We start from the raw sequence: 72,089 nt of genomic DNA, 5'->3' as shown, positions 1-72,089 counted from the left end.
TTGCCCTTTAAAGCAATAATTTTCAAATATAACATTTTAAGTTAATTTGAGAAAATGCTTCAGAATAATCATCTCTAGAGGAAATAACAGTTCGGCATCACATATCTCAGACAACATCCTAGCCAATGGGTGGAACTGAAGGAACATTTGGCAATTTAGTAATTAAATCTGACTTATAAACAGCCATACCCCAATTCCTTGGAAAATAAGAAACATTTTCTGTGTTAGTGTATCAGCCTTGAGTGAATACTTAAGGAACATTGTCAGTTTCAATTAAAAGAACAGCAGTGGCGTGTAGCTGAGCAAAGTCCTTTCAATCCTTTTCTCTACAAAGATAAAAAAACTATTGTTACTGGGTTAAATGGTTGACTGTCATTCTGCTGAACAACTATTTTCTAAACTCAGTAGCTTTATTGATAAACAGCCTTGAAAAAATAATTTGATGCACAATTGTTGGAATATAGGCAAGATGTTTGTTTTTTTTTAACTTTCAGCATTAAAATAATTAAACCCAAATGTCGGCCACTTATCCTTCAGAAATCCCTAACAATCCATCTAAGCAAACTGAACAAAATTTTAATATAAGGGTTACAATATCCACGTGATGTCAAGCACAGACTGCTACTGCAGTGTTTAATCCTCTTTATTCTATCGTCAGGCCTAGAAAGTAGATTGGATTGAGTGAAGAATGGGGTGCCTGCGGTTTTTACTTTTACAAACATTTTTAAACAGCGTTTGTAAAGCAAATAAAAGAGAACCATGCTGTTCTATTTCATTTGCCCACTAAAGTACAGAACATATCTTGCAGAGGAGGCTTAACTCCATACATGGGAATCATAAGATACTGTATCTTCAAGAACAACCAAATTCAGCAAATAAAACCAACTAAGCTACTCTAAGCCCTTTTTTTCTTCACACACCTCTCTTTAATCAGTTTCCTTCTTGAACACTGAAGACAAATGAAGTTTTTAAGGTAAATCATTCATTTGGGCTATATAGCTGAACAGACATTGATAATATGCTTAAAGCATGCACGCCTCTGCCTCAGTGCTCTCCGATAACAATTATATAAAAATAATCATCATCATTTGTAGAATAATTTTAGTAAATGTTATGCTAAACTTAAAATATACTTGACTTTTTAGATGCTTCTTTGTCCAAGTATTATTAGTATATTTTGCTAATGTAGTATATTTTGTGAGGGACAAACCAACATCCCAGTTGGGATAGACCCTGCTGCCTTGTCCGACCAGGTCGCAACTATAAAGGAAGGTCAACGAGGGAGCTGTGATATTCTGTCTCCACATCAGGACATAGACACGTAAGGATGACCTTGTTTGGCCTGGGAGGATGGAAGGACAGGTCAGTGTCCACTGTACACTGGGTGGAAGCATCTTGTCTGGCAAGTCCCAAATCGATACCCGCAGGACAGCATGGGAGTTGTGGTCCCATGGGGCTGCCCTGTTGGGTTCTGTGGGGGTTACTGTCAGCCTGGAAGTGCTTCCCACGGGTGATTGATTAAGTATTCTCTGTTAAAAGAAAGCCCTTCACTTGGTCCAGGGAGTCGGAGTCAGGTAAAGCTCACCAGGGATGATTAGAAAAGAAAAGAAAATGTTATTATTATTATTATGGGTTATTAGAAAAAGAATTATAGAAAAGAATTATTGTTTTTTTCTCAAAGAAGAATTTGTCATTAAAGGAGCCTGGAAACAATGTATTTGTTTAATAAATGACTTTATTTTAAACTGGTACTGTTTTTTTAGCAGTTGTTGGGGCTTATTTAGGTAAATTGTATTATAGTTTTGTAAAACCTTTTGAAATGTATTCATGTATGGAATGTAAATAAATGTATGATGACAATTGCTTCCTTTAAGCCAAAATCTTACAGATTTCTTTTATCTAAGATAATTTATTTGACAGGTTTCATTTTATCCATTCTAAATACAGTTTTTAGATACTGTATATCCTCATTATGACAAAAATGGACTAATATGAATAGTATTGCCCTTGCAGTTTGTTACCATGATTGTTCTTGTACAAAATTTAAAATGAAATTGTGTTATTTCACGATCCAGTGCTGGGACAAGTAAATGATAGTACATTTTAAATGAGTTATATTTTATTGATATAACAAAAGATGAGTGTCTTGGGAGTACACCATCAAAAACTAACACCATATCTCATTATGGATTAATCTAACATTCATATATATAGAAAGAAATTCTGAACCCAAACCAGCAGAGCTCGGTATTAGCTGTAAGTAAAAATAATGGCTGTCATCACCATATTGTCATATACTGGAAAGCATTAGATAAATCAAATGTGAAATGTAACCTTACTACTTTGACACTTCATCAAGTCTCCTCAATAAACTGGGTGGTCATGTGTACCAAGCAAAATAACCGTATCAGAAGATATCACTTAATCAATAATATGTTTAGTTTAAAACGTTTCTGTGCTGTGACAATATAATTAAAGTAGTTGGCTCCCAGGTCAGCCTAAATTACCCACATCAGCTACTGGAGTTCTTGTTTTGGCTGGTAGCTTGGGGGGGAAAACCTTTTTTGATCAAGCGCCATCCCCCAGTGGGATAGCATAAGTTGGTGTCTGGCAATTCTGCATGGACTGAGTGTCCACTTTTTTCAACATAGGTACTATTATAAAACAGATAATCAAAGAAAAAAAATAATTTCTGGTAATAATAGTAATAATCATAATCATAACAAAATAAAAGAATTGCAGAGGATTACAGGAAATGGCTACTTTGGAATGTCCTTCTTCACTATGTGGTATGTCCCTGGTGTGGTAAGAAAAAAGAAGAAGCTAGAGAGCACAGTAAACACCATTTCTAAACTCAAAGGATGCTCTCTCAGTGCTGTGGATGTAGTCTACTCTTCCATGCAGAAATATAAAATTCTAAAGACCTTATCTGGTTAGACTTGCTCCACAGATCTGTCACCTAGGTGTATTAAGGTTACTGCCAGATTTCCTAAAAGTATTCACAAGAATCTGATGAAATGCCAGTGGAAGTCTGAGGGAAATAGTTACTTCTGAATGTCCCCCATCACTGTGTGGAACAGCAATATTTGTGGTGTGGTAATTAAATGCCAGTGGAGGTATTTAGGGGAAGAAGGAGCAGAACTGTTGTGGGATCTAAAGCAAAATATCTATGAACAAGACAAAATATCAGAGAAGCGGAGAGACAGTGTGATTGTACTGATTATATTATAATGAGGAGAAAGATAATTGGGATTGTGGAAACTATAAAGGGATGCAGCTAATGTCACACACAATGAAAATCTGGGAAAGGGTTATTATAGAGAGAAGACTTAGAGAAACGAGCACCATAGGGAAGACCAGTTTGGGTTTATGCCAGGCAGAGGCATAAAAATTGATGCAGATTTTGCATCGAGAAATCTTGTAAGGAAACATTGAGGAAAAACAGAATTGCTTGCATATTCTCTTTATCAATTTGGAAAAGGCCTATGAGGTCTGGAAGAGCATGAGGGAGAAAGGAGCACCAGAGAAGAATATGAAGATTGTCCAGGATATTTATGATGGAGTGAGGATCTGGGTTAGATGCAGTCTCAGGGTAAGATTCCTGTTACAGCAGGTCTACACCAGCAATCTTTTTTAAGACCTTACCTCTTTCATGTTACCTTTGGATGTGTTGACTGAAAGGCCCATCTCCTGGGTGCATTCTTTTTGCTGATTACATTGTGTTGTGTAGCACTAGACAGGAGGATGTGGAGAGGAGGTTAGGAGATGGATAGGACTTCATAAGATAAAGGATTGTAGATAAATAAGAAAAAGGTAGTATATCAGAAGTTTAATTATGATCAGGATTAAAAAGTTAGCCTGTTGGGAGAGCTACTGAAAAGAGTGCATAATTTTGCATATCTAGGATTAGTGGTTGCCCAGGATAGAGAATTAGATGTAGAGATAACCCACAGATGTTGATTGTTATTGCTGTGTGCTTTGGGAGAATGATGACATCTGGTATATATTGGTATTTTCTTTGTATGAGCTTCATAAAATTTAAGCAACTGATATTGTAACAAAGGTACATTAAATAGGAAAAGAAAGAATCTAATAGAAAAATGGCTAATGCAAAGGCTATGATAATGTCCTTGTAATCTAAAGGTCTGAAATTCCAACACTGAGCTACCGCTCCATCTCCATCACCTGTCAATGAGCATAGATCAATTTTAATGATACGTGATATGTCAGTGAATAATGTCACCTGGTGTAACAGGTAGAACATCCTATTCATAGTCAGCATCCTTCACGGTTAAGTAAAATTAACCAGCAATTGTAAATGCATTTACAATTGATTCTTCCCCATGACTTCACCACCTTAGTTAGATGCTTCATTTGCTTAGTCTTTCAAGTTTTTTTGGGCATAACATAATTAGACAAGAGAATCTCAGGGAGAGATTTGTAATGAACACAGCATGTCTTTACAAATCAATTTATAGAGAAAAATCAATAACTGTAACATTTTAGGAAGCAGGAGACATCATTAAGCAAGATCTTTGAATGGTCAGGATTTAAAGATTTTACTATTTTCATAAATACAATTTTAAAAACTAAATACTTTTCTTTAGAATGCATTTACTTTGTAAAACTGGCTTTAATGTACCATGTACCAGGTGGCTAATTGGTTAGCATTGCTCATCTATTGATCCAGTGTTGCAGGTTTGAATCCAGTGCCCAACTGTGGCTGTATGGAGTCTGTATATTATACCTGCGTGGGGATCCTTTCTCCTAGTACCCCAGTTTTCTTTCTATATCTCAAAAGACATGCCTGTTAGATTACTTGATTATTCTAAATTGGCCTTATGTGGGTGTGCAATACTGTGGCAATTGAATGGACTGGCACCTATCCCAGTTTGACTCTTATCTTACATCCAATACTGCTAGCATAGACTCAAACAACCATGAAGTGGATTATGTCAGATTGATAATACAATGTAATATATACGTCATATTATCTGTTATAAATAATATATATAAAATGGATTCTGTGGTTCTACATACTGTAGAGCTATTGCCACAGAAAGAATCACTTTATTCTGTGAAGGGTCCTTTTTATGTGAATTTTTTTTTTATACTTAGAAAAGGCTCCTTATATATGGACAAAACAGAAATCTTTAATGCATAGTGGGATACCTAGCAGGATAATGACAGATCAAGAAAACCCCAACATAGCCTGTTATTGTATATAGGAAGAGTCCTTTAAAAATCATGAACCGCAAATCTGTTATCATCTGTTCAAGTTATTTATGTGACTTATTATGGGTCTAAATGCATAAAGTTGCTTTCAGGATATGTTACATAAAGTACTTTAGGGAACCAAGAATGGAACCATAAAAAGAGCCAGTTTTATTGTGTTTCATACCGCCATTCACACTTAACATAAATAGTTTACAATTATTTGAAGACCATGAAGATATAAGAGAAGGAGAGATCAAATTTCCCTAAGCAGTGTGTGCATGTGTGTACACATACTTATACCTTGTTTCAGTTTCTTTTATCTTATATCTAATGGACTTGTATCTTATTACATTATGTAATTACCATGTAAGCTACCATTTGTATGAACCCTTTTGGTTAGGTAAATAGTAAAGTTCCTCTAATATCTCGACTAGATTCTTTCAAAAAGTTATTAAGTAACCCATTTCAGTTACAGTATATGACTTGGTAGTTTGCTCCAAATTCCCATGACCCTTTGTGTGAATGAGTGTTTACTGGCATTATCTTAAATGCATTCCCCTCAAATTCCTCTTTTCTCCATGAGTACAAGATTATTTAATTGTACACATTCTGATGGATCAGCTTTCAGAATTTTGAAAACCTGGATTGGGTTCCAACAGTTTGCTTGTTCAAGACAAAATAGATGGTATAGTCCAAGAGGAAACACATTTTCACATTCATGTAATATTTGCATAGAGTGCATGATTTATGCATCTTGTGAAAACAAGAACTACTAAAGCCACGAGGAACATTTTTTCCTTTGTGTATATAGTGAATATGCATTAAAGTAAGCTAACAATAAATCAGCAAAGTACACAAAAACACAAAATTACATATTTACTGTCATATAAGGCCTAATCAGCTATTCAAAAGTTAATTTCAGTTTGATACAAATTATTGAGATATCACAAAGTAAAATAATCTCCATGGAAGTATACAAACCTTTAACCTAGATTTAAAAGGGGAAACAAACACGATATGCACAAAACACAAATCCTATCAAATGAAAATCTGGCCAGTATTGAAAACTCTACAATTTGAGTAAGAACCATTACAAGAGAAAAACAAATGCTGGAAGCACCAGCAGTATCTTGAGAGCGTAATATAAATTAAGTTATAGAATAACAGGTTAATAAAAGTAATGTTGTACATGAGTGAGCCTCTAAAGATACAGATGAGTTTAATGCCTTTCATAAAAATTCTTTCTTACTGCTCTATGTTATTTTGCTTTATTTTGTCACATCGCTGTAGTGTCATTGCAGTAGTTGTCAAGTTTTTGCTATTATAGCTGATTGGAGCGCACATGTCTTAATGAATTCTCATGTTGTGCTGTGTTTCAGCATTTTAAATTTGTCATTTAAGGACGTAAGGTGTGACAAAGCAGGTTGTCAACCTATCTGATCCTTTCAACTTTTTGTTCCTGTTGCTTTTCTTTTGGCCACCATCTTCTTTATTGTTTGATCTGTTTGTTACACTTTTTATTCTAGGTAGTTTAAGGTTTGTACTAGCCTTGTATGACTAAACAGAGGAAGGAAGTCCTTGCAGGCTACATTGAATTGACTCCAACAAGGTTATGATCTTGTGTAATTTTTTGTATTAAAACTGTTACTGATATTATTTTATCGTTATGTGTTTTATGATTATTTTGTTATTAATTTTACCTTCCATTTTGTTATTCATAGGCACTTTCACCTTGTCCTAAAAATTCCTTACAAAATCCTAGATTCTCAATATAGCAATAGGGTTATTACAGTTCCCTTTGTAGTCAGCCTGCTTTACATTCTGCTTTCCTTCCATTAATTAAAAGTTTTAACTAATAGTCATTTTAACTTCTATGTGACAGTCTGTGTGTATGATTAGACATATTTCAGGAACGTTAAAGATAAGGAAAAGGAAATGTTGAATAACGTAACTATTGTAATAATAATTGCATGTGCGCTTGGAAAAGTGAGCGCATAATGTGTTCGCACATGTGTGAGAATCGCACATGCTTTTTGGTTGTTGTGATTTTTACTGTGAAATAAAGATCGTTCTAGCAAGTGAGAAACTGTGTACTTTGTAAATACAACAGATATAGTAGTAGATGTCAAAGTCAACATTGAGGCTGAATAAGGGTGGATATCAGGAAATGCTACAATGTTAAATAGGAAGAGGACTGTTTGGGCACTCTGTCTTAAAAAGATCCAAATGATGTTCTTGTTATAAAAATTGGTGACACTAAATTTGCTTGAGTGAGGTAGAGTCTATGCAGAAGTGTGTACTTTCTTATTGATGGTAACAGATTAGTTAGCAATGCTGTAATTGAAAAAAAAGGTTTGTAAAATGAATGAATAAAAGGGATATGTTTCTTAAATGCACCCAATTATCAATAAAGAGAACAAAATGCAATTGGCTACTTACATACATATACAGTATAGGTGTACAGTGTAAAGTGTACTGGAAGATAGAATGAGGTACATTTAATATATAAACTTAACTAAAATGTGCCAGTTAAAATGTAAAATATGACTTGAATCATTTTTACAGGGAGGGAACACTTTAAAACAAGAAAATGTAATTAAAGAAGCAATTTTCTTCATTTGCTGGACTAACTGAAGCACTAGATCAAATTCCTTTTTTGCTCTTCATTCTTTTGGCACCACAAATAAAAAAATTGACTCAGAAAACTGACAGAACCAATATCAGAAAAGAAAGCATCATTACATTTTTAGGATTAATAAATGCTGACTGACTCACTAAACACATGTGTCGGTTGCTACTGTGATAAGTCTGAGTTATATTACTGTTGAAATTATGCCAAGAATGCTTGCCAAATATTACCTAACAGCAAAATTGCCTGTGGTATCTGCCTGGTCATTTTTTTATTAGACAAATATAAATGACAGCTCTGCTTTATGCATGTTTTAGTTAACTACATCTGGCAAGTACTTTTATGCCACCAGTGTTTAACAAATGTACATTTTTGTTAACCTTTCATATTATTTACCATACATGTAAAGCTATATGCCTGATGACAGCATCTCTTTGCCCTAAGTTTGACCTCCTGGGAAAGCATCTGTTTTAAGCAAAAAAAAAAAAAAAAAGAAAAGAAAAAAAACAGAAAAAAGAAAATGAAAAAAGACAAAATTGTAATTGCTTAAAGATGGTGTTCACAGTAGGGATCACTTTGAAAGACTGCCTAATGCAAACCTAATTAACAAAGAAGCAAATTCCAGAGATAGAAAGTGAAAATCTGAAAGAAAGGAGTATCTGAATAGCATATAATTTGTGAAAAGCTTTTTTGGATTTCCATTTTGGATAGGAAAAGAAAGGAAAGTTTTCGTTCATAATTTGCAAAATGTCTGCACATATACAAATGAGCCTCTTTTCTACCACAGCCGACTTATTTGGCACAGTTTTGTGTTTTGCAATTTATTGAATCACACTTGATATTCCACCCTCAGTAAAATAATTCCTTTGAGTCAAATTACAGTTGTAAGCTTAGCAATTAAGTTTTAACGTTTGTGTTATTTGCCAAAGGGTCTTTTCTGCCAGTGAAGCTTTGTCTGATTAGTTCATGAAGCAACTATATAAAGCAAGCCAATAAGGAAAGTAAACAGGGAATGAAATATAGCGTTTATTTATTTATTTTATTAAAAAGGATCCAATTAGTATTCAATAATGTGTTTTTGGTCAAAAGTTCATTTAGTGACAAATTAGGTTGTAAAAAAGTTCTACTAAGCTATGAACCTAGGCTGCGTCCATGTTTCCTCCCTTGACATGCTGTTTATGCGTAATCCCTCCCCATCCATTTGTGTTGCTTGGCAATACTAATTACATGTGTCAGTCCTTTGACAGGCTAAAGAGAAAAAAGGAACATATGCCTTGGGTTCTCCATGAGCATTTTGACTTGTGCCCTCTGCAAAAGTGTTTTTATGTCTGTAGTACTTAATTGTAGTGATGTACCTTTCATTTTTTATTGTTTTTAGAAATGTAACTTGTCTATTTTGATTTTGCCTGTGCTTGTACAGTTTTACAACTTCTGTCTCTGTCTTGAACTAACTCTGGCTTTTACCCATCTGTCTGCTTTTGACTATTCTTTTGGGTTAAGTGACAAGAAACATTAACAATGAGACTCTATAATGTGAGATCATGTCTGGAGAATGACGTGCAGTTCTGGTAACCTGGCTACAAAAAAAAAAATACATTAAAAAAATCTCTTGAAGGTGAGAGAACAAGTAAGCATATCCCTGAATTAAACAGCCTCCATAGACAGGCTAAAGGAATTAAATATCTTTAATCCTGAGCAATGAAGATGATGTGAAGAGGTAATCTAGGTCTTCAAAATTCTCAAAGACTCAAGGAGCCCATTGTAAATTAAGACAAAGTACATTAAACAAGGATGCTACCTAAGACCAATTCCTTCATGGAAATGGTTGAAGGGAAATTTGAAACAGATTATCAAGTTATATAATTAACACCGGGGTCTTAAAATATGTTAACAACTTTCTCTTTATTAATTTTACAAATGGTTACTACCCTTAACTGGTAATAGCTATAAAGCTCAAACATAAAACTACTACTTGGTCTATATGAAAAATCCCTCACAAGGAAAAAGAAGCAAAATAAGTAAATCAAAATGATTAACCAAGTAAGTAAATAGAAAATGAAAAAGTATATGCAATAATGAATTGGTATATTTTTAACTTTTGATTCCACCCCATCAAAGAAACAAAACATACTGTGAATTCAAACATTTACAAATGAGACAACCTCTTACAGGAGTCCAAAGGAAGTCCATAAATATGGATCATAGTCGGTGATATAGGCTAGAAATGAACAAACCAGCATAAACAAATACTATTTTAAAGGGAAAGAGTGCTATCCCATTAAACGAGCTAACCAGTTATCTTTTACCAGTCTATCAATTTAAGTAGAATCACAAACTACAGCTGTGGATACTGAGCCTTACAAAATGACAGCTCAGATGGATATTCCAAACACAATTAAGTGCTGAAGGCTCATTATGTTTAGAATCCAACATTATAAGAATCTACTAAGGCCTCAGAGTCTCTGAAAATGGCACTGGTAAAGTACTTTGAGTTAGCATTCATATATAAAAATGTGCTATACATCCTGTTGGACAACTGCTCTATGCTAATGCATTCCTTATAATTAAAATCAAAAGATACACAGGGTAGTCAAGACCTACAAAATAATTAATGACAACCATATGTCACAGCACCACAAAATTTTAAAAGGTGGGTCAATGATATATTAGACCAGTTTATTATACTGCTAGCAAACTGAACAGTAAGAAAACAGAGAACGTAAAGGACTGGGAATTTAATTGAATTAGAGTAGAAAAGAGTCAATAGAACTGTTGCACCAAAACCAAATTGCAAACCAAAGATCAAAGATTGAAAGAAATGTAAGGAGTCATGATCAAGAACAATTAGAAAGGCAGGCACAGAAAGAATTATTGTTTTGAAATCCAATCATAGAAACATGGTGGAGAGTTGTGCTGGTATTTTAGCAGTTGTATAACAATTATGTCAGATGTCACTATACACAAGCCTCACAAAATTGTGTCACTTGTGGTTTTGCAGTAACACACAGGGCTGTCTTAACAGCATTTTAGGCCCCCTGGGCAAAGCAGTCACAACATACATAGATTAGCATGGGGCCCCCGGGCAACTGGCCAGCATGCCCATGCGTTAAGACGCCCCTGGTTACACAACAAAAAATAAAAATAATACATTAATACAGTATTCATATTGCACTAAAATTTTAGAAACTAAGAAAAAAGGTACAGCAAATCATGCACTCAGTATTTTCCTTTGAAAACCCTTGACTCAACTAAGATTCTTAGCAAAAAAAAAATTGAAAGATACACTCATAATAGAGCTCTCCTCCTAATGTGTGGCCTCTGGATGTGCCTGTCTGTTTTAGCAGCAAAGAAAAGGGCATGGAGGTTGGACAAATTAACACTAGAGAGTATAACACTGCCAAAGTACCAGATACTCAACTGTGTTATCACAATGTTGAGAATCAAGAAGGTACAATATAACTCTGAAGGAAACTTCAGGCAGATGTTTCAAATTGTGAGTAAATACCTTCTGCCCAGCTCAAAACTCTGGAGCTGCTTTTCTTTTGCAATTAGTAAAACATCAGGCAGAGGCTTCCTCGTTCTTCAGATTTTCTTGCATTAGTTCCCAAGTGCTCTTGAGCCTAGTAAGATATACTGACAGAATAGGAACACTGGAGTATTAAGAACTACACTCCAACAGGTTTGGCTTAAATCTATACAGGCATTCAAAAAGAGATATTCCTGTAGTAGAATGGCATTGCTAAATTAAAATTAAACATTTAACCTTATCAGCAATCTCCAAAATGATAAAATTAACTGGAGTCCTGTATCAGAGATTTTAGAAGAGCATATGCCATTTAGTCAGACCACCGCTTTAAGAAATACTTTTCACATGTTTGACACTTTCTGGGATTTTATAATTGGGAATAGCAGACACCTATCTCTGGTCCGTAGTAAAACCATTACAAGAGATTTTATATACTAAAAACAGGATACATTCTTTATGTAACTCACAATTATTCAATTTTTTTACATATAAATGATTTTATCTCTATTAGAAGATAATGACATGCAAACAGGCCACACAGAGTATTAGTGATTATGTTGTGATATTTCAAACCAGTGTAGCTGATCAAGGGTGACCAAAGAGTTCTTTCATTTCTTATTTTAAGAAGGGTCTCAGCTTATACATAAAAGATTAATTAGCCAGCCATGATGAAGGTAATACTCTTAGTGAAGTGTTTTTTCTTCTTGTTATATTGCTGTGGCACTTGGTGCGAATGCTCTTCTTCCAAGCTATTTTAATCATGAGAAAGACAACTGAGATGCTGGGCGGCTTGAACAGTAGAAAGATTTAGATGAGAACAGACAAAGCCCAACAAATTTGCGAATCCAATCCACTTGCTTTCAATACTATCTATCCATCCCTGTTAAGAGGTAACCTCAGAGATATACAGGTGGATGAGCCTGTGGTGTCCTGAATAACGGACTATCTGTTAGATAGACCACAGTTTGTGAGACTCAAGGACTGTGTTACTGATATGGATGTGTGCAACACTGGAGAACCACAAGGTACAGCCCTGTTTCTGTTTCTCTTCACTCTGTCCACTTCCGAATATATATATATATATATATATATATATATATATATATATATATATGTGACAGACAGCCGGGACCCATGCCCGGCCGGGACGCCCCTGCTGCATATGTTCCGGGGGAGCCACCATGGACAGCTCAATACCTCCCCCGGGACGCTTGGTGGCAGCCTCCCTGGCCATTGTTCGTTTCCCAGCTGTATAAAGTGCTTTGGGACTGTGTTGGGCCTATGGGACACGGGGAAGACGTGCGCCCATAGGCGAAGAAAAATAAAAAGCCTATTTATTTTACACGTGCCTCTGCGTAAGTCTGTGCTGGGTCGGGCGCTATATAGCGCCTTTTACAATATATATACTGTATATATATATATATATATATATATATATATATATATATATATATATCTATAGATAGATAGATAGATAGACAGATAGATAGATACTTTATTAATCCCAAGGGGACTAATCACTTGCAAAAATTCTCAGATGATTGTGCACTTATGGGGTGTATTGATAAAGAGGATGAGACACAGTTTCTGTGTCAGGTTGAGAAGTTTGTTTCTTGGAGCAAAATGAATTGTCTACATCTTAACATCAGCAAAACCAAGGAAATGGTTGTTGACTTTCGCCATATCAAAGATCCTCAATGTCCAGTCATTCTATTCAGGGAGTGGATGCAGAGGTGGTCTATTCCTACTTGGGGGTCCACATCAATGACAAGTTGGACTAGTATGGAACACAGAGGAACTTTATAAGAAGGGAGAAGGGGGCTCTTCTTCCTTAGTAGACTGTATTCCTTTAATATCTGAAGTGACATGCTTTACATCTTTTACAACTCTGTTATATCCTAGAGTGCGGTATGCTGGGCTGGTAAAATCACTTCAAGTGAGGCCCACCAGATCAAAAAACTAATTAAAAGGGCAAGCTCAGTTATGGAGTGCACTCTGGACCCCCTGGAGGTAGTAGTAAAGGAGAGAATTTAAACAAAACTGAGTGTCATTATGAACAATACTGCCCATCCTCTCTCTGACACACTGACACTGAGGACTTTCAGCCAACGAATTGTTCAGCAAAAGTGTGTCAAGAAACACTACTGGGGCTCCTTTACACCAACAGCAATACATCTGCATAGTGCCTCACTGTGACTGTAACTGCCAAGTCAGAAGTTTTCTTTTCTTTTCTTTAAATTTTCTTCCTTTTTAGTCATTCTGGAGTGTGTTCAATCCATAGTGTGTGTACGATATATATTTATTTATCTATTTATGAATTTACTTAAAGAGCTGCCACGAAAAGCCAAATGTCCCCCTGGGGACAAATAAAGTTGTATCATCAACATTTAATTCCTCCAAAATAACATCAAGTTGAGTTTTGAAAGTTTCTAAAGTCCTAGTGTCTACCACACTTTTTGTTAACTATTTCCATGTTTCTATGAATCTCTGTGAAAGAAAAACTTCCCAATGGAATCAAAGTTTGGAAAGATTATGTTGGCATATTAGACGGACCAGCACATACTCTACTATAGAATGCCCAGGAGGAGGTGTATGGCCATTCAGAGTAGACCTCCAGGACTGTGAATACATTTAACTTTGACTTTTGCTTTGCATTATAACTGACTGTAGACCATCCCACCTCTGGGGATGCTAGTGACTGGAATTTATGTTCCCTATCATCCATTGCAAACTGCCCATACTTAAACAATACTGTTAGTGGACAAATATTTTAGGTTCCATATACAGTACAGGCCAAACGTTTGGACACACCTTATCATTCAATGTGTTTTCTTTATTTTCATGACCATTTACATTGGTAGATTCTCACTGAAGGCATCAAAACTATGAATGAACACATGTGGAGGTATGTACTTAACAAAAAAAAGTGAAATAACTGAAAACATGTTTTATATTCTAGTTTCTTCAAAATAGCAGAGTGAAGGCAAAGGGGCCAACAAGTGCTAAACACCTCTGGAAAATCCTTCAAGACTTTTGGAAAACCATTTCAGGTGACTACCTGTTGAAGCTCATCGAGAGAAAGTAATCAGAGCAAAGGGTGGCTATTTTGAAGAAATAAAATAAAAGAAAACACATTGAATGAGGAGGTGTGTCCAAACTTTTGGCCTGTACTGTATGTTAATCAATTTAGAACTATTTTATTTTCCTGTGTGTTTAAACAAATCTTTATATGCACACATTATGCACTTAGTACTCTGTAACGTTTGTAATTGTATATATTTAAGCTGTGAAGTTATCACAGCACTCACTATTCAAAAATAAGCTGAATTGAAGTTAATTGAATTTTGCTCTCTACTTGTGTGGTAAGGTGTTTGCATGGCACAAGCTGGCTTCTCAGCAGATGACATGCCATTACAACAGTTATGTTTAGTTTATTTTCCTTATTAAAGACGTTCAGTGTGGCATGTAGGATGAGAAGACATGCTACCACTCACTGGGCCTACCTCATTGCTCGTGTAGATGCAGATGTTGCATTGTCCTGAATCCTAGAAGACAAATCCTATTATGCGCAACTAAGAAAATCATTTTTCAACCTCAGATTCACACTGTAATCAGTCATTTTGAAATAAGTAGCTTACAAAAATACCCAAACAAGGATTTTTACAGTTTTGTTTCAGACAGCACCATTTGACGTTAATTATATAAATAAGGAAGAATATTTTCTGCTTATGTGATTTTATTGAGCTTCTCATCTTACTGCAGACATTTATCATTTATCCAGATACATCCTGCAAATGAAGCATACAATGTCAACCTAGGAATAAATTAAATTTTATAAGTGTTATTTATTATTTATTGACTCAATAAAGTGACCCACAAGGAATATAAACACATACCAAAACAACACTTTATGGTTCCAGCAGTCTTTTCACAACTGAATAAACATGATTTTAAACACTGCTTTTCCTCAGTGAAAACTATCTCAGTTCAATTTGCAGGAATATGGTATGGGGTTTGTACACTGTGCTGTGGAGACTAAAGTACCGGACTTTAAACCTCAAGGTTTGCCAGGACAATTCCTGCCTCCATCCAATTGTGTGGGCCAAAGCAAGACAATTAACCAGCCTTTGTTTCAATTGTTAAATCATCCCTCATGATGATGGCATATTGGCATGTGAAACGTACCTCAGACAACATGATTTACCCACAAAGTCAGTAATAGAAATGATAAAATTCACACTGACACATATTCTATTCTCTTTTGGACAAGATTGCTACTTGCAACAAATGGGGACTGCAATGGGCTGTCGGTTTGCATCTCACTATGCAAACCTATTTATGGCAAAATTGGAGGAAGATTTAATGTAAATGTGCATCTTAAAACCAATGTTGTATCTCAGTTACATAGATGACATCTTCATAATCTGGACTGCCAGTGAGAAGGACCTCCTCCATTTTCATAATGAATATAATTCTTTTCACCCCAACATAAAGCTGAAGCTGAATTACTCAAAAACAGAAGTCAGCTTCCTTGACACCACCATTCAACTGAAAAACAACACCCTTGTAACTTCTGTTTTTCACAAACCAACAGACAGACGGACGTACCTAAGAAGTGACAGCTTTCACCCCAAGCATATAAGGTGCTCCATTATTTTTAGCCAAGCAATACGGTACAATTGTATTTGCTCAGACCTGACAGACCGGGATCAACAACTGCAGGAGCTCAGACAAGATTTCATCAGACAAGGTTGTACCCCCAAAACAACAGACACTCAAATAAGAAGAGCTACTGCCATACCTAGAGACAACCTTCCGGAATATAAAAACAAAGATAACAAGAACCACATCCACCTTGTTGTCACCTACAACACACATCTTGAAACACTTCGAAAAATTATAAACGAACTTCAGCCAATGCTAAACAATGACCAAACACTGAAAAATGTATTTCCTGAACCTCCCTCCCCTGTCCTACAGACAACCACCAAACCTTCAGCAACTAATTGTCCGAAGCTCCCTAAATGAACCGACAGAAAATGGCACATCTCCCTGCCTACAGAAAAGATGTAAAATGTGTGTCCACATTTACAATACAGACCGTATGGTTATACCACAAAGCTAACTTGAACATCACTTAAAGGGATAATTTTCCTGCAGATCATCTAATGTGGTCTAACTAATTCTCTGCATGAAATGTCCTGACACTGCACTCTATGTGGGAGAAACTGGACAAACACTCCGCCAGAGAATGAATTTACACAGATTCCACATTAAACATGGCAATACAGATGTTCCTGTAGCGACCCACTTCAACAGCCATAGACACTGTGAGAGGGACTTTAAAGTCACAGTGCTTATAGGCAACTTCAAAACACAGCAAGAGAGAAAAGAATGGGAAGTTAAATTCATGTGAAAATTTAATACATTACAACATGGCTTGAATAGAGACAGTTTTATAGCCAGGTATGAGGACTGTTTGCATCTGTCAGACTGACACAGATAACCTGTCTACAGAACCATATTGTTTTGAAAAACTCATCACAGACTTCAAAGGACTTTGTTGGACAGTTACCTTATCCAAAAATCTTGACCATACATTGTTCTTCTCTCTCTTGTTAAATTAATCTTAGCCTGAATGAATCTATTAGTTTTTTACATTTAAGATTTTTCATTTAAAGATTTACCAATGTTGTTTCTTGTCCTAGTGTGTGGATATAAACACAGGGAACTTCAGTTTCTGTATTACATCTTACCTGAAGAAGGGTCCTGAGTTGCCTCAAAAGCTTGCATATTGTAATCTTTTTAGTTAGCCAATAAAAGGTGTCATTTTGCTTGACTTTTCTCTACATTCATAATGGCTAAAACGGTACAACACCCTAGTACTAAAGAAAGGACTGTAAACAATGTGGCCAGTGGGGAGTGCCACTAAGCCCAAACCTCAGACACAACTACCACAGACATAGTCCTGGGTCAACAAAAGGATTTTTATTTACACAGGCAGTTACTGTTTACAGGCTTCCTTCTCCCATTACCCAATGCAAACAGAACTTTTCTTATTCTTTGTGCTCTCTTCCACTTCTCTCAGTCAAGTGTGGTTTATCCTCTCTCCCGGCTCCATTTCTGAAGGCCAAGTAGCAGGCTCTCTAAGCCACGGTAGCTGTTGTCTTTTCCTTGAACCCTTTGTGAAAGTGTTTATTTGATCTTTGGATTTGAAGCTTCATACATTATACAGTTTATGCCTACATTTTGTCATTTACTATTAAAATATGAAAAACGTTTCTGTTTTAAAAATGTGTTTACACAGATTATTGTAGAAACGGAACACACATGAAATGTGTGTGTTCCAAATACGATCTATTATTTCCAATCTAAAACTCCACTTCACTCCCAGATAATCAATCAAGGCATGAGCTGGGAGAAGTTTGTGCATGTTCTAAGTCGGTGAGGGGATGGAATAGCCTGCTTGTCTTTATCGGCACATTTACAGGACAAAGGATGCTGGCGTAGAGGTGAGAATGGATCTACGAGTTTTTTCGTAGGCTCTGGTAATTCTAGTGTTAAAGTCCAACTTAATCCCATTGCTGTATCTATTCTGGGTCAGACAGGAATACAATGGTCCTTGTGCCATCAACATCTGACAGCTCTCCCTGGCCGCCACCCTCCAACATAGAACCTAAAAGGACAGCTTCATCAGACTACAACTCACAAGCTGCCCTGCAAGCATCCATACTGTGGCTTACGAGATGGGGTGCTGCCATCAGTATATCCTTCTGTGGCTGCTGGGAGGTCTTTTCTGGTGTAGCTACGAATGCAGCATCCTTCCATAACCAAGTCCTGGCACAACAAGAGAGTATCAAAGTTCTCTTGTTGACCACCCTTTACCAAAGCCTCCTGGTGAGGTAAGGGAGCAGACTCCAATCTGTCCCTTATGACAGCTTAAGGTATCCTGATACTGTAAGATGCCTTTGATAAAGACATCATTTAACTATACTGTACAATAATAATACTTCCCTGTAGTTTTTATTGATATTTCCTCTGCATTGTGGCATTTATTTACACTAATTAGGAGCTAGTTACTTAAGAAAATAAATTAAACAAGTCCTTATTGACTCTTTATTAAGGTCTTTGTTGTTAGTTTATTTTTGTCACTTTATAAAACTTGGAGGATCCAGCAGTGTATTTAGTGCTAACTAAAATTATATACTGCATATATAGTGGACTTATTTTGATTTTAGTGTTTGATTCTTAATTATTCAGTTTTGACCTTTTTCCTGTCTTTTTAACATATGTCTCATTTCCTGGTCCATCTCAGATTCATTGCCAGCAAAAGAGTTTAACATTCAATATTCCTTTGACTATCTCTCTCTTTTGTCTTAAAACTTTTCATTTTAGTGATCTGCTTCTGGTATAAGTTTTTTTTGGTAAACAACTTTTTTCACTGTTCTGACTAATATCATGGTTAGGCCATCTGGTTATAAAACAATTTTATTTACTTTGAAAATTTCACCTTTGTTTTGGAGAAATCTATTTATTTTGTTTCTGAAGTAAATAAGCATCAGGTCAGGTTAATAAAATATTCTATGAATGGAAAATGTAAGGGATTCAGTTTGGGAAAGAAGATGGATGACTGATTTAGGAAAGAGAAAAGGTGGAAAGGAAGACAAGTAGTGAGCATCCATGGCTCAGGTTTATAGAGCATTTTGTATTTTTCTTGACTGTCATAACATATACAAATAATAAGTTAAACATATTCTGAATACCTACTTTCCAGTCAGTTCATTTTTTTTTTTTTTTTTTGTTGGGAGCAGTAAAAGAATATGAAATATGAATGTGTTTTTTTAAAGTAAAGTTTCTGTATGAAAACTATCATACCTACACAATGACTAAAAGGTAATTTTTTAAGGTACAGCACTCAAATGTAGTGAAGAGCATAACTAGTATATTTATTTGACTTACTGATCATAAGAGAATTTTTTACTTCTATCAGTTCCAAAATACACCTTTCAGATGGATATACACCCTTTGGCTTCCATTATGTATCATCTTTCACTATACAATTTAGGTTTAGGTCCATTAGTTGGCAAGGGTTTTCCCTGGGGCATATAACTGGAAAAGTTTCTTCTAAAGAAATCCACACTGATCATCAAGCTACACATTTGTTCATAGGAAAAGCCTGGGTAGTATAAGCTGGTAGTGTTGTGTGTTCTCTTATAATGAAGCATACAGTATAGTTAGCAATGGTGCAAATAGTACCATACTGACATACTGACAGATACTTGTGGGCACCAGATGAAACTCTAGGCCTTGGGTTTTACTAAAGACACTAACGTAGACCAGTCTCTGATTCTGGAAATGACCTGTGGGACAAGGTTACAGACTCAGAGGTTAAGGCTAGAATCAAGAGGGGAGTTGGGGTGGAGGCTCACGGATGGGAAGAAGAGTTCACTGATGAGCGAAAGAGAGAGTGTGAGAAAGGAAAAGGGAGATATTTAAAGTGCAAAGTGCTACACATGGACAAAAGGGACATAAATTATAAATGCAAGATGAGAAACACTGTCATACAGGAAGCAACCTCTGAAAAGGATTTAAGTGCTTATGTTGACACAACATTATCATCGTCTAAACAATGCTCAGAAGTGAGTCATATAAAATGTTAGGTTATATCATAAAAACTGTTATGTCAAGGACATTATTGTCAAACTACTGCATATAATGCAGTAGTAACACTGCATCTGGAGTATTGTGTGCAGTTCTGGTCAGCATAGTACAAGAAAGACATAGCAGTACTTAAAGCTGTGCAGAGGAGTGCGACCAAGTGCATCCCAGGACTTGAAGATATGTTCTACTGTGACAGACTCAGAGAATTGCAACTGTTTAGTCTTCAGCAGAGGAGTCTGTGTCGGGAAATAATCCAGTGTCACACACGTGTGAGTAGGAGGCAGCTAAAGGGCCTGAGTAAATGTAATGAAACATTTGACCAGGTGGAGGCGGAGTGCGCTGACTGTCTTTCTCAGTTCCCTACAGACCTTTCCCAGGAAATATCGCAAGGTTCCGGCACCTCAGAAGACGTCACTTCCAAAGCCGGCCCCTTTGCTGACATCACTTCTGAAGCCGGCCCCTTTGCTGACGTCACTTCTGGTTCTGGCCATTTTGATGACATCAGTTCCTCTCCAGGCCTTTAAAGCCTCCATCTTAGGTTACTATAGCCAGTTGTAGTTTGGACTCTGAGAGATGTATATCGTATTTCTGATACAACAAACCCTTTTGCAGCTGGGAAAAACAATATATGGGTGCCTGCCTCAAACCTTTATGATATCTTTGGCGTATTATTATCACACCAAGTATTTAAAAATCCTCAAAGGCAGCGATAAAGTAAATCCAGCAACATTCTTTCAGCTTAAGGGTGAATCACATACTCAAGGATATCTGTGGAAATTAAAGGGAGGTGCATTTAAAAATGAAGCAGAAGCACTTCTCTATGCAAACAGTTGTTGAACTCTGGAATACACTACAGAGACATGGAGTTGAAACAGAAACCTTAGCAACCTTTAAGGAACGTCTGGATGAGATACTGGGCATTAGACATGTTCTTTTCATGTATGAATGGGTTTTCTCTGGGAATTGTAGATTCCTTGCACATCCCAAAAGAATGCATTTTAAATTTAGTGATAGTTATTAAATGAGCCTGACCTGCTTGAGTACCCTATGATTGACTAGCACACAATCTTGTGAATGTTACCAAAAGATGTTCTTTAATGATTAACAAGTGAACAAATCCTTAACTGTTTAACAAATGAATGAATCTACATGTTGTACATACAGAAAAGTACATATGGTTTGAACTGCTACTGTAATTTTCTGTTGTTAAAACTCCTAGCTTTCTTCTAGCAAGATTGACTCTCTGGACTTCTAAAATTTCTATTAGTATACATACTGTATGTGGCTCTGTGAATCAATAGAATTTGCTTAAGGCATTGGCCCTTGAGCTTCCAGTACTATTAAATATTTCAGTCTACCTAATAACTCTTCTAATATCGTGCCAGTCAAAAGTATCCAAAGACCACAGCATAGACAGAGTCCAACTGCTTTTATAGCTTCGGCTGACTTCTCTGGATTGCCTGTGGGCAAAAAGGGAATGTGAGCAATCATGAGAATGATGTTAACTAAACCAGAAGATGCACATGGATGTGAGGAAATGTTATAAGAGTCACTATGTAAAAGTCAGTTATGCTGCTGCCAAAAACTGAAGAGCTAAAGAGTAAGTGAAGTCAAAGAAATAATTTCCTAGAAATGTTAACGTATTGTCACCAAAGCTGAGATGCTGAAACCATAGACAAAGACAAGAAGTGGAATGCTTTGAGTCATGAACTGGAAAACATAAACATTAAAAGTTAAAATACTAAGAGTGCAAAAGGCTGACATTATTCTGTGGGTGAATCCGTAATCTTGGACATGGAACTGAATGTTGCATCGGGTTGTAAAGAGAAGCATCTGCTACGCAGTGCATAGTGCCTTCTAGGACACAGCTCATGGGAACAGGATAGAATGTTCTAGGAACACAGTAATGAAATGTTGAAACTAGAAAATGATGTCACTCTTGATATTAAATAATAAAGCTTTTATACTGGTTCATAACCAAATTATTAATTCACATAATACATGTATTAATATTCCTTTAGGTTAAAGCTCACAACAGGCCACCATTAAAAATGTTATTTAAAACAGAAAAAAAATTAACAGAGGACCCTAATTCATAATATCTCAGGACTTTACTTCACATTACGAGGCAACTATAATGAAGGGGTACTTTGTTAACTCTGCAGTGGGCTGGCGCCCTGCCCGGGATTTGTCCTGCCTTGCGCCCTGTACTGGCTGGGATTGGCTCCAGCAGACCCTCGTGACCCTGTGTTAGGATATAGTGGGTTGGACAATGACTGACTGACTGACTTTGTTAACTCTTCTTGATTCATACCAGTTAATAGGGTTAACTTTCCTGCTTTCTCTCATTTTGGGAAATTTTATTCTGTTGAGTCTTATTGGGCTATCAGTGATCACTCCATAGATAGACAGATAAGACAAATAGTTATCACATCACTGTATAATTATTAAGTTTTATCTACTACCTTCCAAACAGAAGTGCAATAAAGATCATTAAATTAGATATTTATATGATATATATTATCATATTTATTTTCATGAGAGCTCACTGTCTGCTTTCTAGCAGTTAGTAACACAGACCGAATTTATGGTATCCATGACCACAATGATAAAAATCAAAGCCTAATTGTGACCAGACAGCTTTCATCAGAGCCTTCTTGCATGTTATATTGGGATGCTAACATGTTACCTTGGGAACTGCTGAACATCTGATTAAGAGTCAAAAGAGCAAAAAAGGTCACCTTGAAGGATCACCCTGCCAATTTCCACAAGTGAAGGTGGGTAAGTTAATTAAATAATGTGCTTGTAATGAGATGATTAAGCATAATGAGTCTTAGTGATGCAGTGTCTTCTTACTGCTGTACATAAGAAGGCTCAAAATCTGCTGTTGGCAAGTCAGCTAATATAACATAAAGCAATCCTTTGAAGCACAAAACAGGCACCAATTGGTGTTAACTATGAGACTTCAAAACCTTAAAAAATAACCACTTTTTATCAATTTGAAATATTAATCTTATTAGATTGTTTTTCCTCCTACTAATACAGTTTTAATGAGTGGATTTTACTTACATTGGGAGATCTACAACATTTCCCAAAAGAGTAATTCTTTACAGTAAATCCGAGTACGGCAAATTGTGCGGACAGCTTAGTAACAACTGGCCAAATCAATCATTTGTGCCTGGCTGCGCCAAGAGAAAAAAAGAAAATCAAGCTGTTAATTTTACTTGAAAGCATAAAACTAGAAAAAAATAGAATTAAACTGGTGGCCAGTTCTTTGAATTTAAACAATAACATGTAATGCTTAATCTAATCCCCCATAGCTTTGAAAACCACTTTTAAAATTCAACGTTCATATTTATTCTGGGAAGCTATCATAAGTTAAAAACAAGTTGTCTAAACCACATTTTTAGTATTTTTCAGTATTTTGAGAAGACAATTAGAAATCCCTAAACAAAACATGCAATCTTTACTTCTAAGGCTTGATTAGCTTAAATTAATATTAATACAACATCAAAGGCTGCTATTTGGAATTATGTATAATGTAAAGTACTTGGATACCAAGGCTGGCTTTTAATTCATGACTACTCATTTATTTAGTGTTTTTGTGTTGTGCTTTTACTTGATGATGTTCATTGTTAATAGTGGGGGTAATTGAAGCCCTTACACCATCCTGAACTGGCAATTAAAGTGTCTGGCATGCCAGAAGTGACTGAATTTATTGCACAAGAAGTTGATTAGAATTTATAGAAGCTACTGTAGCTATTCAGTGGTTTCCACTGATGTCTGTAAAAAAACTATTGTATTTTTTAGGATTTTACATTCCTACCTGGATCTCTAGAATGGGTACATTGTGTGTCACTAGCAATGCTTGTATTTGGTAATCTAATAACTGATACAGTAGGAAACTTTTTGCGGATGTCTATTTAATTATATTGATTTTTTTTTATGTTGTACACTTCTCAAATGAAGAGAGTTCCCCTGAGGGTGCTCCAACTTTTTATGCTTGTTTGTGTTTTCAATACACTTGTGCATTCATGTATTTTTGGTTTTATTAACGTTATAACCCCTTATGTAACATCCAAATTTCCCACCATCTTATTGCTTCAATCAATTTCATTCAATTTGTTTTTGTGTAATATTTTGAACAAAGTACAGCCTCAAGACTATTTTCACATATTGACTATTATAATGCATTGACAGTACCTGATTAAACCATACATACACAAAGAAGTGCACAAAATAAGTTAAACACACAGGAAAACAAACATCAATCTCATTGAGTAACAATACTAAATGATAACTAAAGTTCTATTAACACAGTAATAGTGATAAAATTTCTTTTGTATTTCCATTTGGAGCACAGGCAAGTGAAATGACTTGCTCATGGTCACACAGTGTCAATAGCGGGATTTGATACTGCAGCTTCAGAGCTTGAAGTCCAAAGTCTTAACCACTATGCCACTGATACCTGAGCAAGTTGCAAGTGCCACTTCATTTTACATGGATGTTTAGAAGAAAATTTACTACCTGGAGAAAAATGAATACAGGAATAGGCAGAATGTAAAAACAGCACGTCTGTGTTTGGATAGAAAATAGTTTCGCAGAGCCATGAAGCAGTGCTAATCCCTGAGTTACACTGCCACTATAAGAAAGGGATAGAAAATGTAATGTATATTAAAAAAGGAATGCTATCCCTCTACAGACCAAAATTGTTTGTGCTCAAGGATTCCTCTCTAACAAAAGGACCTGCTTGCACACTTTTCCCTCTCTCTTCACTAGATCAATACACCATGGCAAAGGATTTATCCATATGGCATTGCTTGAATGAAGTACTCTTAGGCTTTCTAATGAAGTGCTAGTGTCACCAGGATAGAAATCCCATCTGCCTCAACAAATTTAGACTGGTTCATAGTAAAAAGACTAAACACCCGTAACAGATCTATATCACGTCCAAAACTCTGATTTTTATTTAACAACTCCTCATGAAGAATCACTGGATTCACCTAGGAATTTGGGAGAATACAGCTGGTGCTATACAGTTCCTATACAGAATTTTCAAATGGCTCAACTCCTCAATTATTTTTAATATCAAAGGAGTAAACCAAACACTTTAACCAAATTCAGAAATGAGAATGTTTTCCAAACTGAACATTAAAGCTAAAGGAATAGCCAACTAAATTCATCCATTATCTAACCCACTATATCCTAACACAGGGTCATGCTGGAGCTAATCCCAGCCAACACATCCCCAGGCAAGGCGCCAGCCCACCGCAGGGCACATGCACACCAAACACATACTAGGGACAATTTAGAATCGGCACTGCACCTAACCAGCATGTCTTTGGACTGTGGAAGGAAACTAGAGCACCCAGAGGAATCCCACACAGACACGTGGAGAACATGCAAATTCCACACAAGGAGGACCTGGGAAGCGAACCCGGGTCTTCTAACTGCAGGGCAGCAGTGTTACCACTGCACCACCATGCCACCCCAACTAAATTCAGATTACTGCAAATGAGTCAGTTTATATTGTTTTCGGTTGTAAGCAGAAAGTCAAATTCAGAACAAAAATTATCATTATGGTGTTGTAATTTGGAAATGGCCATTGCAAGGTCATAAGCTGATACAAACTACACACCCATGACAATGATGCAAGCAGCCAAGTAGTACTTGACAACACACAATGCAAAAAATAACATGAAATAATCAAAATATGTGTTTTAAAAATTAGATATATTGAAGAAAAGAGTATAACAATAGAATAACTAAAAAAGAACAGACTCTGACAAGGCAGTACAGGGGTGAGCAGTACTGGCCAATGTCTCTGTGGAACTGACATTCTTAACATGCCTGTGTAGATATTCTTTTTTTGTTCTCTAATTTCTCATCAGTTTTTCAAAGATGTGCGTGTAGATTGCTTTGCATACCTGAATTTTCCCTGTAAGAATGAGATTTATGTGTGCATTAGTGCTTTATGACCAATGTTACTAAAACAGAGAGACGCCCTGCACTGAACTGAATTAAGTGGTCATGGAGAGAGATTCTGACAATACTAAATCTTATCAACTTCCCAAGCAAGTGCAGAGCACCTACAGACTTGTTCAGTAATATGGGAAATAAGGGAACACACAATCTAGATCGGGGTGGGCAAAAGTACACTTACAGTTGTTCCTATGGAAAAAGACATGCAGGTTATGATTATTAGAATAGCTTTACTACCTTTATTAACTCAAAACAATGCCACAATGGCACAGTGCACTTAGGCACAATCCTGTAAGTGCTCAAATTGCCGCCCTCATGCACTCACAACTGTAAACTTACTTTTGCCCACCCCTGATCTAGATGTTCAGATCTAATGCTTATTCTATTTTCTAAATTTGTTTGTAGCTCAAATTCTAAATCAGTGCAGCTGTTCTATAGGCTAATCATTATGGTGGACAGACACTATACGTGGTGAGACACAAAAATAGCCAGACTGGGCTTACGGGTTTCCTGGAAAACCATCTGGAGGTCGGCCGAACATGAATCATAGAACTATATCCCCTCCTACACTCCCTTTCAAACCGGCGACAGGCTGGGTATTTTCTGTTAATAGCCCAGTCAGTATTTGTGCAACAATCGCTACACAAGTTATCGCTATAATGTCGGGTTAAAAAATCAAACAGCGAATCAACATCAAATTTCTCATGAAATTGAACAAAACGGACACAGAAACTTATGAAATGATAAAAAAAAGTGTACCGTGATAACAGTTTGCCTCACACACAAGTTTTTGAGTGGCACAAACATTTCAAGGAAGGACAAGAAAATGTGGAAGACATTCAATTCCCAGGTTGCCCATGCTCGTCTCAGACGGATGAAAACATCCAACTGATGAATCAGATTGTTCGAAACGATCATCACCTAGGTCTCAGAGTTGGCTGGTGTTAACAGGGAATCAGTGAGATGCATTTTGCACAAAGCTTCACATGACAAAATTTTGTGCAAAAATGTTACCGAAAATTCTTTCACCTGAACCTGATTTGTGGAGGACAGGAGGTGGGTGCCTCACCAAGATAATGCTACCAAGCACAATGCTTTTTCTGTAAAGCAGTTTTTGACTGACAAAAACATTCCTGTCCTTATTCATCCTCCTTATTCGCCCGATTTAGCTCCCTGTGATTTTTATTTGTTCCCAAATATCGAAAGTGAGCTGAAGGGAACACATTTTTCTTTAATGGATGAAGTGAAGACAGAAACGGCGAGCACTTCTCCTTAGCTAGCGTGCATCCGTCACACAACACCTTGCCCACCCCATCCCCACTCCTCCTCCTACTCCTTCAGAATGCACAGAGCAAGCAGAACAGGCATGCATCTTGGCAGAAGCAGCAGAAAGCCAGTAGCTGATCTGTCCACTTCTGCTTAGCGTTCGTTCAGCTCCCCCCTTCACAAAGCGAGCGGCAGAGACGCGAAGTGGAAAACGTACAGCTGCTGTACAGGCTTTAAGTGATTGACACAATGCGTGACAAGCACAACACACAGCTGGCCAGCAGCAAGACACCAGCTGAACAGATCGCATGTCTTTAGCGTGCATTCACACCCTCCCTTCACAACGCGAGCAGTGTTATAAGTGTCGTGAGAAAGAGATTCAACCATGACCGGGGCAGGAAATAAAGGACAAATATTGTTTTTCAAAAGTTTTAAAATAAGAATGAAAATAATGCATATGTAACAATTCCCATGAAAATAACAATCTCTTTAAATTGTTTATCCGGTAAACCAAACGAGGGGGTGGGCGCGCGAAGCAAGCAGGGGGCGGAGCCCCCTAGTAATAATAATGGTATTAATAAAAATAAAATTAAAAATAAATGATAGCTGAACCGCGATAGAGCGGGGGATTACTGTATATGTTTTATTTTTTTGCTGGCATATTTAAAAGGTATAGTTTTCCTCCATGTACTCTACGTTTACTCGCACATCCAAACACAGGTGAAAGTTTGGTTTGTCACAGTCTAATACATCATTTGCCTAATTTTAATGATACATGCAGAGTTATTTTTACACTGTTGTACACTACATTATACTTTATGATGTTGCCTGAACAGTATCATGGATGTATATCTTTTTATGACATTACATGTTATTTCTCGTTCCTTTGGAATTTTGTTAGTTCTAGTTACTTGAGGATCATGTTGAGGTAAAGTTTGATTTTATTAACAAATAAATATTTTGTCATTTAGTCTAAAAGATGAGAAGCTTTCAAATTGTATGACATCTTGAAGAAATAACTTTGATTGGGAGAATTTATCATTAGTTTAAAGAATAGGGAGCCAAGTGAGCTATGCCATGTGCGCTACCTTTATATCAAAGGTATTGCAGGCAGGCTAATATTTTGTTTCTTGTCAACTACAGCATATTGATCAAAGAAACACTGGAAAGGAATTTGATTTACAAGGGCAATAAAAATGTCATCATCCAATGAAATGAAAACACTGACTTTTATGTGCCATAAAGTGTTTGCACATGCATGGTATCAAGGAACATAAAATCTGCCATAGAGTACGCCTGAGTGAAAATGAATGCACAAGCAAATTAGTCAGAGCTGCAGCTTGCTTACCCACAAGACTAATTGGTAACTTTAAACTGGCCTGGTTTGTGAACAAACGTGAATATGCTTCTGTATTTCCAGTGATGGATTGCCACCTTATCCACTGTTTCTACCACAGGTAGCAACTACCTGCAATACACTAAATAAGTGATTTAAAAAATAGATGAATAGCTCTCCATTATGATTGTTGGGTCTACGGGCTTCAAAATCTCTAATGAATTGTTAAATTTACCCCATGCAGTAAGTCTTTGGTAGGTTTCTATCCAACTGAAGGGTTTACACCATTATCCAAGGTTTGGGACATTCCCTGCATGGAAATGAATGATTTAGATAAGTGAGATGCAGGCTGACATACTGTTTTTGGTAGCAGACAATTTGTGTAAGGTATTGAAGTATCAACAGACAAGCTGACCTTTGTATGTATCTCAACAGATTCAGGGAGAGCGGTGGCATGATGTATGTTGGTCTGACACATGACAATACTAATACTACAATACTGTAACAAAGATTGTGAATGCTGAGGGCATTTGTTATAACCAACATGGAGGATAGCCCTCATGCTCTCAGCCTTGTTAAAATTTGGAAGTAAAAGCTATCAGACTTGTCAAACTAGAAAATATTTTTGGTAGGAGCCTTAAACTCTCTTGTAGTGGGTTCAAATTTTGAACACTGCAACAATCTTACAGTATTAGCATTAGTAAAATATATTAAATAGACAACATCCTAAATTGTGACAGCTTTAATATTCATAGTGGTAAATGTTCCACTGTTCTATCATATGTGACACTGAAGTGTTTAATCACTGCCAGCTTCATCAGCAGTGCTTTCAATCATACAAAATTAAAGTGCCCACTTCTTATTAACTACTGCAAAAAAAAGCAATAATAAGTTGGCTAATGAAAATACAGTTATAAACATAGATTCTGATATTTGTGAACTGAGGAATGCAAAGGTTTCAAGGTAAAATACTTATATCGTTTTGAATTGAGGTTGTAATACTCTCTGTATAGGGTGTCAGAAAGTGACAAAATGTTGAATGTTGATTAGCACATGCAAGTGAGGTTTTTTTTTCATCTTTTACTGAATTTATTAAAAGCATATAACGTTCCATACAATCAAGTCAAACTTAACAAAACTAAATTCAATTCAACCCCCACCCATGAGAAAGAGGAGAAGTCCAACAGCCAACGTAAAACTTTAAGAGTAGTAAAGAGGGAAAGAATTCATTCCCCCCAATATGAATGCTTATTTTAAAATGTTATTGATTATATCCTGTCAGGTTTTAAAAAAAGTTTTGAACAGATCCTCTAAGTGAGAATTAGATTTTTTCCAATTTCAAGTAGTATATAACATCAGTTACCCACTGACTTAAAAGAAGTGGGCTAGGAATCTTCCAGTTGAGCAAGATAAGTCTACATGCTAATAATGAAGTAAAGGCAATTACAGTTTATTTGTCCTTCTCCATTTTAAGCCCATCTGGGAGTACACCAGACACAGCTGTTAATGGGTTAGGAGTGATTATGACACCAAGGCTGTCTGATAGACATACAACTTTTTGTCCAGAATGATGTTAATTTGGTACACATCCAAAACATGTGGCCCAGTGAGGCAGGGGCTCGATTGCAACGTTTGCAGGTTGGATCTTGCCCTGGTAACATTTTAGACAATTTTAAACAAAATACATATGCTCGATAAAAGACTTTATGTTGAATAATTGAAAGCTTTGTGCATATGGAGATAAGTGCATGGCTGTCTTCCTCTCCTTTTCTGAAATGTGTGAGAAATCCTTTTCCCACTGTACTCTGGTATCTTGAAAAGAAAGTGACTTTAAAATGGTTTTATATATTATAGAAATGCTGTCTGAATTTTCAAGACTGATCAATATCTCTTCTGAAATAGAAATAGGTGTGCGGTGATGAAAATTTGTCAAAATTCATTTAGCAAAGTTTCCAATTTGAAGATACTGTAGTGGAAAAATCGTTTTGATGGGAAGCTAAATTTGTAGTGTAATTGTTCATAGGATGCAAAGACATTATTTATATATAAATCTCTAAATGACTTAATCCCATACATTTTCCATACATTAAAAACTTCAAGTCTGAGAAGGTGGAAAAATGTGGTTATCATGTAGAGGTGACACAGATAAAACATTCTCTAACTTGAAGTTCTTCCTACATTAGTTCCATATTCTGTGTGAATGAAGGACAATTGGGTTGTTAGTATACTGACAATACCTTGTATTTACTGGGGTATAAAGCTGGGGATATAAAGAAGTACTGCAGGATTTCATTTCTATTGTTTGTGTCAGTGTGCAAGATTTTATAGCTTGTATATACTGTATGCCACCAAGTAATAAAACTGAAAATTAGGTACTCCCATGCCATTTTCTGATTTAGGTCGTTATAGGGTCACCTTTTGAATGTGTGAATATTTCGAATTCCAAATAAATAAAGTTAAGATTGAATGTAATTTCTTAAAAAAATGATTTGTTAATTTATATGGGGATGTTCTGAAATAGAAACAGAAGCTGAGGGAGGATATTCATCATAACAGTATAAATTCTCCCTTTTAAAGTAAGATGGAGGGTAGATCGTCTGTAAATGCCTTGTTTAAGTTTTTGCATGCAGACAGCAAAAGTTTGTTAAAAAAGAGCTTTATATTTACTTGTGATTTTTACCCCTAGGTCTTTAAACTGATCTGCAATGATGAAAGGGAAAGTGTCCAATCTAATGTTGTTTGCTAGAGAATGTACTGGAAAAAGCACACTTTTGTTCAAATTAATTCTGAGTACAGATATCTTTTGAACTTCTGCTAATGCAGTTAGGACTGCAGGCACAGAATTTTGTGGGCCTGATATATACAGTACCATATCATCTGCATATAGTATTATTTTCTGCTCAAGTCTTTCTCTGAAAATCCCCTTTATCTCCAATGCATTTCGAAAGTTAACAGACAATGGCTCAATGGTGATTGCAAAGGGGCATAGTTGTCTAGTACCACGTTCTAGTTCGAAGTAGTCTGAGATAGTGTTCTTAATACAAGTTGAAGTTTCTAAACTGGTATACAGTTGCACATATGCACATATGTTTGGGCCAAGTCCAAATTAATGTGGGTTCAGCAATGTGGTGAACAGGTAGTCAACCATATCAAATGCTTTTTATGCATCCAAAGATAATAAGGTCCGGTAGTGTTAGAGTTTATGATGAATATATTACATTAAATAGGCATCGAAGATTGGAAGCTAAGTGTTTACCTTTAATAAATCCAGTTTCGTCTTGTGATTACTGAAGGGAGCACTTTATCAGTCCTTCTAGCTGAACTTTGGAGAGTATCTTGACATCATTTTTCAGAAGTGAGACTGGTCTGTATGATGCACATTGTAATAAGTCCTTATTTTTCTTAGGAAAAATGGTAATTAATGCTTGGCAAAAAGTTTGAGGTAGACTTTTATTATCTCTGGCTTCTATAAATACTGTTAATAAAAGGGGATGTAACTTAATTGAAATTACTTTATAAAATTCAGAAGGATATCAATCAGGACCTAATGGTTTCCCGCTCTAAAGTGAGTTCATAGCAGTAATACTGATAGTGCCAGAGGTTTAGCCAGTTCCTCTGCACTGAGAGTATCTAGCTGTGGTATCCATAATCAAACAATGCATTAGATTGTGACTTGTATTCTTTAAACTGAGTAATGTATAAAGACTTATAGTAGACTAAATGTGTGAATTAAATTTTTATGGTCAATGATTTTATCTTCGTCTGTGTTGGTGATTACTAATATTGCATTGTGAACTTCCTGCTTGTGGATTTGTTGAGCTAAGATCTTATTAGCCTCCTCTCCATGTTCATAGTAAAGATGTCATGATTTTAAAATGAGTTGTTCCATTTCTTTTGTTGTCAAGAGGTTGAATTCTGATTGCAAGTAAGAAGTTTAAGTTAATGAAAACAAATTTGATTTTACCTGAAATGTAGTGTAACAGCATATTTGCTGTATGTTTACATTGTAAATAAGTGATTGCTTCTACTTTAATTTAATCAGTTGTAACAGCAAAAATGCAAAAAAATCTCATTAATGTTTACAATATACAGTATTGCCAGATACAGAAGATAGAGATTATTCACCCTAAGTGTTAATTAGCTAAATATGATGAGTATTATAATGCTGGCCTGGAACCCTATTTATTACTATAGGTTGAAAATTATGGAAAATTAACTAAACTAATAAGATTGCCATATCTATTCGGTAATTTTTTGGCAGTAAATATTACATAACAATGCATGTATATATTAACATACATTATATAATATACATCCATCCATTTCCTAACCCACTGAATCCGAATACAGGGTCATGGGGGTCTGCTGGAGGCAATCCCAGACAACACAGGAACCAATCCTGGGCAGGGTGCCAACCCACCGCAGGCCACACACAAACACATTAGGGCCAATTTAGAATCGTCAATCCACCTAACCTGCATGTCTTTGGATTGTGGGAGGAAACCGGAGTACCCGGAGGAAACCCACGCAGACACGGGGAGAACATGCAAACTTCATGCAGGGAGGACCTGGGAAGCGAACCCGGGTCTCCTAACTGCGAGGCAGCAGCACTACCACTGCGCCACCGTGCCACCCTTTATATAATATACATTATAATATTATTGTGGAAGGGTGCAGAAATGGTCACAGAAAAATGGGGGACACCAACCAGGTCATTTAATTAGCTGAAAATGTCCAACAAATATTATAACGTCTCTATGCTGCTTGTGCTCAGGTTCAACTTGAACAAATATGTTCAACTCTAGCTGTAGATTTAGAGTCTATCTGACAGACGTTCCATCTGGTGGGTCACTCTGGTCACAAAAGACATCTCCTTTCTTATAGCTGGAGAACTGGAAGGGGTAGGAGTAAATGCCCTCATTGGGCAGTTTCACTGTGCTGCAGGTACATAAGAAGAAGAGAACATTAATGATAGCATCTCTGTCTTATCCTGGCAGGTTATTATATACCTCATTCAAGCCCGTTAGGATATCCTCAGACATGGAAATGTGACCAACCTATTATTCACTTTTACGTAAATTTAGTAATTTTACGTAATTTCAAGTAATTTAAGTAAAGTCAAAATAAGTTCATAACATAAAATTTTAATCACAGCCACAATTGGCATAAGGTGGGAACAAACCAAGGATGGGGCAAAGCCCATTACATCTAACATTTAATTCACTTTGCATTTTTTTTTTTAAATGTTCAACAACATTTAAGTTTTTTTTTTTTTTACAAATATTTAAACTGATGCTGTGTGTTATTCAGATTAAGAATTTTAGGTTATTTTAAACATCAAAACCATACCCACTATTTGAAAAATTATTTCAGTGTGCAGTCTCTCACTGAAACCAATACTGCATTGCTGAAATGTTTACTGATTAATACAAGACAGTCTGTGACTTATATACTATGACTCATCATAACAGTGAATAAAACGATGAACATGTCTTTGCCCTAGAGAATCACTTCATTTTTTTAAAAAAAATGCAAATGAAGGCATCATATGAATGAATCTGTGCATGCTGGAAGGCCATCAGACTGTTCTCTAGAAAAAAAAATGACACTACCACTTAAAAATGTGTCATATTTTTCCATTTCTCCACTACCCACTTAAAAAGTACTTGCACAATTACTGTACATTGATAAGAATGCTAAACAGTCAAATGGCAAACTATGTAATGTTAGAAAGAATTAACCCAAGAAAACAGAGTGCTTAGCTTTCAGTAGCACACCTGAGGGAAAGAAATATATCCAGGGAAAAAGTATTATCAAAGCAATCTTTTGGTTACCCTCGTGAATTCTTTTCTAAATGAGATTCTACTGAGTGTTCAGATGTTCAAAAACTAGTACTGTCCTCTGAAGCTTATACTTAAGAATACAGCTATGACATTTTTTGCCTGTTCCATTTGTAAATACAATAGGTGTTTGTGCATTAATTTAAGTGATATATGGAGCTAAGAAATGTATCTGTGTTGTAAAGTGAATTTTTTTTAAATTAAAAAGTAAAAATTAAATATCACAAGGCAGGCCATTTGTTGCTGTGGACTGGCAAGCATTCACAAAGATAAAGAAGGTCACACACTTTCTTAAACACTTAATCACATTGGTATATGGCTAGTGATGCTGTTCTACAGGAAACAGTCTATGTAGTGGAGTTAAGAGTTTATGCTGCTTACAATATTCTCATTTTCTAGGCAATGTGTAGAGGCAATTAAACAGGCAAATAAAAATGTTAGGTTATATGGTAATAACTGTGCAATATAAATCAAGAGATGAAATGTTGGAATCTGCAATGTATTATGGAGATGCATGCAGTTCTGGTTCCCACATGACAAAAAAAAACACAAAACAGCACCCCAGAAGCTATGCAGCTGAAAAAAACAAAGTGCCTCCCTGAAAGACTAAAGGGCTTATGCCGGTGGACCTCCAGGTCTTTGAAATTCTCAAAGACATTTATAAAATTGAATTATTCTAGTTGAACAGTGAATCATGTGCTTCAAGATACGGTTCAAATCAAGGAAAAGTGCAGTTAGGAAAGAGGCCTGGAAGCTCTTTTTTACAAAAAGAACTGTGAACACCTTCAACAAACTACCAAGCCATGTAGTTGAAGGGCAAATTCTGACAACTTTGTCAAAGAATCTGGATGAGTTATACAGGCAGCTTGGCTTTTAGCTATCTAGTCAATATGGGAATATACAATATTTAATAAAGACTCTAGAGTCCAGGTACAAAACTACAAAGTCCAAAAATAAGAATGGCATGTCAGGAGTCAAAGTCATGCCCTATTCGTAGTTAAGTTGGGTATACTGAACAATGAAGAAGGCAACAGAGGTTCTAATAAAAAAGAAAATCAATAAAAAGTCCTCTTTTGAGGTACAAGGCTGCAAAACCCAAAAACAATATTTCAAAAACACAATGCCTGCCTAGGCCCTCTCTTATAGGCCAAGACATGATCAATTAACCATAGCAAATCATTGAATTAATTCCATAGTCTTATTGCCTCGGATACAAACATACTAGCCGCCAATCATTTTAATTTTTTTATTTATTTTAGGCTTTAGTTTGGTTTCTATTACTTTGTTTTGTGTGTTTTAGCTGCTGGTGTTTTTTTTTTATGAAACTCCATGACATTTTGGGCATCACTTATGTAAGTTAATGTGGCAAGAAGAGCAATCTGACTGATCTCATGTCTGGCAAAGACTGAAGGTTGATCGAATAGTTAAAAAATAAATAAATAAATAAATAAATAAACATTTCTTTTCAGGCTGTCCTGTCCTGTGGAGAACCTCAAGTCTTACTGCAGAGTAACAGTTTAGTTCATGTCAAGGCATTGTGACAATTCATGCAGCAGTTGTTTCTGCTACTTTAGCCAGCAAGACGCAGGTCACAGTCTGTCCCTTGTACAGTATCTATATGGAGGTGACTGTCTTATTTGCCATTCTAACTCTCCTTTAAGGCAGCTAATATTGTGTGCGAGATACTGACCTTTCATTTGTTGGTCCACAATCTTCCTTGGTTTCAGATACTGTAAAACATTCCTGATAACTTTCTACCAAAAATTATGTTATTTCTTCTGCATTTTCTTGTAGTATTCAAATTTTTAGATTTGATTTTGGTTTAGTGTCTCATATTCTAATTCAATGATTTAGAGATGCTGCATTTATTTTTATTTAGTGCTTTATACAGATATTATTGGTATCAAATGTATACAACCTGTGGATCTTTGTGAATGTCTGTGAAGCGCTTTGAGCATGGGAAAGGTGCTATAGAAATAAATTAGATCATTGTTATTTGTATCAAATTATGGTTCTGATCCAAGCTTTCTGTGACAAAAAAAAATTCAAAAAAATGTTCTGGTAATGACACCTTTATTTTCTTGCACATATATCTGCCACTCAAAAATGACTTACTGTACATGATCCAGTGAGCAAAGGAAAAAAAAAATCCCTGCTTATCTGGATGAGGAATTCCAGAAGAAATAATCTAGTTGACCGAACAAGGATGAATACATATTCCCCTAAGCTATCATCCATCCATCCATTATCCAACCCACTATATCCTAACTACAGTGTCATGCGGGTCTGCTGGAGCCAATCCCAGCCAACATAGGATGCAAGGCAGGAAACAAACCTCAGGCAGGGTGCCAGCCCACTGCAGGGCGCACGCACACACACACACACACACCAAGGACAATTTAGGATCGCCAGTGCACCTAACCTGCATGTCTTTGGACTGTGGGAGGAAACCGGAATACCTGGAGGAACCCATGCAGACACAAGGAGAACATGCAAATTCCACGCAGGGAGGACCTGGGAAGTGAACCTGGGTCTCTTAACTGCGAGGCAGCAACGCTACCCATTGCGCCACTGCGCCACCATGCCTCCCCATGGAATAAACAGAAAATGTAAAAACTGATGAGAATGATTTTATTAGCCTGCACTGCAGTTACTCAGTCAACGGTCCATGCAATCATTTTTTTTTATTCTTTGTACCTGCTGTATGTATCCAGTTCAGGGTTCATTCAAAACTCTTACTCCTAAAGGGACAGTTTAGAGTTTACAATTAAAGCAGCCTGGGATGTGTTGAAATTGACAAAAGGCACCAAGCCAGGATTTGAGCATGGGACAATGGAGCTGTGAGGCAGTAACCACTGCACTAACCACTATGCAAAGTGTTGTGATGGAGCTACTTTCTAAAGATAATAGATTGAATATATTTAACAACATAAACACTAGATGAGACCTCCATTTGTGTATAGTCTAAACTAAATATGAAATAAAAACAAAAACCATTTGCCACATACTGTATCACATTGTGTAAAATACCCTTCTCTTTATATTGGGTTTCTTTTAGGGTTGGCTATTTATTATATTTCATTTTGAAATACAATTAAGAACAAGTGTATGGTGCTGTTACCAAACTGACAATTTAAATAAATAAATCATAAAGATTATTTTACTGTCGTTATACTATAGTGCAACTTTAGAGGAATTATGTTACCATTTTATGTGCTGGTAGAAAGTGACATACTGTATTTTAAATAAAATTATTTGCTTTTACTGGAAATCACTAAATCACACACATGAATAATGCAAACTTTCTTTTATATTTTGCATGTTTCATTAAATCAGTAGGTAATGTACACTATTGTGCACTTAACAGAGTTAATGCTTTCACTTACAAGCATTTTCAACCTGTCTAAACTATACATGAGTTTAGAACATCTTCGCTCATGTCACACCTTCATTATGTGGGACATTTATTGAGTTCTTGGCACTAATGGTACCAGGTAGAGAACATAAAAACAAAAGAGATTTGACAAACGAGAGGCTAGTTTCTTTAAAGAGATGATGCACACCATCTTCTCTTGCTCTTTTTTTGTCCCTGAAGCCTCTTCTTCTGTTCTGCTGTTCTCTCACTTTTTTTCCAGTTGCTTTCGTTTAGACAGAGTGCCAGAATCCTTAATAGCCTATAGGAATTACTTTTATGTACTCTCTCAAGAAGGTTAACAGACACATGTAACTATATAAATATGAAATCAACTGCCCTCTATCCAGGTAATTTAACACTAAAAAGAAAGTATCCAGTTATTTGATATTTTTTCAATGTATTGTCAGAGACGGATGGGGAGGAGACTCAGCCGGGATGTCTAGGAGGACTGGAGGAGGGCTTGCGCCTTCCCCAGACCATGTGGGGGCGACCGCCTTGGTTGCTTTGGGGACCACGGGTAGGGATCTTGAAAGCTCAACCCTGTATAGACCCGCGGTTGCCGCCAGGGGGCGCCCTGCTGCCTTCGGAGCCCTGGACCTCAGCACTTCTGCCACACCCGGAAGTGCTGGGGGGAAGAGTAACAGGGACACCAGTAGTGGTTCTGGGGACACAGCCGGTGCTTCAAGGGCGTGTCGGCGGAAGGTCACTCTAAGACACCTGGAGCACATCCGGGTGGATATAAAAGGGGCCGCCTCCCTCCATACGATGGCTGGAGCTGGGTGGAAGAAGGACGAAGTCTTGGAGGAGAGGAGTGGAGGCAGACCAGAGAACTGAAGGCGTTGTGAGAAGGCCTGGACTTAAAGGGGGGATTGGTGCTGCAGCACTGGGTTTGTGCACTCTATAGTTGAGATTATTGTAAATAAATGCGTGTGGTGCTAAAAACATCAGGTCTACCTGTCTGTGTCTGGGCTGTAACCCACAGTATGTTCATCTTTCACAAGTACATGGTCAGGTATATGAACTGGGATCATTTAAAGCATTAGTATGTTAATCATTCTGCCCAGACTAGTAAACCTTTGTCATCCCATGTGGTTTTTTTTTCATTTTCTGTCTGTTCAACAGCCCCTTTCCATTCCTTCCTACTTTAGCTTTAAGGGTGCAAATTCTTCCTGCAGTGGATCTATACCAATATTTACACAATTCTGACCTGTTACCAGGTTCAAGATGGAATTCACTTCTACCATTACCTTTCACCAAAGCCAATGCCATACTATAAGTCAAATAAAATTAAAGCCTATTATGTCTTTTTGCCTGTCTTTAAGACTGTAACCTATGCTATGTGCCACTATGCACTGTTGATCATACATAAAATTGAACACACTGTTAGTTTGCATGTTTTTTTTATTATTGCTATTAGGAAAACCTTGAGAAAAATCACAGCAGTTTACGCTTGAGGAAGGCGCTGTAATCCAACCTGCCCCATGTGTCCATATGCAAAGGATCCAGTGGCTTACATAAATTACAGTCAGTCAGAGCAGAACAGGTTTTCAGAGGTGGTGCCTTAATTGTAACAAACACTGGCTTCAATATATGCAATTTAATAACAAACAAAAAACTGAATGCTAGCTGTGTGATAGCCACACCAAGTTGAATATGGAGCACTCTTCATCACTTAGCATGGTAATGTTTGTGTTTTAAAATAATTTAAGCCAAAGTATTACATTAGGAGAGTTAACAATGGGTATTTCTAATGACTGTGTTTTCAGTGTTATGGCCAATGATTTGCACCATCATAAGCTGTAGTCAACCAGCAGGCGAGCTCCTTAATTAGCCCACAGGACGAGCTCTTGTTAAGCTCCAGGTGGTGTTCTGCTTGCTTAATTGAGAAAGTGGAAATTAATAAATAATGAGTGAGAAAATTCCACTTTTAAGTAATTTGATTGAGTTTTATGAGGAATCAACAATAAGATTAAATGTCATTAAACAGAGGGTATGGTAGTATTTAACTTGAGCACCACCAAAATACAGGTTTTCAGGGTTGCAACTCAAATAGAGGAAAAACTGATGGGATGTCAAAAATAGCAGATTTTGAGGTAATGATCTTTTGTAGCTCATGTGAAAGGATGATGCAACAAGAGCTGCTGATATATGAAATGATTTACATAATAATGTAACATAAAAGCAAAAACCCTTCAGTAGCTCGTGAGACTAAATTAGGCGGATAAGCAGATACCACAAAGTCAATAAAAAATCTACCAAAGGTCTGAAGTAGAGTTCACAAGGATGAATATATGACAAATACACTTTAGTCAAAGTAAATATTATGCTTTCTATGTAGAAGTTAAACATATTCTTTCCAATTTAACAATACAGAGATAAAAAGTGTTTTGTAAAAAGATTCAGACATACAAAAAATCATCCTGCTAAACAACAATACACAGTACAGATGTGAGAGAAAAGCCTTTGATCAATTCAATGACTGTGAAGTATGAGTTATGAGGAAATATTAAAGCAGCTGAATTTTTCCAGTTTAACGATAAAGATTAACAGAGGACCTGGCAGAAATTTAAACTATAAAGGTGAATACCATCTGCCACTTTACGTTTTAGAAAATTAGCACTAAGGCACAGACAGAAATCATTTTTTCCACAAATACCAGAAGAACAAGCTGAATATAGCAGATGAAAAGGTTACCCAGTAATGCAAAGTATTAAAATGAGTGGGCCTTCAAATCTTGGCTTTACATTTTTTGGGCGTTACATGAATAGGAATTTATGAGCTATGTTAGGCTGAAGGGCTTGTTCTTAGCAAACATTTGGAATTTTAATTAAAAAGAATAATACGTGGTTTTATTTACATTTTATAAGTAAAAAGATTTTATTTTATAATAATATTTTGTTCATATTTAAGTAATCCACCCATCCATCCATTATCCAACCCACTATATCCTAACTACAGGGTCATGGGGGTCTGCTGGAACCAATCCCAACCAACACAGGACACAAGGCAGGAAACAAACTCCGGGCAGGGCACCAGCCCACCGCAGGGCGCACACACACACACACACACACACACACACACAAACCAAGCACACACTAGGGACAATTTTTTAGAATTGCCAATGCACTTATCCTGCATGTCTTTGGACTGTGGGAGGAAACCATCACAGACACCGCGAACGTTCAATTATGTTAAATTAAAATATATATTGTGAAATAGGCAGGGTTTGCTTCAGACATTCACACAATGTCTCAAGTGTGGAGAATATACAGTATAAATAAATCCTACCTGGAAAAAGTACAAATGGGTAATAGAGACTTGATAGTATGTGCCACAAAGGAGGCTTAAAAGAAGTAGAAGAGCTTCAGTTTCACTGTGTTAAAAATAAACACACATCAAATTTAATTATTATGAATTTAAAATTTTATGCCTATTAATGTTCTTGGGTGGGTTGCCATCCAGATGCGCACAGTATTTATATTAAATTAATAACTATTAACCAATGTTAACTAGCATCATTTTTTATACAAAATTAAGTATTCTTTCTTGCCTAACAGCTTATTTATTGATTCTTTTGTTCAAAAACATTCAGGAGAAAGGTTACATCAAGTATATTTTACTTTATTAAGCCACATAATTTTCCTGATGATGGTAACTTGGCTCCAGACTGAAAAGGACTCTAGATTACTTCTGGATGGGGAGGCAGCATAAAGAAGAAGGACGCCTCACGCCTGGACAAACTGGTGAGGAAGGCAGGCTCTATTGTAGGCATGGAGCTGGACAGTTTGACATCTGTGGCAGAGCGATGAGCACTGAGCCGGCTCCTGTCATTCATGGAGAATCCACTGCATCCACTGAACAGGATCATCTCCAGACAGAGGAGCAGCTTCAGTGACAGACTGCTGTCACCGTCCTGCAACCTCCTGATTGCCAGCATATGATCCCAAGCCTCAGAGCCACAAAAGATAAAGTGTAAAAGATTTGTGTTTATGTCATGAAGTACCCAGTTCTATAACAAGTACAGTACAGTTTTCTAACAAAAGATTTTCAAATTTCTATTTTATTTTCTCCAACTGGCCTTTTCAAAGAATCAAAAATACTTAGAAGGTTGCCCCCAGAGGCCTTATATCTTCTGTTATTCAATAGGATTACAACATAGAGTTTGAGTCAGAAAAAAACTGCTCAGACAGCATTGGGTAGCAACCAGCTGTGAGTCAGACTTAATTTATAAAAGATACTGATATATAAAGTTGATCATACAATTCTATAAACATATCATGGCCAAGATGAAATACTACTGTATTATTGCTGTTCTTGTATGTTGTACAGCTTGACTGCTGTTTGATTTTTGGCAACTTAACCAAGTATTCTTTTCCAAGCCAAAGATAAGCAGAAACAAAAGACATGAAAAACTCACTGACTAAACAAAGGTGAAGGGTGAAAGTGCATCTTATCGTTAGTTTACATTTACATTTATTTGCTTGGAAGACTCTTTATCCAAAGTGACTTACAAAAGGGGTAAACATAATTGAGTAAAATTAGGGTAGGTCCTGTTTGTTCAGCAGGTATAGTAGGACAGGTAACAAACATTGATTGCCACAAGTGAAAATATGTTATTAATATAAGTTTACAATCAATGAAGCAATTAAACTTAATCTAACAACAAATTTACCAACAACAGAAAATATCACAAAGCAAAGTCAGTTGTTGGTTGTGGAGAGTCTGTGGTTAATTGGTGTTAACCTTTCTTAAACATAACATTTTTAAAAGAAGAACCCAATGGAATCTTAAAATCTATGTTCACTTCTCAAGCTATAACTGTTGGGTACATCATACTGTGTTGGATAGTAGGTCATTGTGGTGCATTGTCGATAAAATATAGCATCTAAAAAATATGAAATTATTATGATCTAAAGATGATGGAGCTATGAAGTTGTTTCTAGTGTGACATAAAAACTTGGTACAGGTGTTCATTCACTAAAGGCATGACATGTAACAAAACCATGGTTAGGGAATTTTGTTCTTCTTCCATTCATTTCTACATCTTACATTCTCTGCTTTTCTAGTCTTCAGTATTCTGTAACATACAGTATCTACTATGATTTCAAGCAGCAGAAGCAGGGACCTGCTGTGACAGAGATTCACAGCAGCTGCTGTACCCTGCCAAAGAGCTGCTTCTAGAGCAAACATCGGGTATAATCTACCACTGCGCAAACAACTTTACAGTACTTTAAATTTTTGCCATAAGGAGCAGCTGTTGAATTAGTGGAAAAGAAAGATATATAAAATATACAAGTAGAAGTAACCTATCAAGTTAAATTTGAAGCAGTACTTTCATTTGGAATTGAACTTTCACAGAATGTTTATCAGATTTAAAATAGATGAGTTCCTCCTGTATTTCCACCAGTGTTTTTCAGTGGGAGTTTTGAATTTGAAACAATTTGTATAGTGTTCTCCTTTCAAGATTTCTCATCAGAAACAGAACTTTCCTGACAAATTTCCTTGAAGAATAAGTACTGTTTCAAATAACACATTCCATCCACTGGCAGCTGTGTTGTTTAAAAGACATTGACAATGGGTGAATTTCATTTTGAATTAAATGTAATCATTCCTAAAAATGGCTTTGGGTCACTGTCATATAGCTTGGAAGACATAGTAAGAGGAAAATTTAATGTGGTCAGAGACAAAGGAGATGACAAGTAGAATAGTGATAAGTATGTCTGAGACAAAGTACTGTATGTAATATATTATTGTAAACAAGGGTAAATCAAAAGTAAAGGCAATTTGAAAATTACACAGAAATCATAATGGATGCTGACATAATATATAAAATATTTCAAAGGCTTGTGGGAAGTTCAAACACACACAGCCTAGCAATCTGCCTTTAGCCTTGGTGAAGCCAAGGTCAAATTAACAGTGGATTTGCATCATTGTTGAACAACATGCTGTAGTGAGTCTGGCTTGGGCAGAGGGAATGAAATCTACTGAAATTCACCAAAGGAGGTTGGCTTGTGCAAATCAGTAAGCTGTTTAGGTACCCATCTTGTGCAAAGTTGTCATGGCATGTGCAGATAGCTGATATTCAAATGTGCAGCAACATTGCACAACGTAATCTGTTCATCTTCTCTGATGAAAGCATTCACCATGTCGATGTGGGCTTGTGTGTGAGATGTTCATGGTTGACCAGATTGAGCTTCATCAGCTACACTTGTTTTTTCCTGCTCTATCTTTCTACCCATTCATAAACTTTTCATTGAGTTATACCGTTTTCACTTCCATACTGAGCCAACATCCACCAGTGAATTCCAGTAGGTTAACTTATATATCTTACTACAGCACATTGGTCTACAATGGTGCAATCCCGCAGTGAAGTGACCATTCACCTAGACTAACGGTAGAGCGCTACACTGTGTGTATTTAAACTACCCATTAGCCATCGTGAATGTGTTGTATTGTGTCAGTGTCTATCCTTTGTAGTTATGGCGTAATTTTCAAATTGCCTTAACTTTTTGATTTACCCTAGTATGTATTCACCTTCCTTGTGACCCTAAACTATATTATCAGGTTCACATTGGATGGACATTTATTGTTTCTTACCTACAATATTTTTTAATCATCTTTGAAAAGCTGGGTGTTTAGCTTTGCAATCACCTCTACTGAAGTCTTTAAATTTGATTTTCTTTTACTGCCTGAAGAAACTTCAGAGAATAATGATTCCTGACATAACTTTAATAAAACACAGCAGCATTTCAATCTGCTATGCAATTATCAATCTGTTTGCATTTTCCACACAGGCCAGTGAGACTCTAGTCCTCCTGGAGCCTAGTCAATTACCTTTGATCAGTTTAGGCTGAATTGCATCAGTGAAGCCCACAGAGTGAATGATAATATGAATTTAACTCTTCTAAATGCATTTTGTGGCATCTGCTATTAGGTGAATATGATGCACTGTCTGAAATAATATTTTCTGGAGCAGTTTCCATCAAAGTCATATATAGCAACACAATTTTAGCATTACTTAGCAAACAAATGCTTACACTAATACTTAGACAGAGACAATCGTAACTATGGGATGCAAATAAATTTTTACATAAAGCCAACTTTTTACAGCCATTTGTAATATCATCTGCATCAATTAAACAGATGACTGGAGAACTAGTTGCATATTCTGTAAGGTAATTGCATTTATTTTCCAAGTATGCTACTCAAAGGCTAGAAGAACACTAGCAGAGAAACCATAGTCAATCAGTTAAGCCTGAAAAACCAGAAATTCAAGAGAGAAATTTGTAGTATGTTTGATTGTGTTCACATCCAAATTCTGGAAGCGAACTGTTACATTGGTGTTCAAGGCGTCATGCTGATGCTGTAATACGTGGCAATATTTAAACCCTTGTCCCTTGGCAACCTGGAGCAACATCTTGGTAACAGGAATCATAACACGGCTATGCCACTTGTCAACATAAATTTGATAATAAATAAATTACTATGGTCTATAAACATTATAAATGCAAGGTTAACATGCAGAAATGTTCCAGAATAATAGTAACACATCATCCTATATATACATTCATTTGGAAAAAATATTTTAAGAGAAAAAAATTTTATTTCAAAACATTGCCTGATTAAAACAGGATAGTAACAGAAGAGAAGCTTCCAGCAGATTAAACTGTCGCTGTTAGATTTTGTATTGTTTATAACACTACCCAAGGCTATTATTCTCACGTGTTACCCACCTACAATCTGGCCCAACCAGATTTGTTACTTTGTAATTTCTTTTATGTTGTAGTTACATACTACAGTAGGGTTATAAAAGTAGGAGACTGTTGCTTAAGAAGAGTGCAATGCTAAAGCACACTATATTTGTCAAAATATTAAATACTATAATCGTGGCCAAAAGTTTTGAGAATGACACAAGTATTGGTTTTCACAAAGTTTGCTGTTTCAGTGTTTAAACTTAATGTAATCTATATATATATATATTAAGTCAATGTATGTGTGTGTGTATGTATGTATATTCCAGCATCACTTCCGAACTGCTAGAGCGATTTTCATGAAACTTGGTACACATGTTTCTTATTGGTTGACTAAAAATGCTGTAGGGTGAAATCAACCCTAACCCACTCCCTTCTGGGTAGGGTGGGAGGTGATCTTGCAGTCTTGTATGCATGTTATCATCCAGTTGACTCTCGGAATGACCACTAGAGGGAGAACTGGAGGTGACTGCCAGCATTCTTTATTTTTGAGCACAACTGCACCCCGTTGCTTTTGAAATTAAATAAAGTTGGCCGGTTCTGAGCGTCAGCTGGATGATAACATACATACAAGGCCGCAACACAAGCACATTAGTGAGTCTTCATTGTTTGTTAATTTATTTTTATTTTTAAAGTTGTTTTTTTCTAATTATATTTTTCTCAAACAATTAAAAAAAAACACTTTATTTTTCCTTCCGGGCAACGCTGGGTATTTCACCTAATTGTCAATAAAAGCCTTTGAAACATACGAAATGCTTGTAATTATACAGTACTTCGGTATACCATTAATGTAATTGTCAATAAAAGCCTTTGAAACATATGAAATGCTTGTAATTATACTTCAGTATACCATAGAAACATCTGACAAAAAGACCTAAAAACACTAAAGCAGCAAAACTTGTGTCATTCTCAACACTTTTGGTCATGACTGTATAATTGTAAATACTAATTTTGGATATTTTATGTTTTTTGGAGGGCAGCACGGAAGTGCAGTGGTAATGCTGCTGTCTCACAGTAAGGAGACCAGGGTTCACATCTCAGATCCTCCCTTCATGGCGTTTGCATTTTAGAACATTAGAACACTCTAGACAAGAACAGGCCATTCAGCCCAACAAAGCTCGCCAGTCCTATCCACTTATTTCCTCCAAGAAAACATCAAGTCCAGTTTTGAAAGTCTCGAACATCTTACTGTCTACCACACTACTTGGTAGCTTATTCCAAGTGTCTATCGTTCTTTGCGTAAAGATAAACTTTCTAATGTTTGTGCGAAATTTACCCTTATCAAGTTTCCAACTGTGTTCCCGTGTTCTTGATGAACTCATTTTAAAATACAAGTCTCAATCCACTGTACTAATTCCCTTCATAATTTTAAACACTTCAATCACGTCACCTCTTAATCTTCTTTTGCTTAAACTGTAAAGGCTCACCTCTTTTAATCTTTCCTCATAATTCAACCCCTGTAGCCCTGGAATCAGCCTAGTCGCTCTTTTCTGGACCTTTTCTAGCGCTGCTATGTCCTTTTTGTAGCCTGGAGACCAAAATTGCACACAGTACTCAAGACGAGGCCTCATCAGTGCATTATAAAGGTTGAGCATAACCTCCTTGGACTTGTACTCCACACATCGTGCTATATAACCTAACATTCTGTTAGCCTTCTTAATGGCTTCTGAACACTAATAGTTGATAGCTAAGAGTCCACTATGACTCCTAAATCCTTCTCATAAGGTATACTCTTGATTTTCCGACCGCCCATTGTGTATTCAAACCTAATATTTTTACTTCCTATGTGTAATACTTTACATTTACTGATATTAAATTGCATCTGCCACAAATCTGCCCAAGCCTGTATGCTATCCAAGTCTTTCTGTAATGATATAACAGATTCCAAATTATCTGCTAATCCACCTATCTTGGTATCATCTGCAAACTTAACCAGCTTGTTACTTATATTCCTATCCAAATCATTTATATTTATTAAAAATAGCAGCGGCCCTAGCACTGACCCCTGTGGAACACCACTCTTAACATCGGCCAGTTCTGATGAGGTTCCTCGCACCATCACCCTCTGCTTCCTGTGTCTAAGCCAATTCTGCACCCATCTAAAAACATCACCCTGAACTCCCACTTCTTTTAACTTGATGCCCAACCTCTCATGTGGCACCTTATCAAATTCTTTCTGAAAGTCCAGATAAATAATATCATAAGCTCCACTTTGATCGTATCCTTTTGTTGCCTCCTCACAGAATTCCAGCATGTTAGTAAAACACGACCTCCCTCCTTTGAACCCATGCTGACTGTTCAGAATAACTCCTGTCCTTGCCATGTGTTGCTCAATCTTATCCTTAATAATTCCTTCCATTAATTTTCCTGTGATGCATGTTAAGTTTACTGGCCTATAGTTGCTTGGATCTGCCTTGTCACCCTTTTTATACAATGAGATGATGTTTGCCATTTTTCAGTCCTTCTGAATCTCTCCAGTGCACAGTGACTTCCTAAAAATATATGTCAAGGGTTTATATACTGTATGTACTCACTAGCCTCCTTAACACTAGAATTACTAGAGCCTACGACAAAGCTCGTAGATCCATCCCACCTTAAATCGCTTCTTAAATCTGTTCACACATCTCCGCCAGTGTTTTGTCATCTAAATGTGCTGATAAAGACAAGCTGCAAGCAGCCGGCTATTCCATCCCCCCCACCAACTTAGAACGTGCACAAACTTCTCCCAGCTCATGCCTTGATTGATTTTCTGGGAGTGAAGTGGAGTTTTAGAGTGGAAATAATAGATTGTTGTTTGGAACACATGCATTTCATGTCTGTTCCGTTTCTAAAGTAATCTGTGTAAACACATTGTTAAAACAGAAACGTTTTTTATATTCTACTAGTAGATGACAAAATGTAGGCATAAACTATATAATGTATGAAGCCTGAAGTATCAAAGAAATACTTTCACAGAAGGTACAAATCTAACACAACAATTGCGCCTTTATTCAAAAAAATGGAGAGCTGCAGGGTCGAACTCGCGACCTTTTGATTTCCAGTCGGCAGCTGATTCCATTGCACCACGGAGGCAGCCATAATAAACAGGAGTCAATGTCGCATGTTAAGGCGGCTTTTTGTTTCTGCAGTTATATTTTTGAATAAAAGTGCAATTGTTGTGTTAGATTTGTATCTTTTGTGAAAGTATTTATTTGATACTTCAGGCTTCATACATTATATAGTTTATGCCTACATTTTGTCATCTACTAGTCATCTACAGGCTTCATACGTTTTAATTCCCCTTTTTCTATTCCCGAAGAACTTGACCTCCTCCTTAACTGTTCTTTTACTACTAAAATACTGAAAGAATCTCTTGGGGTCTTCTTTTGCCTTATCTGCTATATTCCTCTCCAACTGTCTTTTAGCCTCCCTGATATTCTTCTTAATGGTTGCCCTCATGTTCTCATATGCACTACGATTCTCTTTGCAGTCATTAATCTTATATGCCTTATACAGCAGTTTTTTCCTTTGCAACTTCTTTTTTCAATCTTTATTAATCCACCTTGGAGTTTTTTTAGTTTCCTATTAATTCCAAATTTAGGTATGTATCTGTCCTGTATTACATGTAAAACATTTTTAAACCTGTTACACTGCTCCTTGACTGTCTCCACATTTAAAAGCCCAGTCTATCCTACTTAGACTTTGTCGCATCTGCTCAAAATTAGCCCTACCAAAGTTCAACTTAACAATTTTAGTCTTTGCATCTGTACTCTTACAAAATACTGAGAATTGTATTACATTATGGTCACTTGACCCTAGTGGTTCAATCACCTCTACACCCTCAATTCTATCCTGATTATTACAGAATACTAAATCCAGATAGGCTTCACCCCGTGTTGGTGCTCTAACATGTTGTGTTAAAAAACAGTCGCTGATTACTTCTAAAAACTCCTGCTCTTGTGCTCCTCCATCTGTAAGGTATTTGGATAATTAAAGTCCCCCATGACTATTATAACTCCCTGTAAACTTGCCTTTTTGATATTACTAAAAAGATGTGTGTTGAAATTACTGTCTGAATTGGGTGGTCTATAACACACTCCTAAAATAAGACCACTTTCCCTAATATTTTCCAGGCGAAGGCACATGTCCTCACTAAGATGGGGCTCATCATCCAACTGAAGATGACTTACATTTAATTCCTGTTTGGCATAAACAGCAACCCCACCTCCCTTTCTGTTCTGTCTGTCCTTCCTAAAAAATGTGTATCCCTCTATGTTACACTCATCCCCATCTTTGTTATTTAGCCAAGTTTCTGTTATTGCTATAATATCATAATTATGCTCTGCTACATACAACTTCAACTCACCTTATTTTTGATACTTCTAGCATTAAGGCAAGCTATTTTTAATGTGTTACTCCTTCTACATTTACGTGTTTGCTTAGAATTTACATTACTATGCATTTTTATTTCTACACCATTTTTTGTTCTTCCATGTATAGATTTAAACCTAGCCAGTTCTAAACTCCCTGCCCCCCCATTCCCTAGTTTAAACAATCCTCTACAGCCTCCCCAATACATTGGTGCCCTTCCAGTTCAGATGTAACCCGTCACGGCGGAACAGGTCCCATCTGTTCTAAAAGGAGTCCTAATGCCCCATAAACCTATACCCTTATACCCTGCACCAAGATTTGAGCCACGCGTTAAGCCTTCTAATCTCCTCAATCTTACCTGGACTGGCGCGTGGCACAGGCAGAACCGGAGAAGACTACCTTGTCAGTTCTGCTCCTCAGCTTGGCACCTAACTCTTTGAATTTGGATCGCAGAACTGACAGACTACCCTTATGTATGTCATTTGTTCCAACATGGACAATGACAACTGGATCCACCCCCACTCTGGCCAAGAGCCTATCCACCCTTCCAGGGAGGTGTCCCACCTGTGCTCCCGGAAGGCAACACACCGTGCGAGACTCTCTTTCTCTGGAGCACACCTGCGCTTCAATCCCCCTAATGATTGAGTCCCCAACTATCACTTCCTCTCTCTTTTTGGGAACTGGTTTTGAGGTGGCCCGTTGGGGCTCCTCAACCCTGCCTACCACCTCAGAATTATCAGAGTCACCCCTTATCTCCCCGTATCTGTATGGGTCTTCTCCGGGTGCTTCGGTTTCAACTCACAGTCCAAAAGCATTCAGGTTAGGTAAACTAGTGAATACTAAATTAGCCTGGGAGTGTGTTGGAAGGTGTGTGGTTTCACCCTGTGATGGACTGTTGCCCTGTCCAGAGTTTGTTCCTGCCTTGTGCTCTATGCTAGCTTGGATAGGTTCCAGCACCCCGCAACTCTTGTCTGGATCAAACAATTTAAAAAATGACATGAATTTTGTTTTGGATCTTCTCCTTGTTTTTAATGTATTTTATTTCTGCATGGCCTATTTTACATCAAGATAGTCAGTTTATTGTAATTTTGAAGAAAAAAATCAATTCTATTTCTTCTATATTGCAAAATATGATGCTTATTTTCCCCATTTGAAAATTACTAATCATTGCACTTTTTTTTGTACTAAATGTCAGATTAGAAAATAAAGAGCTGAGAGTTTAAGACTAAAGACTTCACTAGTGATTGAAAATGAGAAGCTGTACCTGGCACAGCATGACTTATGTTAAGATCTGAATTTAGAAAAAAGTTCAAGGAGAGGGACAAGAAGTGAATTTTATTGAGTAAGCACAATATTTACAGATTTCAACTTACTCACTGAGACACTCACTGTGTTTATAAGTCAGCATTTTTATCATAAAAATACTTATCTGAATAAAACCTTGAGTGTGATTCCCTGATTGACAATAATTGTAATATTCAGTGTCACACCTTCTTTCTGGGGGATGTCAATTGCCTTTAATGAGGAATACCAAGAAATTTAAGTCCTAACTTGTAAATATGTACTCAGAAAAGATATGTAAATGAGGTTTCACTCTTTAATTTAACAAAATGATTTCAGGGTGTATGATAATTTAAAAATGTAAATTTTGCATTGTAAACCTCACAGTATAAAAGAATTAAATTGCTGTTAGTGTCACAATAAATGCAACTCAATAATGCATAACACAGTGCTACATTAGTGAGTGGTAGTGAAAGCACTAAGCAAATTACCAGCACAGCTGTTGTCATAAATCAAATAAGTAAATCAATTTAGTCTTACATGACAACACTTCCCAACATCTGTTATGTCCCAAAACAAAGCAAAAACAAAATAAAAAAGCAAACAAGCTATGTCCCTTTAAATAATGTACAGGACCATGGCAGTACTTAGTTGCCTTTCTCTTTACCTTCAGCTTTCGTTTTTAGCATGCCATCTGTATTTTTGTATTTTGAAAAACGTAATTAAAGGCTTCCATCCTTTTATGCAAAGTCGTGGTATTGTTATTCAGAAATGACAGCTCACTCTAAATGGATGTATTTCAGTTACAGACATAATAAGAATGGCTTTCATTAACAAAGCAAGGTTATTACAGAGGTTATAGGACTAGAATGAGTGTTCAAAAACAGTATTTATACAAAAAAAAAACGAGACTGATAATATCCGAACCAAACTGCTCTCCCTTTTGTCTCCTGAGATTTGGCATTGCAGCTTTACTGGTCTTTTAACACACTACTACTAGACATTACAAGAAAACAAAGCAACAATCCATAAGGCTGTGAAATGTACTGCAACATTAAGCATGCATTACAAAATTGAAAAAAAAAGCTGAAATACATATTTTTTCACTTATATACAGTAACTGCATATTCTTTAAATGAAAGGTGGCACAGATATAAATGCAGTAGACTTACAGAAGCAAGGAACATAATTTAGTTAATGGCTGCTTTTTATTTATTTTTTTCTCATCACTTTCATTATTCCTACAGCATTAAATGATAAACCTACCTTGCCTAAGTAAGAGTGAATGTAAATGTGTGAGATCACTACACCCTGTTACAGACTGGTTCCCAATGTATGGTTTATTGTTTCTGCTTGTGCCCAGTGCTACTAGGATAGAATGCTGATCCCCAAAACCCTGTAAAGGTCTTAGAGGGTTCATAAATAATTAAATGAATGAATACTGCTCTTGCCTCAAATAAGCCTAATGTTTTTACAGTATGAAATTAATGCATTATAATAATAAATACAGAAAGGAACCCTCCATACATACATCTGTTTATTTTTCTGTGCCCATTCACCTAGTTCTGTGTCAAAAAGGGGGCTGTTTTTCTCCCAAGAGGAACGAGCACAAGGTATGCCCCAGATTTGAAGAGAAATTGACTCTAGTATAGTGAACACACTCATACTGGACATTGGACTGCTTAAATTTCTGACCATAATTTGTGAGGCTTAAGAGCTGTGTGTCTGACATGGTCACAAGCAGCACAGTGGTCCCACAGGTTTTGCAGATTCTCTTACTGTCTACCATTCAAAAACCTCAGACTTTAGATTCAATACTGAATCAAGTCATCTATAGAAATTTTCTTACAACTCAGTCAGAGTTTTGTGTAGGTGAATGATTACAGGGCACTTATGGAGGACTTTGATGAATGATGTAAATTTATCCAACTGTACTCAACATCAGTAAGACAACGGAGATATCATAGACTTCAGGAGGGTCAAGCCCATTCTAGCACCGGTTCTCATTGACGGTAAAGATTTGGAGGTGATAGGGACATATAAATAACTTGGGAGTACTAACATGGAGGCTATATACAGGAAGTAACAGTGTTGCCTTTATTTCCTGAGGAGGCTGAGGTTGTTTGGTGTATGCAGGCCACTGATACATGTGTTCTATCAGTCTGTAATGGCCAGCACATTTTTCTATTCTGCAGTGTACTGTCGAAATGGCATTAGTTCTGGTGATGCAAACAGACTTAATAAACAGGAACCATCCCTGGATGAGAAACTGGTCTAATTAAGACCATTGTAGAGTTCACTCATGCACACACCCATTCACACAGAATAACCAGTTAACCCAAATGGCAAGTCTTTGAGGGTATGAGATCAAAACTGGCAAAAAAGAACATTGGGAGAGACTGCAAACTCAAAATAGATAACAACTGGCCTAGAATGCAAAGCAAGGAAAATAAAAAAGGTGCCCTAACCACAGCATAACCATACCATTCCTCTCATGAAATTCTCTTTTCATTAATTAATCACATTAAGAATGATTATACCAAATAATAATTATAAAGCTGCAAAAAGTAGAAGCAGTGGCACCTTTTATATCTAATGAGGTGCTATGTATACAGTCTTGGGTCAATCATTACATAAAAAGTAATGAAGATAGATTTTTTTTTTTATTGTTCTCCATGCCTCTGGAGGGCATTGCAAAATTACTGGGGAGGAGAGTCAATCAGGTTCTTTCCAGTATAAATCTATGGTGAGGATCACGGTGGAACATCCGGTGCCAGTAGAAGAGTTCTGCATCAACAGTACCATGATTTTGTGAAGTCACTGGAGAACATGGGAGTGTTTGTCATCGGTTAACAGAAGTAATTGTGGGCCCTAGACAGCCAGATATTCTGTGGAAAGCAGATATACAACCAAATATAGAAAGAACACAGTGCGTGATAGGCTAGCAAGCAAAAGTATGAGTGCTGAGTTCACTTTAATATGAAAATAGCTGTTAAGATAGTAAATTAAATAATGTCTAGTACTCTATATTCAGGACGTTTTGGAATGTTGTCAGATGAAATAGGTTTTTCTCATAAAACATTATTAGACATGGAAATTCACTGGCTTTCTTGGGAAGTTGGATATTAAAACCTGAGAGCAGAAATAATTATAGTCCTATCAAACAAAAACTGTGACCTTGTGCAACTCTTCAAAGGCAAAGACTGAAACATGAAGTTATATCACCTTTCTGACATATTTCAATTTTTAAATGAGTTTAACTTATCTCTTCAGGGAATATATAAAACAATACTCAGTAGTTAAAATAAAAGGTCAAAAGAAGAAAATGAAAGAAATACAAATAGTTAAAAACAACATATCTGATAACTTCAGCACCTTAACTGAATTCTTAACAAATAAAACTTACTGTATTATAATTAATCGTTTGAAAATGTTTTTACTTAAATTTAAAGTCAACTGTCCTACTAATCTACCTTTGGATAAATATGGGGTATGAATTTATAGTAAATACAGTATGTACTGTTAAGTGAAAAAATAATTAGGATCCTGCCTCACTTATTAACTGTCACTCCAAACAAACAAAATATCAAAATACAGTAAATTTGGCACCTTTAGTACATTAAGACCAACCTTATCAAACCCTCCAACAAATATTGATGAATAATGTTATTCAATTTGTATGTCCTATTATGGCATTTTAATATTTAAGAAGGAGGGCAGGAGGGTGTGCTTCAATATTTGGAGGATTACACTACTTAGGCTCCCTGAGTGCTAGAATGAAGTGTCTGTTTCCTGGTTGAACGTCGGATTCAGGATGAACAATGCAGTTTGTCCCAGTCATTGAACACTGGACCAACTCTTTATCCTCACGAAAATTCTGGAGGGTTCAAAGTAGCAAGCCCAAATAGTCTACATGTGATTTGTGAACCTGACAGAGGCATGTAACTATGCCTCTCGGGGTGTCCTATGGGGGTTCTTCAGAAATATGGAGAACAAGGCATGCTGTTAAGGGCTATTCAGTCTCTGAACAACCAAAGCAACAGCTTGGTTCACATTACTTGTTCATGCTGATGTGGTACTACACAATGGTTGCCATTTGTCACCAATCCTGTTTATAATTTTTATGGACAAAATTTCTAGGCATGGTCAAAGGGTGGAGGGAGGTGCAATTCAGTTACCTTTTTGCAGATGATGTGGTCCTGTTGCCTTCATCGGATGGTGGCTTCAGGTGTGCATTGGGGCTGTGTGAATTAGCCTGGATAAGGATTAATACCTCCAAGTCTGAGGTCATGGTTCTCAACCCAAAAAGGTACCCTCTCCATGCTGCTATCTCATGTGGAGTAGTTAAGGATCTTTGGTTCTTTTTGAGTGAGGAACAATGGGACTGAGCGATCAACAGGTGGATTGAAGCAGTGTCAGCAGTAAAGCAGACATTGTACTGGTCAGTCATATTGAAGAGAGAGCAAAGACAAAATGCAATGCTCTCAATTTATTAATAAATCTACTGTACCTTCCTACCCTCACCGATGGCCATAAGTTTTGGACAGTAACCAAAAGAACTAGATCAAGGGTGAAAATGGCAGAAATGAGCTTACTTTGCAGGATGTCTAGGCGCAGCCTTTTTGGATAGGTTGAATAGCACAGAAATTTGTTCCTCCGTATTGAAAGGAGGAAGTTGAAGTGATTCAGGCATCTAATTTGAATTACTCCCGGATGCCTCACTGAGGAGATGTTGCAGGCATGTCCAACCAGAAGGAGACCTCTGGGCATACCCAGGACACTCTTGAGAGTTTATATCTATCAATTGGCCTGGGAATGCTATGGTATACTCCCCAGAGGAATGTGATGATGCAGGTTCAGCTGCATGCTCCCATTCAGCTTCTGGGAGCCCTTTTAACCCAACACCGTCGGTAATGTCACTGATGACCTTAGCAGTGAGGCAACAACATAGCAAGGGGATGGTGCAAAAAGTGTCAAGTGCTTTTATTTAAAACAAACAACAATCAAAACAAAAACAAAGTGTCCAATTAAAGTGCAGTGCTTCAAAAATAGTCAATAAATAAATAAGCCAATAAAATCAAGTGAAAATGTGGAGATTAAAAACAATACAAAAAGTCTTCTTAATAACAGCAAGGTTAAAATAGCACAGGAAAACAGTCTTTTAAAAAACAACACAAGTCTTCTTTTTACTTGCGGCTCCCCTGCTTCTACTGTGTGGGCTTCTCAACAGGGGAGTCGCCTTACATGCAGCTGACCTTCACCCTGCCTACTTTGGCTGTTCAGTTCGCCTCTCCGATCCCTGGCTCCGGTAGGTTCCTCCTGACAGCAACTTGGGATCCACAGCGACCAGGGCGTCCACACTGAGGAATACCCGTCCCGAAGTCTTGACTCCCGCTGCCTTCCGTGGCCTTATGCAGAGAGTCATCCACCTTCCGGTCAATCCTGCTTCAAGCTCACTCAGTGGAAGTGACCACTACTACTATTCCCTGGGTGGCGGCCCAACACCCAGGTTCACTATTCAGCTGCAATGCGAGCTTGCATTCACTCGCTCGTTCGCTCGCTTGCTTGCTCGCTTGCTTGCTTGCTTGCTCTCCTGCACTACTTTCTCTAGCCACTGTTTCTTCCTTTCTCCTGCAACCTCCCGTCCGCTCTTTCTCTCTTTTTTTTCACCCTTTCTAACTGTCTCGGGCTTCTCTTTATAATGGACATGGCAGCTGTGGCAATCAACAGTTCCCGGCAACAATTACGGAGCGGACCGTCTCTCACCTGTGAACTTAGGTGGAAAATGTCCGCAGCACGAATCCACCCGGGAACCGCTTCAGTCACACTACCACACCCCCTCGCTAAGCCACAAGCCCCGTGATTATTTATTTAAAAGTGGCTCTTTTGTCGTGAGCTGTGGACCTGCTACACCACAAGGAGTTGGAGAAGGTGGTGAAAAAAGTGACATCTGGACATCTTTGCTTATTGCCCCTGTGACCCAGTAGAAAATAACCTCTAAAAAATGGATGGATGTTATTCAGTTCCTAATGCACTTACATTTATAACGAATGGCATCTGAAACAGCTATATTACCACATTTTTTACACTATGTATAAATATTTTATTGACTAAAATATTTTTCACAATAATTGTTTATTTCATAACTTCCTTTTCATTTTTTTGTTTGTTGTTTAATGTTCAAAAGGGTACAGGAAAAAGAAATATTTTTATATAGCTCCAAAAAGTTTAAGAAACATTGGCAGACAGGATTTAATGAGTACAATTAAATTCTATCATTTAAAATGCATAAAATTAAGAAAGTCATTACAACTAAATCAATAATAGCTGTTACTGAATGTATGGGGATCATTAAAAAAGGGAATATTGTGCTATACCTATAGAGTTTATTATAAGTAAAAAAGCTGGTTTTACTACACATTTGCGAGACCCCTCCTGCAATACTTTGGGCAGCTTTAGTTAGAAAATGGTTAGTCTACTGAGTTTAATATCGAAACCGATTGAAAGAGCACACTGGACAGTGGGTGTTAAAGTTCTGCCCAACTATTTGAATGTGGAGGAGTGGTCTTCTTCTTGTATAATACAGCTCAATCAGTTTAAGTGGACAAGGATGAATGTTGTATTTATATTTTTCACTTGTGTTTATAGAATCTACTACTTTATTACAGTATACTCAAGTACATTTTAGCCACAATAAAGAACAAACAGGTAAAAACTCTGTTTTTCTCCTAGAAGCATACAAAATGGAGCAGAAGCTGGTGTTGTTCTATATGCATAAATAAAGGCGAAAGAAAGCTTATTAAGATAATGTAATCCCTTTAAAATACAGCATATGGTAATGATATTTCCATTGAATTACAGCATTGAAGCTAGAGGTGAGTAGTGAATTGGCATAAAATGAATAATAAAGTAGCCTCTGTACAAACTGTAATCCCCCATTTAAACTGTCTTCCACATTAAATATCCTATTCAAAACATAACATGTCTCACTTAACCCAATTCACTGTTGCAGAAAGAGGTTATCTACACAGCACTAAGCACAAGGAAGGAGAACACCTCTGGACAGGTTCATACAGTACATGGTCAGTTTTGAATCACCTGTTCACCTAACCATCAGGTCTTTTTGGGATAAGTAAAAAATATTTAGACATCAGGAGAATGTGGAAAATCCAGGCATACACTGAACGATCTCTGGGTTCAAACTCAGGATGCTGGCTCTATGCAGCTTTCCCCACTGCACAACCACACCATGGAAGTTTATTCTTTTATTTAAATACCACATGAATCCAGCAATTCTGGGAAGGACTGAATATATGAAATAAATGTTCTAAAGTAGCCTGTGTCACATTGTACTATTCTTTAATATTCAGCCAATCTAAACTTGATATTGGATTTAAAGACATAAAAAATATAATTCTTCTGCAGATTTTTTCCAAGTAATATCACAAACAGAAGCAGACAGCTGGCCACAGGAAATTTGTATTCAGTTTGAGATGCGGTCTACTCTTTTTATTTTGTGTCTCAAAAGAAGTAACTGCAGCCACTGTGTATAAAATCTGAAAAAAAATCACTATTCCTTTACATTAAATTGGTCACAAAACTGTCCAGATATAATTCTCAAAAACCCCCAAACTGACAGTAAATGGTTAAAAGATTGTCAACTGGAAGCCAAGACCTTTTTAAAGTAATCTTATAGAATTAATAAAAGTGAGTTGGGGTGGAACATTACTTGCTTATAGATTGCTATAGCCTCTATGTCTGATCACTAGTCAAGGAGTGGATGTAGAAGTGGTCCACAACTCAAGTACTTGGGGTTCACATTGATGATAGATTTTACTGGTCTCAGAACACAGAGGAGCTATATTAGAAAGGACAGAGCAGACTCTTTTACCTTAGGAGACGGTGTTCCTTTAATGTGAGTAGTGACATCTTTCAAATCTGCTATACGTCTGTGATGGCCCTTGCAATATTCTAGGCTGTGATGTGCTGGGCTGGTTACATCACTTCAAGAGAGGCCCACTAAATCAACAGGCTAATTAAAAAGAAGGCTTAGCTATAGGACACACTCTGGACCCCCTGGAGGTTGTAGTGAAGGAGAGAATTAAAACAAAACTGAGTGCCATTATGAACAATGCTGCACGTTCCTCTCTCTGACACACTAAAACTGAGGACTTTCAGCCAATGAATTATTTAGCAGAAGTTTGTCAATAAACATTATTGGGGTTTCTTTATACCAACAGTAATACACCCGGTAATGCCTCATCTATCTATCTATCTATCTATCTATCTATCTATCTATCTATCTATCTATCTATCTATCTATCTATCTATCACAATGGTTTATTAATGTTAATATTTTGGATATAAAGGTGATAGGAGAGACCCAATCAAAATCTTAAGATTGTATCTTTAAATCTCAAAATCACAGCAAACTGCTTAACATAAATAAAAGATTTGGAATTTAATTTCAAATCGAGCAATTTAGAAGCTATGCTCCACTACACTGATGTTAAGACAATGAAGTATAATACATTGATTTTTGCAGCTTGGAAGGAATCCCAGAACTTTTCTTTAGCATGGGAAGGTTTACCTTCTGTATGAATGCTCAGTCTATGCCTGCTCATTGGAAAATGACTGCAAAGAGCAAAACTAGCAGGGAGAGAGACTATTTCCAAGAACATATCCACTGGAAATTAAATAAAATGGAAAAAGTGATGCCCACATACTGTATTATTTGTTAACAGATATGTAAAGAGCTAAAACTTGACAAACAAAAATATGGCACTTTGATCTTTCCATACAAGGCTTTTCTCATGGGTTAGTTGTCTGCCATTTCCCCTTTTCTTCTGCCAACAAGCAGTTTAAAGAAAACTGATATGTGAGTCAGAAAATCCTGCCTCTGGTACCAATTTTTAGTTTTGTGTGTGAATGTTGTGAATGTCCTGCAGACTCTTTTGTCGGAATGATTCAGAACATTTTGACACTATATGTTGTCAGAGATGGCTGGGGTGGCAACCTGGCTGGGACGCCCAGGAGGACCGGAGGAGGGCTTGCGCCTTCCCCAGACCATGTTGGGGTGACTGCCCTGGTTGCTTTGGGGACCATGGGTACAGAGCTTGGAAGCTCAACCCTGAAGGGGCCCGTGAAGGCCCCAAAAGCCTAGAGAGTCCTGGACCTCAGCACTTCCGCCACACCTGTAAGTGCTGGGGGAAAGAGGATCGGGGACACCCGTATTACTTCCGGGTATACGGCTTATCAGGAAGCAGCTGGAGCTCATCCGGGTGTGGTTAAAAGGGGCCGCCTCCCTCCATCCGAGGGGCTGAAGTCGGGTGGAAGAAGGACGAAGTCTTTGAGGACAGGAGAGTAGTGGAGGTGGACCAGAGAACTGAAAGCGTTGTGAAAAGGCCTGGACTTGAGGGGAGATTGGTGCTGCGGCACTGGGTTTTGTGCACTCTATTGTAAATAAACGTGTGTGGTACTAAAAACATCATGTCTACCTGTCTGTGTCCAGGCTGTACCCCACAATGTGCATTTGGAATTAACAATTATACAAAAAAAAATGTTGTTACTTGATACCAAATTCTGATGAATGCAGCAAGATGAATCTGCCACTTCCATTACATGTAATTCAGTAGTCCAATAAACCTAATCACAAAACAGATAAATTGACACTTTTTGTAGCAGGAAAGCAGAAATGATTGTGCTGGCAACTTATAGCTCCAAAGCCAAACTTTAAAATCTGGAATCACTTTTCCTTTGTACGTCTGCATTTTTGTTAACTCCTAGTTTATTGAATTTCTAACATATTATCAAAATGTGCATGTGAGTGTGGTTGGAGATTCAATTGAATGAGTTAATTGAATGAGTGAGTTTGCTTGCAATGGACCTATTACAGAATTGGTTCCTACCTTGGACCAGATAGACTCTACCCCTACAATCCTGTTTGGATTTAATACATTCAGAAAATTAATTGAATGAACTGCCATCTTCCAGAGACCTACCATTGATTCCTAGTCACTATCTACATGGAATTTGATCATCCTTCCCATATTTGTTCCTGCTACAGCAATGGTTCATAAAATGTATGTCTGGATAAGAATATAAGAAGATTCAAAAGCTGGCGATCATTTAGTTCATCAGGCTCATTTAGTTAGCTGATACTATATTTTCTGTTATCACAGAAGTAGTGCATGTTTGGAAGAGGAAATGATTAATATTCCAAGTGTAATATGATTAGATTTAAAAAGCTAGGCTTATTGATTAGATTGTGAGCATAATGGGTTGACAGAGAGCTATCCTTAGCTTGAACGTCCCTTCACAAGGTATAGTAAAAACGATTAACTTTCTTCAGCTGTGCAAATATGTGGAAAGGTTTTTTTCATATTTAGAATAGTTAATAAGAAAAAAGGCCTTAAAATGAAATAATTATTTCCAAAAATTTAATTTCATAGCTGCAAATTTTACTTCAAAAATAATTTTAGACAGCAGCTTCTGATATTTTATGAACCATAATTTTTTTACAGCATTCATCATTACTTCAAACTACATCAGAGGTAAAATCAGCTAGATCGTGTTCCTCCCCAGACATAAAAACCATAGTAAAGGGAGATTTATTATGAAGAGCTATCAGCTTAGCTATCATGCTATTACAGAAATCAGTGTGAAATCCGAGCTGGCGGCAAAAAACAAAAATGATTTTGCAGACATGTAGTAATATGGATAACATGTGATTAAATAGACAGGATTAAAAGCGTGAAATGAAATTCCTGATGGTATCAATTCTGTGAGAGCCATGACTGGCTGGAAGACAGATTTGCACTGTGTGAAATGTGCCTGGTTTGCAGAGAGAAATCTGTAGGCCCCTTTCCACACGAGCATATCCACAGTGCTCCATCAACAAAGTATTTCTTCAAAATCCAGATGTTTTCGAAATAAAAGAAAACCACTGTGTTCTCAGTAAAAATTTATGCTGGGTGGAATCAAATTTATTAGAAACTTAAGTAAAACTATAATTCTTACTATTTTCTGTATTACCTTCATCTCCCTCTCTCTCTCTCTCTCTCTATGTATATAACACCTATTCATTGTATGTATGTTTAAACTATGCATATATGCATTATTTTTGATTGTTCTAATTTAATTTAAATTCTCATTTCCAGATGTTAAATATGCTTCCAATCAAAACCCAACTGCTCCATAACAGCACTTGTAAGTGATTATTAATAAATCACCAACCCTTACTTTAGTGTGTACATGATGAAATTCACCAGGCTTCCCTATATTCAGAGGATTTACACACATATGGGATGGAAAAACCTGAGATCCATATGTGCAGGTTTTCTGATGGGTCTGTGGCAATTTGGCTTTATCTGGAGCGGAGCAGTGACAGCTTCAAATACAGGCTTGCAAAGGAAATGCTGACAAACTTCAGTAATGTGTATACTTCTGCCATATGCATCCACAAATGGCTTTTTATTGGAAACAGCACATGAGTGTGTCCTCAGTCTTATTCCTAGGAAACTTTTTGTGGGTAGTGGTTTTATTTCAGGCAATTCCTTGATTGAGCTCCTTGTTTAATTAACTAATCTACAGTGTTTTTGCTATTCTTCTGTTTAAATTTACTTGTAAATGACTGTCATTATAGTATTCCTGGAATAACCCTATCATTTCTTATTTCTGTTTCATTCCCAAAAGTTAACTTTCTTCTACCACATACTTAATGAAAATGTGTATTCATCATAAAATGATAGCAGATATTTTTAATTAACATATCAAAATGTCTTTATTAAACCAATCTATTTGACATTGCATTTTATCATTACATTTATGTGGAGGATGTTCACAGCCCATGCTTGCAGGTGCCTTCTCCAGGTAGACCCCATCCCTAGATAGCAGTCCACTGCAGAATGCCACTCGGGTACACATTTACCCTCACACAGTTATGTTAAAGTTGCTAGTTAAGCTAACACACACATTTCTTGAATGTAGAAAGAAAATTAAAGCAACAGCAAATAAAAAACCTCATGTGGAAAACAAACAGGCAGTGTATGGGAAACAGACTCAAACCCAGGACACTCAATCTGTCACGAGGAAGAGTGGAACACGAATACTTCATGAACAGTTTATGAATGAAGCAATGTTGAAGGAATAGACTTATTTCTCTATAAATTGTTCTTCATTAATTTATAGAAAATGCATAACAAACAAAATTGCTTTAATCACAAGTTTTCTTTTGAATAATTTATGAGTTAACAAATTATATTATGGTGAATAAGGAAAATCAAAACGTTGTTTCAAACTGTTAAAATTCTCCCTTAGCTGTTAGGAAGCACTTCCTTTTAAAGCTGATAATTAAGAAATAGTGTAAGAACCCTACTGCTAGTGGTAAAGTTCTAACAACTGTAAGTTTTAAATGAAGACTGAAGACTTTGTTGTTCTCTCTTGATTTCTAGGACTGTTCTTATAGAATTACCTTCTGAATTAGATTTTACTATGATTTACTGTGCTCCAGTGTCTCGAAGCAAAAATGTTTCCTCTCTGAAAACTTTTTGATCTGCAGATTGAGTTATAATGATGCATGATATGATTGAAATAAATACAATAAAGAGTGGTGAGAGACAAAAAAAGAACAAAAGCAGTCAAGAATGTTTGCCAAAAATGCAGGCACTAAGTTAACAAAATTAAGTCCAAAATCCAAAAACAAAAGCTTCATACCCAGAAAATAACAAAGAGACCCCACAATACTTTCAAAGATCAAAATCCAAATCTAGATCTAAAACGAAAATGGGTCAAACCAAATACAATTTTATATGCCAATGCCTCTGCTAGTGACTGCTGTGCCTCCCAAAATACCCCTAAAAGGTGAGTAAAATAAAGAAAAGGTAAAGACAAAGTTTTTTAAAGTTCAGATTACAGAAGACAATAAACAAGCACACAAATACAAGCAAAGCACATTAGAGCCAGGAATGACACATGGGTAACTCCATAATAGTGTTTTAGTTTGCCTTGCAGGTGCCACTGTTTTTGTGCCTTTATCAGTATTGTTAACAACAATGCCCCATCGCTACAACACAAACGATAGCATTATGACACATCCCACCATCTTAAATAATGGCAGCACACTCCCTCAAGTGTCCAGGCTTTGGATTCACATCTCAAAATAAAGCTATTTGCAATTCAGAATAGCCACGGAAAGGTTAACAGATTAGAGTTTATCTTTGCTTCCTGACTTTCAATTTTGTTTTACTTTTTGGGCTTCAAGTCTTTTGGGAACTGATCTGAGCTATATAATTTATTTGCATTTTTCTTTAGTTTTATTAATTTTCACACGAGTTTGTTGATTTCAACAGTCTCACCATTTTGTGGCCTTGTTTCCTTTTTGTTGCCACCATTTTGTGCCGATCCTTGCTTGGCTGTGGCCATGTTGTTTATTGTTGCTATTTCTGTTACTGAGCAAATGACAAGGAAGTCATGTGACATGTCATTTCATCACATTCCAGCATATAGCATCCAAGCTTTTGGATTTTCCTAAATAATTATATGATGTAATCAGCACTGTTATCATCATGGAAAGGATTTCAAGCTGCATTTAGGACTTTTTTGATCATTTGTCCCACAAATTGTGATTCATTTTTTGGATTTTGTTACTGGCATGTTTTGACTTTCTAATTCTGAGCCTCGGGTCTGATCTAATGACTTTTCTCTGATGTCTCCTTTGACTGTGTAATTTTCCAGTCCTTACTATATATTTAGTTTTTTATTTACATATTTGGCAGACACCATTATTAAAGGTGTTTTACAAAATTTAAGATACAATTGGTTACATTTCTTTGGTTTTTTGAAGTGACTTGCTCATGTCCACAGTCTCACTAGCAGGATTTTAACCCGCAATATTAGGGTTTGAGGTCCAAAGCCTTAACTACTATGCCTTCCTAATTTTATTTGTTCATATTGGACTGGCCATTTGTGGTAATATGTAAAGGTAGCTATAAATATGGCCACCTCACAGACATGTTAAATAAATCAGTCTTCACAACATACAGCATATTTCAAGGTATTTTCAAATGCTTTGGTGGTAACCAAATGACAAAATGTAACTGCCATTGTAGACAATAAAATTATTTTTGTAGAGACATACAGTATATCTAGTACTAGTCTAACTATAACACATCAGAGCCGAAATACTATATATAATGAAATCCTTAGTTGTAGTATGACTGTATTAATGCAACACATAAGTTGATACATATATAAATTAAATATTAACTAAATATCCAATTAAACAAATAAATGAGTAACAAAGTATAGTGTTAAAATATAGGTTTAATACTTATATAAGCATTTTTATGCTCTTGCAAATCAAAGTTCAGTTTTGTCCAGGATATACTTTACATGCTAAAATGACCTTAAAGCACACCACACAACAGTAACAGACATAAAGACACAGAGATAACCAAAGTGATTACAGACTGGCCACTGCGCCAAACTGCCTTTTCAGTCTTTTCTTTTAAAAGGATTCATACTTCAGTTTCTATTTTGATTCCAAAATTTTATCTTAAATGTTCAGCTTTAGATAGATAGATAGATAGATAGATAGATAGATAGATAGATAGATAGATAGATAGATAGATAGATAGATAGATAGATAGATAGATAGACTTTAGTTGTCCCCAATGAGCATGTAAGTATTTAGGTCACAAATGAATACTGTAATGTGTCATACAGTTAAGTGCAGGGAAACTTAATATTATATTATATATAAATAAGCAATAATATATTCACCCACTCATCCACCATGGAATTGAAGCATATACTATAGTCAAATAATATTTAGAAAAATCAGTCAAAATGAAGCATTTTTCACATAGGTCTTTTTTTCCAGCTAGTGTGTCTGGGTTTATGTACAGTGATCCAGGAAAATGTATTTTTAATGGATCTGGATTGTGACATAATTTTCTGTAGATGTACTGCTTTGCCATTCTGTGCCAGGTTTCCCTTAATGAGCCATGCATGCTTCTTTTCTAGTGAGGCAGTTTTACTGCTTCATTAATTTGCTGTTAATTTTGGGACATGCTCCATTTTTCCTGTTGTCTGTAGAGATGCTGACAGGTTCCATTAAAATACTTCTTGGTGCTGAATGCATTAATGAAGATCTGTAACTCCACTTTATAAATGAAATGGAAACTACAGTAGAAAAAAAAATTGCAATACACTCAAGCAGAAGCATTAGGATAAAGATTTTTTTTGTTGCCAAGGGGATGCAGACAAATTCAGTTTCAACATTGTTTTTGGTATTCATGAAAAAAAAAACACCTGTAAAATTATTGTGAATTTGTGAAATGTGAGGAAGCTATTTTGTACAGAGAATATAGTTTTGTAAAAAATGATTCATTTATTTTCTTCTATTTATGTAACATTGAAACCATCTTGACAGAATTAGTCTCAAGGTAGTAATTAGCCTATTAGAGGGATCACTCAGCATATTCACACCAGCCCTATTCCGGCTCGCTGTTAACTAAACAATATATTGTTACACCGTAGAATTCACTGTCCAAGTTGTAATGGTTTTAGACATGATTGCTAAGCTTCAGCCAGTGGCTTTCATTAGCAGTGGTTGTCGTAGGTGACATCAAACCTAAGTGTCATAACTCCGGTGGAATTTTTTTTTCCCCCGATTTTGATCCTTTCACTGGTGTAATTTCAACAGTTTGCATTTGTTTTATTTTCATCTACCGCATTATGATGCAAAAGATTTTTAGTAGGTAATCTGCTGGATAGATTTCAATTCTTAATGCCTTTATTGGCTTCACTTGGTGCCTGTGGCTCAATGGAGAGTTGTTGGTGGGCATTTTTAGCAGGTGGCTCTTCACCAAGAAATAAGCTATAGACTACAGGCATTGCACAAGTGAGGTAAAGCACAGCTGTTAACCACTGAAAACTGTGCAACCCCAACCATGATGTCAAGGATTAAGAAAAACAAGATTAACAACCATAGATTGCCTGTACTCTTCCCATATGTTACATGTTATGGGGTTTTCAGTTTAGAATCAGTGTGATACATTAAACTTTTTGGACTTTTACTCCAGTTAGAGATGAATTCTGCCTTATGCCTGACACTACTGAAATCCACACACTTACCATAAAATGTATTTAAGATGGTTCAGTGAAGTGAAAAGTACATGAACTGCCATGAAGGTATAGAGTATGCTATGTATACTGTAGGGCTTTACTTTATTATTGGTGTATTATATCATAAAATGCATTTGGAATATTTAATAAACAGGTTTGTGTGTAAACCGGAGTTCTACTTAATGTCAATTCATCAAAATGTATTCTGCCTCTTAGAATATAGGATCTCTAATCCCAAACAGATTTTTAAACGTTGGTGGACAGTTCCTTGTGTTGCCACTTTACTACTCAGTGCAGTGTCTGTATAAAATTTCATGTTAATAGTAATGAGACAGACACAGAGTGAATATACTCTTAGGTGCCAATGTGTCTTGGTATTAGTTCAAAATCTTATAAAACTGCAAATGTAGACCAGTTTATATGCAAACTATAAAAAGGAAAACAAAGAGATAACTTAAGCAACTGTAGAAAAAAACTCTTTTTAAGAGAATGTTTCAATGTAAACCTACAGTGTTTTTAAGGTGTGAGAGCAATGACTGAATGATAGTTGTAAGCATATTCTTCACAATGTAATCAATCCTTTAACTATTTAACATTTATTCAAATTAGCTTTATCAGAAAGTTTCAAAGGCTTTTGTTCAATATATTCTTTTGTCCAAACCTGTGGGCAAATTGTTTTCATTTTTTTCTTTTACCTTTTTCGTATCCATTCAACACCTATGTAATCAAAGGAATATCATCAAAACCTCAATGGTTCCTTAACAGTTACTTGCAAATGTTTAGCTTTAAAAGAGTGATGTTACATCTGAATTATTGCCTTTGGTACAGTAGATAATCTGCACACCCCAACCTCTGTGTTGTAGCTTCTGTTAATATTCAAATTTTTTTAATACTGAGAATAAGACTCAGGAGGAAAGCTGGGGCAAAAGCTCACTGGTAAAATGAAGAAAGGCAAGGGTCTGTACACAGAAGGGAGATTCATTGTTTTTATGGGGTTCTTTACACGGCGTGTGGATGGGCAACTACATTGGACAAGTTAAGCTAGAGCATCTATTAGGCAGGTCTGGGGAGGATTTTGATCATAGACTATTTCTTCTGTCTTCTCTATGCTTAAAAGAAAAAGAAACAGATTTTGATAAATCTAATATCCTTGACATTGTGGTAGGAATAGAAACACAAAGATGGTACTCTCATTTTACAATATATCACTACTCTGCCAGAAGAATTAATATACATAGGCATCACATTATACAATTTTGTAAAACACAACCATGACATTGTAGTAAAATAGGGTAATGCCTAATATTTATTAAGCATCCATATTAAATATGTTAAAGGCATAATGTGAGGCCATAGTTCCAGTGATCCTGGCTAGACCCCTGTTTTGGAGTCTGCATGCTGGAAGTCCCTCTGACATTTTAAGTTGACTGATAACTCTAAAGTTCTCTATGCTGAGTAAGTGTGTGTGGACTTTAAATACAGTAAGTGTGTCCTGTGATGAACTGGTGTTCTTTCAAGTGCAGCGTTTTACATTGCACCATTGGGATGGATTCCCAGTGATTATGCAATGGACAAGTGAATTTATATAGCAAACAGAAGAAAGTCCTAATGCAGTAATAGAGAGAAATTCTTTGTGAAAGCCATTTATAGATGCACAACAGTCGAATTTTAAAAGGCTTTGCTCTGGATTTAATTAAATTCTTTAATTTCACACAATACATTTTGAAAAGGAATAAATAATGCTGTTATATGAAATAAATACATTTTACTCTCTATAGCTTGCTGGTTCTATAAATGATTAGATGAAGAGTCGCTTATTTATTTTAGTTAACAAAACTCATTTTAGCTCCACTGTGCTTATTGTTAATGCATGTTCTTTGGTTAGTAATTAAAAAAGATTAAAAAGGGGAGTAGAAATGTAGAAAATATTATTTAAAGTTGGTTTTACTTTTCCAATAATCATTTATCAACATTTTTGCATAGTGTGGGATGGAATATAGAGACATATTTGTTGCCACTGTTCTGTAATCAATATCAGGAATGTATGAAATTGAATGAAATTTCATCCATTTCCCAAACCCACTACATATAATATTTGGAGGGCATATCCAGCCCAGCCTCAAAGAGCCAGAAATGTATGGACTTTCATATCAGTGGTAGGGTACACTCATGCCCATACTCTATTTTGATTATACCAACCCACTTTCGAGTCATCATCCATGATTCTGGGATGTCAAAGGACAACAAGCACTCAGATAATCCAGTCAGACACACGCCAAATCCACACAAATCATACCCGACTGGACAGCTAGATGCCTGGATCTGCTTGCTCGCAGCACTATCCACAAAACCATCAAGTCACCTGCCTGTATTAAAAATGACCTACAAAGCTCAATAACCATTGTAAAGGACCGAGGAGACAGTAGCAAGGGTTGGGTTTTTCCGGCCCCGTATATTGTAAACACACTCAAAAACTGGTCAAAATTACAAACAAAACAGTTCATAATGCGCGACGCCGACTCCTGGCGTCGCGGCCATTTTATTGGGGAGGAGCCGGAAGTGGAGGAATGTCGGGAAGGACCGCAAGGGAGGATGGGAAGGATGACGTCAGGGCAAGATGGCGGAGGAAGGGCGGAAGTATCGCACTGCGGTCAATCCAGGCCTATGGTGCAGGAAGGTCTTTCTTTCTATGAGGAAGCAGAGGGAGAAAGTTAATACCCCACCATTCCCTGGCGGCGAGTGGTTTCCCAGGTGCTATCGAATCAATCCGCTGCCTCCTACTGCGCGTGCGTGACACGATCCCCCTTAGCCCAGGACCGCCAGGTCGGGCGGACCTAACCGAGAGGTCGTGAATACGAGAGAGGGCATCGGCATTGGCCTGAAGGGTGCCCGCCGATAAGTGACAGTGAACTTATACGGCTGTAAGTCCAGGAACCACCTGGTGACCCGCGGATTCGACTCTTTGTGTAGGGACATCCACTGAAGTGCAGCGTGATCAGTCACCAGAGCGAATTCGCGACCCAGCAGGTAGTACCGGAGGTGGGTCACTGCCCACTTAATGGCCAAGGCCTCCCTCTCCACTGCCGTGCGGGTCCCCGGTCCATCAGTTTCCGCTAAGGTACATCACAGGGTGCTCGACACCATCGACGCTTTGGCTCAGCACGGCACCCAGGCCTGTGTCCGGCGCCGGTCTGGAGAATAAACGGAGCCCAAAATCGGGCGTCCGTAACACAGGTGCCGACGTTAGGGCCTTCTTTAGGTCACTGAACGCGTGTTCTGCTTTGTCGGTCCACACCACGTATAGGGGAGCGCCCTTTTTTGTCAGGTCAGTCAAGGGTGCTGCTCTTTCGGAGAAACGGGAAACAAACCGGCGGTAGTAACCCGCAAGCCCCAAGAAAGCCTGCACCTGTTTCTTGGTACTCGGACGGGCCATTCTAAGATGTCTTTAACTTTGGAGCTCTGTGGCCGCACCTGTCCTTGTCCCACGAGGTAGCCTAAATATTTGGCCTCCTTTAATCCAAAAACACTTCCGGGGTTTATGCGGAGGCCGGCTTTAGCCAGTGTTCGGAGGACAGCTGCGACCTGCAGTAGATGCTCCTCCCAGGTGCCGGAATAGATGACAACGCCATCCAGGTAGGCGGCGCTATAGGACTGGTGGGGCTTCAGCACTCTATCTACCAGACGCTGGAAGGTCGCCGGGCCCCGTGCAGCCCAAATGGGAGGACCTTGTACTGCCAGTGCCCGCTAGGGGTGCTAAAGGCCGTTTTCTCCTTTGCGGATGCCGTTAAAGGAATTTGCCAATACCCTTTTGTCATGTCAAGGGTAGTCAGATATCGAGCCGCACTCCAGCCGCCAAGGAGGTCGCCAATGCGGGCATGGGGTAGGCATCGAACTTGGAGATCTGATTCAGACGCCTAAAGTCATTACAGAACCTCCAGGAGCCGCCTGGCTTGGAGACGAGGACAATAGGGCTGGACCAGGGACTATGGCTCTCTTCAATTATGTCCATGTCCAACATACGTTTCACCTCCAGTTCGACCTCTGCGCGTTTTGCCTCCGGGAGTCGGTAGGGCCTCTCCCCGACGATTACCCGGGCTCCGTGACTATATCGTGCTCAATCAGCGGTCCGCCGGGTGACTCGCCACTACCTCGGGATGGCTCGGAGTGTTTGGGCTAACTCCTGCCGCTGCTTGGGGTCAGCTCTTCGCCGAGGTTAAGGGCAGTTGTGCTTGAAAAGGGAGAGTGACCTACGGGAGCTGGGAGCTCCTCTATCTCTCCAGGGCTTTAACAGGTTGACATGATAGATCCTCTCACTTTCGGTCGACGCATTGGGCTGTTTCACCAAATAGTCGGCAGTCCTTTCTCTCCTTAACCTCGTAAGGCCCTTGCCAGTGAGCGAGCAGCTTCGAGTGGGAGGTCGGGACGAGCACCATAACTCGGTCCCCGGGCGGAACTCCCTGAGGACGGAGTTGCGGTTGTAACACCGGCCTGCGCTGCTTGCGCACGAGTCGTGCTCTTTTAGGAGGGGCCTGATCTTTGTGAGTCGGTCGCGCAGTTGCGCCACGCACTCAAAATGTTAGAGGAGGGAAGAGCCTCGGCCTCCCAGCCTTCTTTTAGGATGTCGAGGATTCCCCGGGGTTGTCGCCCGTATAGTAATTCAAAAGGGAGAAGCCTGTAGAGGCCTGGGGTACCTCCCGGTAGGCAAAA

Source organism: Polypterus senegalus, chromosome 8 (genome assembly GCF_016835505.1).
Source record: "Polypterus senegalus isolate Bchr_013 chromosome 8, ASM1683550v1, whole genome shotgun sequence".
NCBI lineage: Eukaryota > Metazoa > Chordata > Cladistia > Polypteriformes > Polypteridae > Polypterus > Polypterus senegalus.
The sequence above is the reverse complement of the archived record's forward strand: the minus strand, read 5'-3'. Positions refer to the sequence as shown.